At 50.3% G+C, this 70,411-nt stretch overlaps 1 protein-coding gene, 1 long non-coding RNA gene and 1 pseudogene across 3 annotated transcripts; 1 reads left to right on the top strand and 2 right to left on the bottom strand.

Moving 5' to 3' along the window:
- Nucleotides 1-11,340: 11,340 nt before the first annotated feature.
- Nucleotides 11,341-33,305, bottom strand: LOC118628354 (inner centromere protein). Of its 2 annotated transcripts, XM_036259245.1 has the most exons (19): nt 33,187-33,305; nt 30,089-30,239; nt 29,624-29,737; nt 27,921-28,738; nt 25,270-25,321; nt 24,356-24,410; nt 23,899-24,016; nt 22,817-22,868; nt 22,271-22,388; nt 22,065-22,199; nt 21,546-21,557; nt 17,114-17,223; nt 16,923-17,043; nt 16,440-16,562; nt 15,388-15,572; nt 14,397-14,475; nt 14,120-14,212; nt 12,520-12,670; nt 11,341-11,835 (listed from the first exon to the last, which is right to left on the bottom strand). In XM_036259245.1, exons 2-19 carry the CDS (start codon nt 30,226-30,228, stop codon nt 11,621-11,623), a joined length of 2,691 nt encoding a protein of 896 aa, XP_036115138.1. In that variant the 5' UTR covers nt 30,229-30,239; nt 33,187-33,305; the 3' UTR covers nt 11,341-11,620. The 2 variants fall into 2 exon arrangements, with proteins under 2 accessions (XP_036115138.1, XP_036115140.1); XM_036259247.1 differs by lacking the exon at nt 21,546-21,557 and having other exon boundaries at nt 11,621-11,835.
- A 2,945-nt stretch (nt 33,306-36,250) lies between these two features.
- Nucleotides 36,251-38,068, bottom strand: LOC118628523 (annotated as a pseudogene).
- A 9,042-nt stretch (nt 38,069-47,110) lies between these two features.
- On the top strand, nt 47,111-53,343 carry LOC118629094. Its single transcript, XR_004959350.1, has 5 exons — nt 47,111-47,384; nt 47,494-47,560; nt 47,947-48,087; nt 48,182-48,286; nt 53,265-53,343. It is a non-coding gene; the product is annotated as an uncharacterized LOC118629094 (long non-coding RNA).
- Nucleotides 53,344-70,411: the final 17,068 nt, after the last annotated feature.

Genomic DNA, 70,411 nt, shown 5'->3' with positions numbered 1-70,411 from the left:
CTATGGAATGAGGGTGCAGGCATGTGTGTGAGGCCTGCAGATGTGCTCAGTGGTGACTTCACTGACCACACTGATTCTACGTTTAGGCTTTGAGGGCCCTCCAGACCCTTTCTGCTGTGGCCGCACCGACTCAGATCCGCACCCTAATCCACCAGAGCTCCTCTTTCTCCACACCCTGGCCAACACTGGCCATTGTCCTCCCTTGTTTATTCTTTCTCATTATCGTGCCGTGTGGACAGGAGCCATGGTGGTGGGTGTGAAACCCACGTGATAGGGCCTGACATCTGAGACCCAGCAGAGGGCCCTGGGCCAACACGGAGCTGAGTCCCCTCCCGACCCGTTCTGTCCCTGCGTCCCGGTGACACAGAAACGCTCCTGGAGTTGGTCCCTCCTGTTACTCCGGTCACACAGCTTCCCCAGGCATCATGCTCCCTGTGGGTTTGGGGTCACCTGGGTTCCCCTGCTCCCTACAAGCTTGTGGCTCCCGGGGCCTTGTCTTCCCTCATGCTGCTCCCTCGGGTCCCTCCTCCTAACATTTCTCATGACCCTTCTCTCCGGCCTGAGTGGCTCTCAGGGGTGCTCCTCTGTGACAGACGGCTCCTCACGCTTTCCCAGACCGCGGGCCTCCCCGGGTTCCCGGGGGACATGTGCTCTCGGTGGGGACAGGCCGAGGAGGGCCCTGTGGGCGCGTCTACAGCTGGGACCCCGATGCCTCAGAGGGTGCGATCCTCCAAACTGACAGGGGACACTGTCAATCAGGACTGTGTAGCATTTGATTTGACCTGAGATCTTGCTTGATGGGTTTTGGACAGAACATTAGCCTCGGACGTTAGCACTTGCAGGGCAGGTCTTCCTTTGGCACTGTTGTCTCTCGGGAACCGAACTAGTGACTTTTCCACACTGGTCACCAGACCATTAACTTTTCTCCCGTAACTTCCCAAAGGAGTCCTGGCCCAGCGGGCATCATTTTACACTGAAGGTCCCCATGTCCCAAGGCAGTAGCTCCTTAATTCCTATTCAGCCAGTTTCTCCAGGAGTGTTTGCGGATCCTCTTCTCTGAGCCAGGCCCCAGGGTGAGAAAACGGGCAAACCAGACACTGTCAGCCGTCACAGCTAGATTCCAGGGCCCATCCATCGACTGATTATACTTTTGTAAAACTCCAGCCTCGGCTTGTGCTACGGAGGACACGTGCACGGTGCCCCAAAGCCTCGCTCTGATCGAGTGACTGGGGTTGGCACCCTGCTGGGTGGTCTGAGCCCTCATCGAGGGAGGAGTGGCAGCCAGACCTTGTGACCTGCTACGTCCTCTGTGGGCAGGACCTGGTAGGCTCACTGGGTACAAATAGCCCCGGGCTCCCCTGGCTGCTGAGTTCAGCCCTAACTGCTAAGGTGGAACTCAAAACAAGAGACACCATGAGACTGTCCCTGTCTGTCCTGCTGGTCACTCTGGCCCTTTGCTGCTATGAGGGTAAGTGTCCTCTCTAATCAGACGGCATCAGCCCGGGTAAGTGAACTTCCCCGATCGAGGTGAGGTATTGGGGGAAGGGAGTGAACAGATCAGAATCCACTCCTGTCCCTCACTTGTGCAGCAGCCCCAGGGCCCAGGCTCCTGTGATCTCGGGCAGGTCAGGGCTCGGGGGAGTTTGCATGAAGGCCCAGGGTTGCTGTCTAGTTCTGGGTCAGGGAGCCAGGGGGAAAGGTGACTGTGCTCACATCACTTGTATTTCTTTATCTTCTGCTCCAGAAAATGCAAATGTCTGTTCTGCCGTTCTTGCTCACATGAGATCCTTCGTCATCGACCCTAAATTTCTCTACAAGGACCTGATCAGAGTTTCACACGCGAGCACATTGTGCAGGCCAAGATGGCCGCGAAGACATGTGTTGACAACATCTCCTATGAGAGAAGACCGAGAGTTCTCCTAGCGATGGTAATTCCTGTCTCCTTTCTTCACAGAGCCTCTGCTCAGCTCTGAGCCAGGAGGAAGGCAGGGTGCTGCTCTGTGGGCACAGTGGGGAGGCCCCTGTGCTCTGCTCACGTCTGACAGAGTGGCCTGTGGCCAAGTGTGGATCAGAAGGTGACACCTGCTGAGCTGGACAAGGGTCCCACAGAGTGCCTGGGCCTCTCCGCATGGGGCACCAGGCTCCCCCTCTGTCCTGAGGGGTGACAACCAGCACCTGCAGGGTGATGTTGAAGCGCCAGAGACTGTGACCCCTTCCTGGGAGCTTCCAGAGGCCAGTCCCCTCACCCAGTGGCACATCCCTGGCGATCAGGGGAGTGTGGGGAGTTGACGGAGAGACAGCAGGAGGGAGGGATGTCCAGGCCCCTGACAGATGGAGGGCTGGCTGGGGGCTCAGGCAGCTTTCTCAGAGGAAGGCCACTCCCTGTCCTTTTGCCCTGTGTCCCCACTCTCCACCCGTCACAGCCCGTGGGCACAGCCCCTCCTTGTCCTGACCTCTGAGCCTCCCACGGAGCTGAGACTTCCTCTGTCTCTATGAAGAGCTCAGATGTTTCTAGTGTCTCTCAGACTTCTGCCCCTGGAGTGAAGTGTGTTTATGAAATATCCACACGAGTCGGGATCCCAGAGCGAAAAAGGCCTTTGCCTTCAGGTTCCTCCCACACCTGGAGGAGGGGACGGTCCTGCAGGCCGGTCTGCCCAGGTCCCCTCCACAGGGACCGGTCTCCCTACCCTGCATCCACTCCGGAGGGAAAACATCCAGTCCTTGCACTTGGGTCTCCGGGGATGAACACCCAGGCTGCTCTGCACACTCTGACCCCTCCTGGCTCCATCTGTTCCTCAGTCCCACTGGGGTCACTCAGGGTGGACCTACCAGCTGTGGCCGAGGCTCTCCCCTGACTTGTTGGTCAGTGGCCTGGCCCAGAACATGGATTCCCGCCCCCTGGCTGTGCGCCTGGGCCCCCGTCTGCCTTTGCTGGTTGCAAATTCTTTTCCATCTCGGTTTGAACAACACTGTGAATGGTCGTCTCCAGGGGCAGCATGACGGACGACCCTTTCTTTCTTTCTCTGTTTCAGGAGAAAGTGTTCCAGGCTTGCAATTAATAGGTTTTGAAAATCTTACATCCAACGCCTCCGTCGTTCAAAGATGACCTGATCTCCCCTGGAAATGTAGAGGTTTCAACGTCTTGCTTTAATAAAATCCTTCCCCGCACGGCTCTCCCGTCTTGTTTCTGTTCCGCCGTCTCTGGCCGGAGTTGGGTTGTTGTCTTCACGACATGTCTGTGGTGCATCCACAGGGCCCTTCCCAGAGCCGAGAGCAGGACCCCCACAGGGAATGTTCCTAAGGGGTCGCCTTGCACGGAGCGCCAGCCCCATGGCCGGGAGAGAGAAGGAGGTGAAGGCCCTGGACTGTCCTGAGGGGACCGTAGCCTGACAGGAGGTCACAGGTCCCAACCCGCAGCAGCAGCAGTGCCGCTCATCCTCAGCAGCACACAGACAGCCTGCCCGTCCTCGCTCTCCCCAGGCTCGGGGCCCGATTTTCCTGTGCGATGTGGTTTCTGTCCACTTCCCATCTGCAGGGACTCCCCCGGGGTCACCCTGGCTTCACTGTCCGTGTCCTGCACCCTCACATTGCTCACCACCCCTGGGGCAGCTCCTCCCTCCAATTCCCGCCACACCCCAGAAGCAAGCAGCCAGCTGCCACCTGAACACTAATTTCAAACAGTCCACACAGCCCCGGCCAGTGTGGTCAGTGTTTGGACTGTTGGCCCACACACAGAGGGGTCACCGGTTTGATTCCTGGACAAGGGAACATACATGGGAGCCGTTTAAACCCTGGCCTTGGCCCGGGCACATGTGGGAGACAACTCATTGAGGTCTCTCTCTCATGTCGATTCTCTCTCTCCCTCCCTTCCACTGTATCTAAAATCATTGGGGAAATATCCTGGGGGAGGATTAAGAAACAAACAACCAAACTAAGCAAACCATCCAACCTTGCTGCAGCAACAACAGATCAGACGAGCACAGAGTCCGCCCCCGCCCCCTCCTCTTCCATGAGCCCCACGCAGGCCCAGGGCCCCACCGTCCAGTGAGGCAGCTGCCGCAGCAACCTGGACACGGTTGATTCTGACTTCAGTCCACCAAGGGCTCCCTGTCCGTGGGTGTGGACACAGCCAGGGACCAATAAGAAGCCGTGTTCGTGTTTCAGGACTTCCTCTGTAAGAAGTGTTGACGTGTGAGTGACGTGTCTCTGTTTCTGTTTTCCAGGAAATAATAAATAACAGTCCGTTTTGTGGCGGTGATTAACTTTCCACAAGACCTTTGGCTCAGACTCCGGGGAATAGTCGGATCCTGACTGTCCAATGGCGGAAACCACCACTTAGCTTTCTTTTTCTGTCTTTTGACCTTCAAATGCAAGACAATTGTTGAAACCTCACATACATCTTATTTCATTAAAGTATCTGCAAACCTCTAGTTCGTCCTGGTTGTTGACTGAAAGGGAGACTTTGGAGAGACGCACCACACAGGCAGAGCGCGCGCACGCGCAAGTCACAGGCACGCGCGCTCATTAAGAACACGGGGCTGCAGGCTGCAGAATCGGAAAAGCGCTCTGTTCCTTACCATCTGCAGCCCAACCTTGATCCTGTCTGCAGAAATGTTCTCCTTTCCTCATCACCCTCATACCCCCGGGACCATCAGGACAGTGTTCGTGCACTCAGGTTCGCTGACCCACCTATGTCCTCCTGCCAATGCTGGGACCTGCTCACCTGGGCCTCTCTGACCTGAGGGCAGGGCGGGGAACTGAGCCAGTGAGAGGTGTGACTCAGGGAACACAGGCCTGAGTCCTGTCTTGACAAGGTTGTGCCACTCCTTAGTTCCCGCTCAGTTTCAAAGCCCTGACAGCCCTGACTGGTGTTGCTCAGTAGTTGGATCTCACCCCACACACTGAAGGGTCGCAGGTTCGCTTCCTGGTCAAGGGCACTACCTGGGTTGCAGGTTAGATCTCTGGCCCCAGTCAGTCAGGGTGCATGTGGGAGGCAACAATGGATGTGTTTCTTTCACATGGATTTTTCTTTCTCTCTCCCCTTCCCTCTCCCCCTCCCTTCCTTGCACTCGCTCTAAAAATCAATGGAAAAAATATCCTCTGTTGAAGATTAACAACAACAGCAAAAACAAACAAAAAAGTTTGACATATGGGTAATTACAATCCACAAAGAAAATAAGTGAAACTAGTGGGATAATGAATATTTGAATTGATAATCCATGAGAAACTTCCAAAATTATGGAAGACATCCAGCACCAGGTGAAGACGCCCTATAAACTCCCACTTCTGCCTATGATCATATAGCTTGTATGAGACCAACACTTCCTCCAAGAACAAGTAGAAAATCTAGATGAAATACAAAAGCCAGATGTGTGGCAGTATTGGTGTGCAACCAAGGCAGTGTGGGTTTGCGGGGTCCGCAGTCTAGAAAAAGGGCCGCTATGGAGATGTGAGCATACCACTCTGCACCACGCTTCCCCTTCGGGCACCTGGCAGGTCCCCGGAAGACGTGGTGCAGATGTTGAGAAGCCAAAGGACCGGAGGTGAGGAAAGACACTTTGAAGGGAAAGGTAACGGTGGTAATCTCCACTGAATGGATTTAAAGAATCAAACATGTGTGATGAGTTTACAAGTGTAGGGAGACCTGCCCTGACACATTAGTGAACTCATGTTGGCTTCTGCTTGAAGATTCGTTGATTCTGCACCCCTTTAGCATTTGCTCTTGACCGTGTCTTAGAACAGACCTGCTTCCTCTGCAGCAGGGTGTAGCCAAGTTCTTTCACTTCCATACACTGCTAGTGACCAACCCTCCTTAAAAAGTTGGGTTGGAGCATCATCCTGCTCCATCTCTGCGGACGTCCAAGGGAACCTCAGAAATGAACTCCAAGCTGCTCAGACAAGACAATAACCTAGTATCTGGGTAGTTTGCAAACTTTTGGAATACAGGCCAGAATGGGCTTCCCTTCTCATGCCTGCCCTTCTTTCTTTCCTAGGCTTTGTGGGGGAACACGTGCATCATGGCAGCCCAGAGTAGAGGCTACCATGGCTCTAGCCCAAGCAGAGTTGACCCGGCATTCCCTGTCACTCAGCAGACTACGCTGCCCACAGCCCAGATGGACCTAGAAAGCAGCTGTGCTCAGTCCACCTGAGGGAGATAGAAAGCCTCGTGGGGCAGTAACTAGCTGGGGCCGACAAGAAGAGTGTCACGTAGGCAGTGGGGTGGGCTACATTAGGGGTGGCACTGGCATTTATGGATGGTCCGATGGAAGCAACAGAGCCTAGATGAACCTGTTTCATTCATCTTCACTCTGACCAGGTAGGTGGTGATCATTACCAGCTCTATTCCTGGAACGTGGTAGGAAAGGTTATTGGCCATCCCACTAATGGAGTGGGAGAGGGTGGGGGAAATGCAGAAGGAACAGTGACTTCCAAAGAGCAAAAAGTTCTAAATTTTCATTGATTTTTTTCTTTTATACTTCATACTTTTTTGAACTGTGTAAGAAATCTATGCCAAACATAAAGACACTAAAATTGTGTCCTGTTTTCTTCTAGGAGTTTTATATTTAGCTTTTATATTTAGTCCTATGATGTATCATGAATTAAATCTAATATATTGGTGGGGTTGGAGATTTTTTAATATATCTAGTTGTCCCAAGATATTTTGTTGAAAGTTACCCTTCCCTAACGGGATTGCCTTTAACCTTTGTGAAAAGCCAAGTGAATATATATATATATATATATATATTTCTGGACTCTACAGTACCTAGGATCTATTTGTCCATCTTTACATCAATACCATATTATCCTGACTACTGTAGCTTTGTAATCAGTTTTGAAGTTATGAATTTGTCCCTCCAAATTTGTTCTTATATTTCAAAATTGTTTGGGCTATTATAGGTCCTTTGCAGCTAAATATAAGTTTTGAAACCAGAATTTTCATATTTACCACACACACACAAAAAAAGCCTATTTAGACTTTTGTTGAGATTGCACTGCATTAATCTATAAATCAATTTGGAGGAGACTGACATCTTAAGAATATTGTTTCCAAGCCATGAACACTGTATATCCCATTTAGGTCTTCATTAATTTCTCTCAGCAATATTTTATAGGTTTTACTGCACAGGTCTTTCACATCTTTTACTAAATTTATTCCTAAGATTTTGATAATTTTGGACATGATAGTAAGTTGCATTATTTCTTAATTTCAATTTCTGATTGTGCAAGGTAAACATATAGAAATACAATTAATGTTTGTATATTAAACTTATAATATTAATCTTATATCCTGCAATCATGCTAAACTCATTTTAAGGTTTTCTACAAATCATCTCTGAATATAGTTTTACACTTGATCTTAGCCAAAAGGCCAAGAAGCGATTTTGAATATAGTTTTAATCCTTCCTTTCTGATGCCTTGTTTTGTTTTGTTGTTTTTTTGCCCTATTGCACTGGCTGGAACCTCCTGTAAAATGTTCAGAAGCAATGACAGTGGACATACTTGCATTAAACCTGTTGGGAGAAAGGCATCCATATTCACCATGTTTGCTGGAGATTTTTTTTAAATGTGCTTTATCAAACCAAGGAAATTCCCTTTAAATTCTAATTTGCTTAGACCTTTTATCATAAATTAGTATTGAATTGTCAAAAGAACCTTCAGCATCTATTAATCATGTGGTTTTTCTCCTGTATTAATATGGTAACTTGTACTAGTTGACTTTCAAATGTTCAATCTACATTATTGGGATAAAACCCATTTGGTTAAGATGTATCATCCCTTTTTATATAGGATCATTTGTTGAATTTGATTGGCTAAAAATTTGCTAAAACTTTTTCTGTTGATGTTCATGAGGAATAATTGTCTAGTTTTCTTTTTTTTGTACATACCCCTAAGCAAGAATCGAACCCCGGACTCCCTGGTCCACAGGCCAACACTCCAACCGCTGAGCCAAACCAGCCAGGGCTAGTTTTGTTTTCTTAACAATATCTTTGTCTGGTTTAGAGATTACAGCAATGTTGACCTCATAGATAGAGTGGAAGAGTATTCTTTCCTTTTCAGTTTCCTGGGAGAGGTAGTGTAGAATTGGTATTATTTCTTCCTTGAATAGGTAGTAACATTTACCACTAAAGAGATTTAGGCCTATAGTATTCTTTGTGAGATTTTAAACTACAAATTCAATTTCTTGCATAAACAGGGCTATTTATGTTTTCTATTTCTTCTTGAACGAACTAAGATATTTTGTATCTTCCACGGAAATTTGTTACCTCTCACATTCTTGGCATTGGCCATTTCTTTCTTTTTATCCTGTTCAGTCTAAACAGAGGTGTATGAATGGTTTTTGAACTTCTCAAAGAAACAGCTTTTGGTTTAAAATTTTTCTATTACTTTTTTCTTTCCAATGTCATTGATTCTGTTCTACTTTTGTTATTTCCCTTCTGCTTGTACTTTTACTTGCTCTTCTTTTTCTTAAGTGGAAGCTGGGGTCATTCCTTTGAGACTTTTGTTTCTAACATAGCATCTAGTGCTATAACTTTCCCTCTAAGTACTGTCTTCACTGCATCACAGGATACAAGGTCAACACACAAAAATCAACTGTATGTCCATATACCAGCAATGAAAAAGTAAAAACCAAAATCAGAAAAACAACACCATTTACAATAGCTCCAAAAAAATAAATACTTAGCTCTAAATCCAGGCAAACTTGTACAGGACCAGTATGCTGAAACTACAGTGCTGATGAAAGAAACAAAAAATGGAAATAAATGGAGAGACATGTCATGTTCATGATATAGAAAATTAACCATCATTAATATGTGAATTCTCCCCAAACTTATCTACAGATTTAATGCAATTCCAGTGAAAATCCCAGCAGAGCTTTTGTGTAGATAAGCTGATTCTAAAATTTATATAGAAGGCAAAACTGATAGGAAAGCTAAAATAATTTTGAAAGAATAATCTTGACCATGTGGTATTGGTAAAAGGAGAGACTCACAGAGCAATGGAAGAAAATACAAAGTCCAGAAATAAACCCATACTAAAATGGCTCACTGATTCTGGACATAAAGTTACAAAAGAAATTCAGTGGAAAAAGAACAGTCTTTTTGCCCAGCCGGTGTGGCTGTGGTTGAGCATCAACCCACGCATCAAGAGGTCGCCAGTTCGATTCCCGATCAGAGCACATGCCCAGTTTTGGGCCCAATCCCCAGTGGGAAGTATGCGTGAGGCGGACAATCCATGTTCTCTCTCATCGATGTTTCTATCTCTCCCTCTCCTTTCCTCTCTCTGAAAAAAAATATATATGAAGAAAAAATATATATGGATTTAAAAAAAAAAGAATAGTCTTTTCAACAAATGGTCCTGGAACAACCAGACATCTATCCATATGCCCCCAAAAACAAACAAAAAACATAAACTTCAAACTTAAAAAAATGAACTCAAAATAGATCATAACTCTAAACTTAATGTTAAACCATGCAACATTTAGAAGAAAATATAAAAGAAAATCTTAAAGAACTGAGGCTAGACAAAGGTTTCTTAGACATCACACCAAAAAGCACAATCCATACAAGAAAAAAAATTGATAAACTGGACTTCACCCAAAGAAAAACTGTTGCTCTGTGAAAAACACTGTTAAGTGAATGAAGAGACAATCTGCAGACTAGGAGAAAATATTGCAAAGCATGTAACTGACAAAAGATTTGTATCCAGAATACATAAAAAGTCTAAGCTCAACAGCAAAAATTCTTCCCAATTTAAAAATGACCAATAGCCCCGTCTGGTTTGGCTCAGCGGTTGGAGCATCAGAGTCACAAGTTTGAGTCCAGTCAAAGGCATGTACCTCGGTTGTGGTTCGGTCCCCGGCCCTAGTTAGGATTGTGAGGGAGGCAACCAATCAATGTCTCTCTCTCTCTCCCTCCCACTGTCTGAAAAATAAATGGAAAAATATCCTCAGGTGAGGATTTAAAAAATAATAATAAAAATGAACAAAAGAAAAAAGTAGCAAAATAATTTTTCTAAAAGGCAAAAAAAGAAAATGAACAAAAGATTTGAACAGACACTTCTCAAAGAAGATACACAAATGGCAAATAAGCACATGAAAAGATGTTCACCATCATTCCAGTAGGAAAATATAAAGTAAAACCACGGGGAGACTTCACTACACCTCTATTAAAATGGCTAAAATAAGCCCTGGTCAGTTTGGCTCAGCAGTTAGAGCACTGGCCTGCAGACCAAGGAGTCCCGGGTTCAATTCTGGCCAAGGGCACGTACCTTGGTTGTGGTTAGTCCCCAGCCCCACTGGGGCCATGCGGGTGGCAGCCAATTGATGCATCTCTCTCACATTGATGTTTCTCTCTCTCCCTCTCTGCCTCTCTCTCTTTCCCTCCTACTCTCTGTATGAAGATAAGTGTAAAAATGTCCTCAGGTGAGGATTAAAAAAGAATAATAAAAATAAAATGGCTAAAATAAGAAATACTGACAATACCAAGTGCTGGTGAAGACAAAGAGCAACTAGAACCACCTTTTTGCTGAGTAATGTGTTCCAAACACACTAAAGAAATGCACTTACCGGAAGTAATATTTGACATTGTGACTTTAGGCAGAAACACTCACCAGTTGACTGAACACGTTTCTAATCAGAGAACACATGGAACAAATTTGAATTGTGCATATTTGAAGGAAGTATAAAATGTTTTTGTTGGCAAGGGTGGAATCCTCTAGAAATAGTTCACTATTTCCTCCTTTTTAAAGACACTCTTGAATTTAGCCTTTGTTTAGTTCTAAAGGAGTCAGCAAACTTTTCCTGTAAAGGGTCACAGTAAATATTTTCAGCTTTGTAGGCCATAAGCCTCGGCTGCAACTGCTTAACTCTGCCCTCAGCAGAGCAGCAGAGACTACGGACATTCGTTTCTACTGGGTGGGTTCCAATAACACTTCTCTGAAAACTGGCTGTGGCAGGTTTGGCCCCCTAACGGATGCAGGGGCTGGGGCAGCAGAGGAGCCGCAATCACCCATGGGAACTCAGCTGGCCGCTTTCCAGACCAGGGCCACTCCCATTAGCACTAAGCATTTCATTAGCAGCTTCCTGGTTTTGTTGAAGAAACATCTCAACTGCTTGCAAGCAATGGCCCTAAGGCAGTTTCTAATTCTGCTTAAGCAGCCCAACCCTGTATCATTAGCTCTGGGGGTGGGACCCAGGTGACCTTAAAGCACAAGGACAAGGAACAGTGCCTTGCTCCTCCAGGCCAGCTGGTGGCCTAAGGCCAGGGTCCAGGATCCGCTGAGGTCCCAGGTCTTCACAAAACCACAGCAGGCTTGAAGGAACAGACTTTATTAATCTAGCTCTCAAACACTAGAGGCTAAAATTATAGCAACGTATTTACAGAGTGCTACCTGCGGGCCAGGCAAGGCTGGGCCAGGTACTTCCCCAAACATCCCCCAAGCGCAGCCTCCAAGCAGGACGGGGCCACTTGCCATCTTCAGCACACAGAGAACGTTTATGTTTATGTCCATGTGACCAAACCCTCAGTGACCGAATACAAGGCAGGAGGGCACCAGAGCAACAGAGAGATGGACAGACACACAGATGGGCTGACATAGCCAGGAGGGCCGGTGGGCAGCCTCAGTACTTCTTCAGGCTGCTGGTCAGGCTGCTGGGGACCCTGGTGCCCTGCAGGGGCGGCGAGTTCCAGACGGCGGAGCTGGTGCGCTTGTGGTAGCGAGGCTTGCTCTTCTTGAAGATGTCCTCCAAGTCCAGCTGGAGAATGGTTCCAAAGAGCTCGAGCAGGTTCGGGGGGTGGTAGTACTGGTGGATGATGGCCTGGCTGAGCTGGGTGCCTGCAGGGGACCACAGGGCCGGGTCACTGTCTTGGGGCTCCCCAAGCCCCTGCCCCACCCAGAGCCCTTGTCAGCATCTCCACACCAGCACACCTCCACCTCCTGCCACGTCAGCTCCTCTGGGCCCCTCCTCCCGCCCACCACCGACACTGTAATGCTCTCTGCACGGTCCTATCGCCACCGTCTGGCAGCCTAGTTGAATACAGGTTCTCAGGAGCTCACGGGGAACAGACTCTCGTTATCTCCACACCCACCTGGGAGCCAGAACCCCCAGCCCAAGCTCTCAGTGCACTGCTAAACCCATTGCCACTCTTCACTCTATTCCCACCTAGGCTGCTTATTTAGGTCCAAGTCTCATCTGGCCTGCTGGGCAGGACTCCAAGGAGAACCTAGAGCCCTAGCCGAACACCCAGCACCATGGTGCCCACAGCCAGCTGCAATTTCATACATTTGTTGAGAACAAAGTCAAACATCTGGTCCAGAGATGAGCCCACTGGCCAGAGTGCCCACCCTTCCCTGAGCACATCCCAAGGCCGGAGCAGGCTCATTAGGCCAATACATCAAGTTTCCAGTGCATGAGCACCACAGCCTGCCAACACCTACATCGGCCAAGCCTCTCCTCCAGGGCCCCCAAAAGTCACAAGTGAGAACCCAGGTCTCCAGGGAGCTCTGGGCCCGGCTTACCTCTGGCCCAGGCAGGGATGGGCTTCCGGGGATGGGCCTCATCATCAGTGGAGTCATCACTATTCAGATCCATCCCATAGTTATCCGGGTTGATCTTGGGGGGAGCCCTGTGCCCTTGTGGAGTCATTTGATACGAGGTACAAGCCGGAGACTAGAAAAGATAAGCAAGGCCGTCAGCTCCCTCCTCCCCGACTCCCGCGGCTCCCACCACAAGGAGCACGGGCTCGGGCCACTCCCTCATCTCACAGGGAAAACCAGAAGGCTCAGGGGGGCTGGAAAAGTCCAGCCCACATCCAGCTCTATGTTCCTTCTTCACATTCAAGTGAGTTACAAGCATGCTTCCAGGTCAGCGTGTCTGCTGTGAACAGCTCGTGGGGACTCCGCTGGGGACCCCGATTTGAAACTTAAACATCGTATAGATGAACGTTAACCTAACTTCCGCCTTCCAACACCTTAGCCTGCGCTGCACGGCAAACCCTTCCTCACAGCACACTGTTTGGAAAGCATTAAGCTGGACGTCACCTTGATGCTTGTCAACAGGAGCTGGGTAAAGAAATTCTGGTATACCACAGTCAAAATACGAGATCTGCAAGTGCTAAAATAGACAGATGTGTACAATATACTAAAAAAAGAAAAAGAAAAAAGAATCAAGCTGTCAAAAAACAGTATGTATCATGGAGTAAATGTTTGTGTCCCCCCAAAATTCCTATGTAAAATCCTATCCCTCAGCATAATGCTATTAGGGGGTGGGGCCTTTGGGAGGTGCCTGGATTATGAAAGTGGGGCCCTCATGAACGGGATTAGTGTCCCTCCGTCTCCCTTCCACCGAGCGAGGGCACCTGAGAACACCCTGTCTGGGAACCAGGAAGAGGGCTCCCAGCAGACAGTGAATCTGCTGGCACCTTGGCCTCGGAGCTCCCAGTCTCGAGGAATGCTTGTTTCAGCCGCCTGGCCTATGGGGCGTGCGAGAGCAGCCTGAGCAGAGCAGGAGAATGCATATGGTCTGGGTCCACTCGGAACTCTGTGCATGAATGTTTGTAAGTGTAAAAACAGAGAGAGCTAGACCAGACTCGGTTTTCATCTGAGGTTCCTTACTTTTACTTTAACTCTTTTATAAAGTTTAATTTCTTTTTTCCTTTTTTTTAAATCCTCACCCAAGAATATTTCTCCATTGATTTTTAGCTAGAGTAGGAGGGTGGGAGGGAGCGCGCGAGAGAAACATGGACGTGAGAGAGACACATTGACTGGCTGCCTTCTGCACAACCCTAACCGGTGCCAGATATTGAACCCACAACTGAGGTACGTGCCCTTGACCAAGAATCAAACCTGCGACTCTTCGGTCCGAGGGCCGACGCTCTAACTGCCGAACCAAACTGGACAGGGATAGTATCTTCCTTTTTTGTTTGTTTTTAAATAACAAATTCTATTTTGAGAATTAGATAGAACACATGCATCAAAAGTAGTAAAAACTACTGGGCCAACTGCATTCTTCCTCTTTCTTATGGTCCTTAAATATGATCGGTGCTCCAGCTACCGGAGGAGAGTAATCAGACCTGGTTATTCCGATCATTCCCTCTCCGCTCGGGTGCCCACGCCTCACCTGCACGTCCATGGTCCTGTTCAGGCCTTTGCTGGCCGCGGCAGCCTCCTTGGCGTTCTTCTCCCGCTCCTCCTGGAGGCGCTGCTGCTCCTCCTGGAACCAGCAGCCAGCCGGGAGTTAGGGACCACGTGAACGTGCTCCCCCCCACCCCCAGGCCAACCCCCGTGGAGCCAGGCAAGCAAGGCAGCTTCCACCCCAGGAGCCACTAGATCAGGGCTCCCCAGCCCAAAGCCCAGCACAGACCCCAAGCGAACCCCACACCCGGCCCCCCCTGTACCTTTTTCTTCTTCTCCTCCAGTTCCCTCTGCAGCTTCTCCTTCTGGAGCCGCAGGGCCTTCTCTCTCTCCTGCAGCTCCCTGAGGACCAAGCAAGAGCCTGTCAAGGCAGGAAGCTGAGCCCAGGCTCTGTTTCCATCCATGTCAGGGAAGCCAGGCCCATCGGCACTGGCCTTAGAAGACGAAACAGCAGAATGGGCACAGCAGCCAAGAGCCCACAGCTGCGCCTGTGCCTGAAGGGCTGGGACATGCACAGCCAGGGTGCAGGGAGCACTCAGCTTGAGAGTTCACCAAATTTGGACCCCATGCTATACAATGGAGATCATAACAGCTTTCCTCCAGGATCACGAGACTAGATGAGACCTGAGCTGCCTCTGATCGTCCGGGCCTCGGGGTGGACACAGCTCCGGCCTGGGGCTGGGCTGCTCTCCTCTGGGCTCTGGAGCCGCCTCCACTCACTAGCTGAAGACCTGAACGTCATGAACCTCTCTGCACCTGCCTCCCCCTCGGGAGATGGAGCTGCTGGTTCCTATGCCACAGGGGTTCTTCTGCCAGGTTCCCAAGAGAGGCCGTCGGAAATGTTGGGGCGGAAGAGGGGGGGACCTGAGTTCTCATCACCACAGTGGACGCTCATTTAGTGGGGAGGGCCTGCAATGCACCACAAGGAACTCCTGCTCAAATGCTCATGGGGGACCTGTTGAGAACCCCCGTCCCCCACCATGTAGCCGAGGACAAAATGAACCAAAGGGGCCAGCACCCTGACTGGAGGCAGAATTAAGAGTCCTAAGTGACCCCACCCATTACCTCCTCCATCTCCCACCACACCCAGCGGTCAGCCTGCTGCAGGCAGAAGCCTGGTCCACTTCTGCAAACCCCGACAGAAGGCGGGAGCTGCCTCCAGAGGACGGCTCTGCCTTGTCCACACGAACACCTTTGAGGATGCCGTGGCTGCCAGGGGCAATCCCACCAGCCCGGCCCTCAGGGCTCCCTCACCTCTCCGCCTGGAGCCGCTCCTGCTCCCTCCGCCGCTCCTGCTCCCGCTGCTCCGCCAGCTGCCGCTCCTGCTCCCGCTGCTCCGCCAGCCTCTTGGCCTCGGCCGCCTTCCGCAGCCGCTCCTGCTCCTCCTCCTCCTTCTTCTTCTTTTGCAGCAGCTCTTGGTGTCGCCGTTCTTCCTCCTCCTGTGAACGCAGAGCGAGGTCAGGGTCTCAGGCCAGGCCTGGGCTGGAGAGGGGCAAGAAAGGTCTTGGGGGGGGGGGGTGGCAAGAGACTTCTCCCTCCCAGAAGCCCAGGGGCCAATCACATCAGAGATCATCAGGGGCTGAGCCAGGGTCACCCCAGCCCAGGTGCCACAGAATCACCACCAGCAGCCTGAAAAGGCATCTTGTGACAACTTCTGTTGCTTCCACAGAAGATTTAGTGATTAAGAGTACAGACTGGAGTCAGACGCACTCGCGGTGGGACACTGGCCTATCATTTAAGCCCTTCTGGCCTGTTTCCCCATCAATCAAATGCGAACAACATGAAGTTGCTGAGTTTATACACATAACATACCTAGAACAGTGCCTGGCACATGGTACTTACTCAATACGTTTTGGCCATTAGTATTATAACCCCAGAGACACATTTGTGTTCCCTAGGGTTATAAAATCAACAGCTCCAAGAGGTAGGTCCCTACTCTACAGGTAAAACATAACCACAGCCCTAATCAAGTAGATGCCACTGCCTCCTGAAGGAACCAAAGCAGAGAGGTCAAGTAACCTGTCCAGGGCCACACAGCTAATAAAGAGCAGAGCCGAGATTGGAAGTCTGGCTGAGAGTCCATGCGCTTAGTCCTCAAAGTGACACCTCTACAGAAAGCCCAAAGCAGATTACTGTCACCATCCCCATCTGCAGGGCATTTGCTGAACCTCCTTAGGGCTTGAAGCCACATGATCCACCAACATTAACCCAACAAAGTGGAGTGTGCCCGGCAGTCCTCGGGACTGAGGCAGTGCCTGTCCAGCAACCCCTCCTTGCCACCCAAGCCCGTCCACCTGCATTCGCACCTGTTGCAACCACCTGAGCCTCCGTGCTTCCTCCTCCTGCTTCCTGCGTACTTCCACCTCCTCCATCTTCCTCGCTGCTGCCTTTTTCTTGGCCTTCTCCTCAGCCAATCGCTCCTCCTTGGCCTGCAGAGCCTACCGTTAGAGCAACCCTCCTACAGAGTGATCCCAGCACTGACAGGCACCCATGCCCCTGCAAACCCAGCTTGTTCCCCACAGCCCAGGGGAGGGGGCACCTGGACGCCAGTCCTGCCCGAGAGCAGCAGCCCACCCACTCGCAAAGGGCTGTGGCTTAGGCCTCCCACCCTCAGCTGGGCTCAGAACCAACTCCAGAGCCCCTGGAAGATCAGAAGTGTCCAGCGCGTCAAACCCATAACTTCTTGAGGGGTCCAGTTCTAACCCTCGGGCCACCAAGCTGGACCTGCCTAGGCTCCAGCAGGGGACAGCCCACGAAAACCTGGCCGTCCACCAGCCCACGGCTCACACCTTCTCAGTCTTCTCATCCAGCTGAGCAAACTTCTGCTCAATCTGCTTCTTCTTCTCCTCCTTCATCTGCTCCACCCGCTCCCGGGCCTGCAGCACCTTGCGGAGGCGCTCCTCACGCTTCCTGCGAACACACGGCAGTCAGGGGGCGCCCGTGGCCCGACGCGACCGGGGCCAGGAGCTAGGCCACTTACAGCTTCACCTCCTCCAGCCGCCGCCGCTTGTCCTCCTCAACCTTCTGTCTACGCAGCTGCTCAGCCTCCTCCTTCCGCCGCAGGTTCTCCAGGCGCTGCCGCTCCTTCTCCTAGGTGGGAGGCGGGCGTGAGGACAGTGGGTGTGAGGGCAACATGATGGCCCAGGGCAACCCCCAGGCCCACAGCCTCCAGCCAGGTGGGCAGCAGCATCAGAAGGCTTCTGAGGGCAGAGCTGCCCCCAAACCCTCCATTCTCACCCATACTGAGGCCTGGGCCTTCTGTCTTTCTTCTCAGGGGCTAAGGCTTGCTAAAGGCCTATGTCAAGGGCACTTGACTAGCCCTGCCAAACCGTGGGGAGCACAAAAACTAGGTTCAAAATTGCATGTATGCTCTGATGACAACTATGTACAAATACATTTGAAAGGAGAATGAAGAACAAGATTGGGAATTTATTACTACGCTTTACAACGTTTTTACTGTGTGTGTGTGTGTGTGTGTGTGTGTGTGTGTGTGTGTGTTAACAAGCAATCATAAAGCTTAGGGCCACTGGAAAAACAGAAAATCTCAGCAGGTAGATCTAAAGAACAAAATGAAAATTTTGGAACTAGTAACACAATAACTGAAATAAATTCATGGATGGGTCCAACAGCATATGGAAAAAACAGATGTCAGTGAAAAATGAAGATAAGTTAATATGTATCCAGTCTAAACACAGAGAAAAGACATTGAAGAAAAATGAATAGAGCCCGAGACAACTATGAGATAACACCAAAAGGTCCATCATTTGTACCATTGTCATCTCACACTGGGGAGAGTAGAATGCAGGAAAAAAATGTGGAAAAAACATGGCTTAGAAATGCTCCAGATTTGGTAAAAGATAAAAATTTACAGATTCATGAAGGTCATCGAAACCCAAAAAGGATAAATGCAAAGAAACCCACGTCTAGCCACATTATAATATCACTGCTGAACACTTAATACAAAGAGGGAAATTCTCTACTGCTGGTGGGAATGCAGACTGATGCAGCCACTGTGGAAAACAATATGGTGTTCCCTCAAAAAATCAAAAACGGAACTGCCAAGACCCAGTGATCCCACTTGTAGGAGTATATCCGAAGAAGTCTGATACACCAATCAGAAAGAATATATGCACCCCTATGTTCATAGCAGTGCTATTTACAATAGTTAAGATCTGGAAACATCCCAAGTGTCCATCAGTATATAAATGGATAAAGAAGCTCTGGTACATATATAATGGAGTACTATGCAGCTGTAAGAAAGAAAGATCTCTTACCCTTTGAGACATGGAGGGACCTAGTATTATGCTAAGTGAAATAAGCCAGCCAGAGAAAGACAAGCACAACATGATCTCACTTATTTGTGGAACATAATGAACAAAATAAGCTGTCGACCAAAAGAGATCCAAAATCATGGAAGCAGGGAACAGACTGACAAACCTCAGAGGGACGGGGGTGCAGGGGAGAGATAAACCAAAGAACCTATACGCACAACCAATCAACACGGACACTAGATTGGGGAGGGCGGGAGGGGGGTGGGAGCAGGAAGGAGGGAGTCAATGGAGGAAAAAGGGGGACATCTGTAATACTTTCAACAATAAAATATAAATAAATATTTTTTAAAATGGAGGGAAATTCTCACAAGCAGCCACAACAAAAGGACACATTACCTAGGGGGTCAGGGGTTGGGGTGGGGTGGGACAGTGGTTTGAATGGCTACAGACTTCTCATCGGAAACTATGGATGCCAGAGGAAGTAGCATCTGTAAAGTGCTGAAAGAACTGTTAAACCAGAACTCGATCAGTTTTCAGTGAAAGTATCCTTCAGAAACGAAGCGAGACCTTCTCAAATTAAGAACAACTAGAGAATGTGTTGCCAGCAGACTTCTCAAATAATTGTTAAAGAGGTGCTCCAGACAAAAAAGAAGTGATACCAGGACATGTGAAACATTAATGAAAGGAGAATGATAAATATCTGGGTAAATATCAATAGACTATTTTTTTTCCTCTTGACTTCTTTACAATGTTTGGCAGCTGAAAGCAAAAATGATTTTACTGTCTGACAGGGTAGTCATTACGAAGCTGTAACATGTAAGACAAGAAGGCACACAGTGGGGAGAGTAGTAAGATTGCACCATTACAACTCAACCGGCATCGATCTAAAGTGACTGAAAGTTAAGTATGTAATGCCTAGAGCAACCAGTAATAAAACGGCAAAACGAAAGTCAAAATCACAATAGACAAACTGAAATGGAATACTAAAATAAAGTTCAAATGAACTTCTACAAAATATAGACTTTACTGTAGTTTTCAATATAAACTTTACTATATAATTTTTTAACATGTAAGTTTTATTTTATTTTTATTTTTTAAATCCTCACCTGAGGATATTTTTCCATTTATCTTCAGACAGAGTGGGAGGGAGGAAGGGGGAGAAAAAGGAAGAGGGGGAGAGAGGGAGAGAAACATCGATGGTGAGAGAGACACATCAATTGGTTGCCTCCTGCACAACCCGGACCCGGGCCAGGGACGAACTGCAACTGAGGTACATGCCCTTGACTGGAATCAAACTTGTGACTCTTTGGTCCGCAGGCCAAGGCTGCAACCGCTGAGCCAAACCAGCCAGGGCAACAGTTTTATTTTTTTAAGATGGACAAAGAAACAGAAGGAAAGAGAGATGACCACGAGCCACAGAGGCTGCGCTGGGTACAGGAGGGACCTGGAGGACGCTAGCCTCTGGGAGGCCCCCACAGGGAGGGAGTAGGTGGCCTTTGGCTGGTTCTCGCTCTCCAATGGCCTGGACCCAGAGAAGACCAGGAAGCCGGACCTCCATCCACCATACCCACCTGCTCTTCTGAGGAAAACACCTTGGAAGCAACCAGGTGGCCCAGAGGGTGCCCATCACCATTTCTTCCTGCCCTGAGAGCCCAACAGACTCCTGATTTCAACAGGGCTCAGCAAACCAGGTTTTTGTTCCAAAACCTGAGTGCTAACATTTCCCAGCACAGGTCAGAGAACTTACCCTGTTGCACTGTAAATTTTATAGAAGACAAGAGCTGCTCAGGTCACAGAATCAGTGCTTCCTCTCTGGCCCAACCCTTGAAGGTGGGCTGGACTGTCCCTGTTCCCCAAGGCCACCGTCAAGGCCAAAGCAGGTGGGAGGAACCCAAAAGCTTGTGCAGCCCCTTCTGCCTCCAGGGGATTCAACCGAGCAGTCTCCCTTCATGCCTAGCCCTGTGCTGGATGCTTCACACACATTACTCTCTGGTTCATCCAATGTCTGTGAGGGGCCAAGGAAACTTCCACCCAAAGGTTAGGAAACTAGTCCAAGGCCCAAGGGCCCGCGTGACCTACCCAGGCCCCTGGTCACCTAACTGTGAGGACTGTCCCACCCTCACCAGATGCCCTAGGCTCCCTAGAGCAGGAAAAGGCAGTTTCCTGGACCCCTCAGCCGTCCCCATGATCCCCGCAAGGCTCTGCTCAGTCTGGACGGGGCACAGAAGTCCCCTGCAGGATGAGCAGTCTGCTTCACTGCTGTGGGCCCAGGTGCCTACCAGGGGCTGACAGAGAAATAGGCACGAGAGACCTCCCAGCCCACCTGCTGGCATACTGGAAGGTACGATGTTGCCAAGGCCACCCAGAGGGGACCAGCCTCCTTGCAGGAGAGGCAAGTTCAGGGCCCACCTGTCCAAATGCTGGCAAGCCCCGTGGCAGTGCCGCCGAGACCCTCAGGCCCTCAGTGGGGGCAGAAGCCCTCCCAGTAGGAGGCCCTTCAAAGCACCAGTGGAAACTTAAGGAACGAAGTGGCTGCAGCCTGGCAACGCCTGAGTCCCCAGAGAGCCAGGCTGCGGGGCCAGCAGATCCCAGCTCTCTGTGGCTCCTTGCTCACGGCTGGTGGCCCAGCTCAGCTCTGAGGTGTCTGAGAAGAGAACAGCTTCCGCGGCCTCCCTCCAGAGGCCACTGCTGACAGTTCCACCTCAGTCACCTACCTGGCCTTCAGCCCATTGCTCTGCCATCCCCTCAAGGTGGTAGCTCAGGTGTGTGACCCAACAAGCCTCAGCTCAGACAGACCCTGAGAGGATGCCCAGGGCTGTGGAGGAGGGAGGAAGGGGCTGTGGGGAACTGCAAGCTATGGCCCTGGTGACAGCTGCACGTCACACACCCTTTGCTTCCTTCTGCCTCAGGGAAGCTCAAGACTCCTCCTCCTGGCAGGACTCAACGGCAGAAGCAGGGAGGAAGCCTGGTCCAGCACACTGGCGCCTGCAGCTGCCACCAGCCTCTGGGTCACCTCCCACCTCCCTTACAGCTCCCGCTCAGGATGTTAGTGCCTCTACAGGTGCTGGCAGTTTTGCAAGGATAGTTACAGCAGCTAAGTGCTAGGCGGGGGTTACGAGGACAGGAAAAGGTTTTACTTACAACGAAGCTGCACTGTGGAGAGGAGACAAGGAGAAAGCCGAGAGTTAATGCAAGGCCAGGGGCCCTCCCAGAGGAGCTGGCCAGGCTCCTAGCTATTCCAGGGAGTCTGCTTGGGCCTGCACCCTCTCATCTCACCCAGCCCTCATCCCCAAAAGTCAAGGTATCACAAGCGTGTCCTTCGCCTTAACCTCAAGGCACTGGGGGTGTGGGACGGGTGGGTAGGATGGGGGCCTGCTAGGCCAGTTCTGCAACTTCCCAGTCCAAGGCCCAAGACCCAGGAGTCACAATGAGTTGGCCAAGCCTCTAGGACCCAGTACAGAACCCAAGAGGTCAGGACAGTCCGCAAATGTCAAGGCAGCCCATGGCCAGAGAGGCCTGAGCTAGCCTCTGACCAGTGCGAGGTCATACCTGCCTTGGCCCGGACCCACACTGCTCCCAGCAGCCTAGGGGACATCCAGGAGCCTCCAGCCATGCAGCCTAACTCTAGCGAAGCGAAACCCGGGGCACAGGCTCCCTCACCTTAGGGTCCATGCGCAGGGGAGTGTTACGCTTAATGAAGGATTTCATGACACTGCTCCGGGAGGCCGAGGTCGGGGTCATGAGCATTTGGTTTCTCTGCACGGTGTGCAGGAAGGTGCGGAGAGGCCGTACCACCTGCAGACAGGGACCAGGGTCAGGACGCAGGGGCGGGGCAGAGGCCCTGGGGAGGGCAGGAGCCCACTCACCTTGTTGGCTGGACAGGGCGGGGAAGGGGTCTTGCTCCTGGGGGGCTGCAGCTCCTCGTCCTCCAGCTGCTGCTCCTCATCCAGCTCACTCACAGCCTGCTTGTAGCTGCGCTTCCTCCTGCAGGAGTGTGGGTGGTGGCAGCATCACTGGGCTGACCCCGCAGACCCCTCCAGAGCCCTAGCCACGCTCCATAAAAGTTCACCTCTACGAAGAAAACTGGGACCAGCCCGTAGGACTCTGTGCTACAGAGGTAGGGTCTCCCTGACTGACCCTCCACTGCCTAGGCAGAGGGAAGTGACCAATCCAAGGTCACATGACAAGACACCAAAGGATGGGGTCTAGGATCTGGTCACTCACTCCCAGCCCAGGGTCATCCCGTGGCATCAAGCTGCCTCCTTCATTAGTTCAGGGCACCAGGCCCCACTCCTGCTGAGAGGAAACGGAGGCTCTGGCCACACACCTATCCTCCCCAAGAGAGGACTCGAGGTGCAAGCCCTTCTGGGCCCCTTGAAATAATGGCCTACACACCCTTCCCAACTACAAACCTGACACTCTGGGGTGGCTCCTTGGGGCCATCTGCTTGATCGATCTTGGCCGCTGTAAAGAAAGCAACTTTAGTGAGGGTGCGGGGACAGCATGGAGGGTCGGGGAGGTGCCCACTGCAGCAGCATGGCAGGGGCAAGGCTCTCTTCCTGGCAGACTCCAGGGTGGCCAGGGGCAAGAGCATCACCCTTAGCACCAACTGACCTCAACAGATCTGTGGCCATCCAGGGCCCAGCACAGGATCCTCGGCCCCCAGGCTGCTTACCCCCAAGCCTGCCTCTGTGACAAGAACTGCAGCACAATCCCGAGGTGGCGCTGGCCGCCTCTAACAGAGAGCCGGGGCACCTTTCAGGAACGGAAGCCTGTGGGAGGTTCAAGCCCTAACAGACCCGTGGACAAGCTTAGGAAGTCCACTCCTCCTGGCCTTGCTGGAGCCGACGCGACGGGAGCGGAGGGCAGGGGCCATCCGTGCGTTTTGTTTCACTGCCAGGACAGAGTGCTGATCTCTCCCCTGCCCTTTACTCTGAAGGGTCCTTGGAGACCCCCCCAGGAGCTATAAAGCTGGCATGGCCACTGTCCCTGACCAGGGGTCACTGGGGAAGTCATGTTCAAGGCCTCATGACTACAGTGCTCTTCCCACCAGGGAGACGTGAGCTGGATCGCAGGGCACCTCTGACACCTGGGAAGCCAGAGCCCAGAGCCTACAGCTCTCCCATTCTCTGCAGACAGGGACCACGCAGGTGAGAAGGGAGCCAGCGCCGAGGACAGAACAAGACCCCGGCACACAGCTCCTCCTGGTGTGGAGCTCCAGGCCTGGCCACAATTCAGACCCTTCTCCCACCTCTTCCTGTTTCCTGCACCAACCAGCCACCGCCCCTCACATGACACCTGGCAGCAGCTCCAGCCAAAAGGTGAGAGATGAAACCTGCAGACTCACAGATCTACGCACCCCTGGGTCTCATGCACCTTCAGCCTATCAGCCCAGAAAATGAGGCTTCCCTCCCCCGAGAGAGAAAGTGAAATCGAGGCCACCAAGGTCCACATGGCCCTGGGTATCTGCATAGGGCAGGTCAGGAAGACTCACCTTGCTGCCCCGAAGAGGGTGTTTCCTGGCCACCAGCCGCAGGCTGCAAGCCCGGCGTGCTAATGGCAATCTTGGTGGCACTGAGGGGCCACAAGGTACTCCCTTCATTCTTGGGGACCTAGGGGGAGAAACAGGACTTTAAGGGTCTGCCCATGAGGATGGCAACCAGGGGAGCAACAGGCAGCGGCAGTGTGCCCCAGGCAAACTCCCCGAATCTGTCCCCAAGGCTCCCTGTTCTCCGACCTCACAGGGAGCCGAAGCAGCCCAGCCTGGGCTTATTTCCCCACTAGTCCCTCTCCTGTTCTCCTCGGCCCCTCCTTGTTTCACTGTCCCCAGCTTTAATACCTGTCCTCTAGAATTAAACAAAACACTTTAGGGGTCTGCACCTGGGACTCACAGCACAGAGCATGAGCCCCAGGGCCCTCAAGCCCCCCACGTCCTGTCCTGCCTGGCTTACCTCCGGCTCAGCCTCCTCCACAGGCTTGGCCTCCTTGCTAGAGTCCTTCTCGGGGCTGAAAGCAGAGCAGGAGATACTGTGAGACCCACCCAGCCCAACTCCTCTCCACAGGAGCTCCTCCCCCAGTCCCTGGGTAGAGACCCAGAAGGGTCCACATCAGGTGCCCTGGCCTGGGCCACAAACCCACAGCGCCAGGCAGGATGGGAGGACAACAGCCCGAGCCAGTGGCTCCCTGGCTACATGAGGGATGTCAGCTTCTAAATGTGGCTTCATCTCACCCCCACCAGGGCCTTGATTCAGGAGGTGAGCCCTTTCCCAGCTCCGCCTCCACCCCATGGGCCTGGATGAGCCACGTCTCTTTTGTGGCCTGCTCTCCAGTCACCGTGGGGCCAGCGGAGCCGGCAGCTCCACAGGCCCCATCTCCCCACCCCAAGCACCGACCCTCTGCTCCAAAGCAAGGTTGTGGGCCTGGTTTTAGTGATGGCAGGATGTCGCCTCCAGGACAGGGAACACTGGCCTAAAGCAGTGCTGGAGTGTAATCCTGGAGCAGGGAGCAGCCCCAGCCCCCCACCACCCCCACTTGAATGTGGTTCCTCTTGGCTGCACTAGCTCAGCCACAGGCTTTTATCTGACAGTCTATGGAGCCCACACCCAGAAAAAGGTTCGGAGGGGTCAAGGTCGGGCCAGGGCTGACAAATGATATTGACAAGCAATGTAAGAAGACTTGACACTGTGCCACTCACTTCCTGGTTAGACTGGGGCAGGGGCAGGGCTATGGCAGTGGACAGTCCCCAGGAGGAGGGAAGGGTTGGCCATAGGAAATGCTTCCAATCCTGGGACGCACCTGGGCAACCTGGCCCCACTGTGTCCTGCCCAGTTCTGGGAAGGTCCCCAAGGCCTACAACTGAACTCACCTGACTTTCTGGGGCACCTCAACATTCAGGAGTCTCTCCAGGTAACTGTGACCTGTGGGGAAAACAAAGGAACAAAAGATGATCTCAGAAACAGGCCAGGTGCTACTCCAAGAGGTCCAGGGAACCGGGCTGGTGGGGGCTTGGCAACTCCTAGTTTGAAGCCAGACCCTCTCCACCTCAGAGACTCCTCCCTTCACTGGACAGACCTTCTCCATATTCATAGGACAGAAATGTCATTCCACTTAAGAACATTCTTGGTGAAGGAGTAGAAACTAGTCATTTTATTAAACCTAAACTGATTTATCAAAGATTCTGTGTGGTAAAACAGGAAGCACGCAGAATGCCCAAGTCTCTGTGAAGAGCACGCATGTGAGTTCCCAGCTAAACTAGCTGCTCTTCTCATGAAACACTGTTTTTTTGTTTTTGGTTTTTTTTTTGTTTTATTTCTTTTCTTTTTTTTATCCTCACCCGAGGACATTTTTTTTTTTTTCCCCCAGATAGAGTGGGAGAGAGAGAGAAACATCGACGTGAAAGGGACACATCGAGTGGCTGCCACCCTTACGACCCAACCAGGGCTGGGGACAAACTGCAACCAAGGTACGTGCCCTTAGTGGGAACCAAACCCGGGTCCCTCTGGACCACAGGCCGACACTCTAACCGCTGAGCCAAAAACAGAATTTCGGAAAACAGGTGTCTACCTCCATAAGCTTCATAGCTTTCTAATACCTAGAGATTTTTCTGATGAGACCAGAACTGTCTTCATCTTGACCCTCTTCCTTCCACCAAATGCAAATGGTTTAAGCACTGGGGATCCGGATTCAGGTCTAAAAGCAGGAATGGGCTCTAGAGTCTCTCCTGCCCTATCCCTGGAGCTCCAGGCTCGCCAGCCCCCTGGGGCCTCTTGCCAGGATCAGATTCAGGCGTGAGAAAATCTCGAAGGCAGATCACCATCTAAGCCCTTCTGATGATCCAAACACAGACCACATACCTGCATGTGCCCCAGATTTAGTATCTCCGAGCCCCATGGCCTAGATCAAGCCCTTCCCCAGGTGGGGACAAAAACCTGTTAAGGTGAGGTGTCCTCACGTGCCTGACTGAGCTCCTCCCTGGGGCTTTCCACCAGGCCTCCTCAGCAAGTGGCTGCTGGCCAGCTCACAGACTCAGTGACTTCGTTAAGCCTCAGTTTCCTCCTCTGTGAAATGGGGAAATCCTAAAGGCTAACAGAGCTGCTGTGGGGAACCAAATGAGATACCCTGGAGTGTTATAAATCTTAAAGTGCCAGGTAGATGTTGACTACAATTTTAATACACATTAATTTAAAACCTGGCCTGTCCTCTCCATCAATCCAACTCCTTCTCTGTCCTCTGGCTAGACCCTTGTAACAGCCTCCTGCCTGGTCTCCCTGCCTCGTTCCCTCCATCCGTCTTGGTCATTTTTTTCTTTATTGATTTTAGAGAGAGAGGAAAGGGGAGGGAGGGAGAGAAACATCAATGAGAGAGAACATCGACTGGCCGCCTCCTGCATGCCCCCAACTGGGAATTTGGCCCACAACCTGGGCATGTGCCCTGACCAGGAATCAAACTGACGACCTCTTAGTGTGTGGGTCAATGCTCAACCACTGAGCCACACCAGCTGGGCCCTCTTGGTCATTTTTTATACAGTGCCAGGAACCTCCCAACAACCATCAAGGGCTACATCCTCCACATTAGTGGAATCAAGCCCAAGCCCCTGTGTGGCACATGAGCTCCAGCTACGCCATCACGTCTTCATGCTTCAGGGTCTTCATACAAGCTGTTCCCTCTGCCAGGGATACCTCTCCCCACATTTGTTCTACCTGGCAGGACCCCACCTCCTCCATGCAGCCAGCCCTGGCTCTTAGAGCTGCCTGTCCTCTGTGGCTCCCACCGGGACAATGGTCCTCTGAGCTGGGATCCAATGATGATAAAAACTGCTAGATACAGAGCCCTCTGTACAGGGCAAATGATGTTCTAAGCACCCTAATTGGTCAACTAAAGAAACCCTAATCTTCCAGCATATGCTATTATCACCCCAGCTGACAGGTGAGGAACTGAGGCAGATGAAGAAGTTCCTGTAACTTGCCCAAGGTCGCAGGTGAGGTAACTGGATGAACGGGCACTCAAGCCCAGTTATCTGTCCCTCCCAGAATGAGTCAGCTACGATGACTGTCTACATCTCTTCACCTCAGTATCTTCAGACTAAACAGTTTCACTGACAGGAGCTGCCTACAAACTCGGTGAACCTGAGAGAGCCACCGCAGGAGGAGAGCAGAACACACTGGCCCTGGGTAAAGGGCCCAGGTTCAAGTCTCAGAATGGCACTGACCACAGGGACACGTGCTCTGCCTCCCTGGACCTCAGTTTCGTGTAAAACGAGAGGGTTGGCCAAGATCTGCACTGTCCAATATAGTAAGCACTAGCTAAGTGCGACTATTTTACATCTAGATTAAGTAAAACGTAATAAAACTTTAGTTCCTCAATCACGGCAGCGACATTTTGTGGTCAGCAGATATGGAACATTGACATCACCACAGAAAGCTCTATGGACAGCTTCTTGCTAGATTATGAGATGGTTCCCCACAGTCCCTCCAGCCAAGCTGGGCACCCCACCCACTGCTGAGCCCCCAGACTCACAGATGATGCGGGCAGAGGCAGCCGGCTCTTTGATGGCCTTCTTGGCAATTCTTCTGCTCGATCTGCGGACAGGGCTCTCTGGTTTGGCCATCGGGGAGTACTTCTGGGCCAGAGAATTCTGGGGACCCGGGGAGGAGGGGGTGATCAGGCTGCGCCGCACTGACTGCCGGTCCACACGAGAGCCCTTGGGTGTGGAGAAGTTATCCGGCAGGATGGGAGCCAGCACCCGCTCCTGCCAGGGGGAGGCTGGAGAGCCAGGTGAGTCCTGTGGGCCTGGGGAGGTCCGTGCAATCCTGAGCTTGGAGGCAGACCGGCCTGCTTGGACCCCTTGGCCGTTGGGGTCCTGGGGTGTAGCCATCAGGGAGCTCACGACGACAGACTCCAGTCTCCCGGCTTCTGATTTCTTGGGTGTTAATTCCTCATCCGATATCAAGATGATCTGGGAGGCCGGAGCTATGGCTGGAGCCAGGGTTGGGGACTGAGCCAGGGACTGAGCCTGAGCAGAACTGAGCTGGCTGAGGTACCGCTCAGCAGAGTGGCGCTCGCTGACGCCTATCTCCACCTTGGGCACCAGCTGGCACGGGGCCACACTATTCTTGGGCTTCCTGGTCAGCACTGTGGGAGACTCCGAGGTGGAAGACTCCGAGGTGGACGAAGCAGCAGCCACAGTGGCTGCTGCAGCTGCAGCTGCTGCACGGGTCACCCGCCGCAGAACAGGGCCGTTCTCCCCTGCCACCGTGGCCAGCTGCTCCACCTTGTCCTTGCTGCGCAGGCGCCGGGAGCTCAGCTGGCTGCTCCGAGTCTTTTTGCGGGACAACCTGCCAAAGGCAGCAGAGCAGGGGCTGAGAGGGCCCAGCAGGGCAGGAAGGCGCCCTGGAATTCAAGGAGGGCACCAGTCTCCCCAGAATCTGCCAGCTCAGGTGGAGTAGAAAGCAAAGGGCTTGGAGGCAGACCAGGGTTCTAGTCCAGGCTCTGACACCCTTGCCATGGGTCCCTGGGCCGCTCCTCTCTGAGCCCAACCTGGAAACTGGGGATTATGCCAGCCCTCACCAACTGCTGGGAAGATGAAATTCATAGAAACCTCTCGCTGACTGAGCTCACACCGTGCCAAGCACCCCGCTACAGGCTTTGCTCGTGTTACTTAGTCCACAAACCAGTCCTCAGAGGCAGGGACCACTCTCACTTTAGATTTGAGGAAACTGAGGCTCAGAGGGGTGGATAATTAACAAAAGGATATACAACTACTAAGGGGCAGAGCTGGGGTGTGTGCCCAGGACCTCCTGACCCCAAGACCCAACCTCCCTTGCCAGTAGTCTGCAGCCCACAGTGATCACAATAAGCAGAGCACAGGAGCTGAGCAACAGACCCCTGGTCCACAACTCTGGTGGCTCTCACCCAAGCAGAGAGTTGGATTCTTTCTTCTCCCACCTCTGGAAACCCTTCCCATCCTCCAATGCCCAGATCAAACACCCCTGCTCCAAAACGCAGACACACATTCTGGACTCCACGACTGTGGGTCACGTTTTGTTGCCCTGTGATATTTCACCCCTCAGCATGGCCCACATGGCACCCACCACCACTCCTGCAGGCCTGTGCTCCCAATTAACACCTGAGAATCAAACTCTCCTGGTGGGCGCCAAGCCTCAGACTTCACCTGCGTCGCTGACCCTCCCCTGGCTAGTGGCAGCCCCGGCCCCTCCTACCTTTTCCGGATGGGGTCTCTGTTTTCATCCTGCACATAAGAAATCCGTTTCTTCTTCCGTCGGTTCTTCTGAGACGGTGTTTTTGGCATCAGCTCAGGCTCTTTGCTGAATTCTCTGTTTAGTATAAGGAGGGTAATATTTGTGGCTGCCTGGGAACCACTGGCCCACTCCCCTTCCCAGCTCAGCTCCTGCCCATTTCCTGGCAGTGACAAGTCAAGTTGGGGTGACCAGCACCAAGTGAGCTCTCCAAGGCCATGTGCAAGTCCCCTGCCAGGCACATGGGGCTTCCTCCCAGGGATGCAGCTGGAAAGCAAGGTTGCCAGGTAAGCTTGTACAGCCCCACCCTCGGAGGCCCAACACCTCTCCTGCCTCTACCATTATACTAGTGAGGAGTATAATGCTATGTTATACTATGTCCCCAAAGCTGTGGCAGCCCCAGGCCTCCTGACAGCATGCTGTCCTCACCTGGTGAACATGCGCTTGGCCTCCTCTTCGATCTCCTCGAGCCACACCAAGTCCTTATTGTCCACATTGCAGACAAACTCCATGAGCTTCTGGTCACACAGCTCCAGCAGGTGAATGGGCCCTGGGGCTGCCGTCCCCATGGTGGCTCTGTCTGGTGAAAAATGACAAGAGGCACAGGGCTCAGGGCTGGGGACTAGAACCTTCTCCAGGGGAAGAGGCTGCCAAGCCAGAGCACCCATCCCCCAACCACAGGACACCAAGTGCCTGAATCACAGCCCCTCCCTGCTCACAGCTATCCTGAGATGCAGAATTCCAAATGCCAACCCACTAGCCTCATTTTGCAAAAAGGGCCAGTCCTCACACTCTTCAAGTGCCCTCCCTCCACCCACCCATAGCACGCTGTCCCATAAGTCCACACTTCCAAGCCAATTCTGGTATCAACAGTCATCCTTACAAATGGCCTCTTCTGGGGCTTAAAATGACAAGGCACGGCCAACTGCCTTCCTAGATCAGGGAGACTGTGGCCACCACACGACCCTTCTGCCTGCCCAAACACCGCCCTGCTCTTACTGTCCCGTGGGCTCTCCTCTTCCTCCCTGTGGGTGAGCAAGGGCTTAGACACAGCCACTCGGAGCTACACATGAGCTGACACCAGGCCTCAGGCCAAAGAACATCTAATCCAACTGCCTCTTCAAGAGGCCAGTGAACAGAAGGGGTTCTGCGTTCCAAAGGAGTTGGTAAGAAAGTGGGGAGCAGAGACTGCTTTTCTCCAAGAGGCCCCCACAACTTTCTCTCCCTTGAGCTGAAATGCCCTAGAAATGGATAAGGAAGCATGAGGGGAGCAGGTAAGCAATGTCTTATTTTTAAGAAAACTTGTGTAGAAATATTGGGCAGGGGAAAATACAAAACCAGTTTTCTCTCAATCTCTTAAAAACTAGCAGCTCAGGTATCTCCTTAAGACTCAGTTATACTATCATCACAAGTCCTAGGCAAGGAAGAAGTGTTCTATATAGGCATAGCAGAGGCTCAGTAAATATTCTGACGGGTGAATGAAAGAATGAGTGAATGGGTGAAGGTCATAAGCTTAACCACAAGCTTATGACCTTCTATACCTATAGACCCATCTATACCTATAAAACCAAGAACCACGAAAAACTCAGCCTCCCACCTAAGGCAGAAGCTCCTAGAAGAGGAAGCTAGGCTAAGTCACCCCTAAACACCTGACAGAGCTTAATACACACCAGGTCATGCTGCAGTCTCACAGGACTTCCTGGGATCTGATTTCCAGGGCACATAGCCTGTGTTCCTCGAACAAGCTCTGCTCTCTGTCTGGAACCTTCTGTCTCCTATTGTACAGCTTTCTCCTCATCATTTAAATCTCAGCAACTCAGGAAGGACCTGACCACCAGCCATAATCCCATCCATCTATTTCAATTCTCTGCATGGCACTTGGGTGACTGTGTATCTGTCTGCTTACTGCCTGTCTCTGCCTACTAAACGTAGCTCCCTGAGAGCATGCCCTTTCCGTCTTGCTTACAGCTGAAAGTCCAGAGACCAGCACAGTGCCTGGCATAAAAGACATACTGATGAATGAATGAATCCACCTATCAACTCTACACCTTGAAATAAACATCCTACAGGTACCCCCTTCCCTCCCCGGGACACAAAATAAGCTCTTTCTACACAGGTTAAGGCACGTCATACTCATCCAAAGCTGCGACTCCTAAAATCCAAAAGCAACACTCATCAGGGCAGGGCCAACTGGGCAAGATCGCAGAGGCTCTGCACAGAGACGGCTCTGCAGCCAGCCAGGCACGGGCAGGGCCTCCCCACTGCCATCCCTCTGGCTCCCTCCAGCCCCTCTGTCCCAGAGTTCAGCCTGGCAAACTGCAAGACCCCAGTTCCAGGCCAGGAAAGAGAAATTTGTTTATGGAAGCCAAAACCAAAACACAGGTTCACAGAAAGCAACAACTTATCATCCCTGTGTGTGTGTGTGTGTGTGTGAGCATTTGTTCAAAATGGCAAAGTGGGTGGCAGCTTCTTTCACAAAGTAAAAAAAGTGTTTGGGCTTCCTCCATGGGGAAGTTTGTTTTTAGCAGACCTCGGCTTTAAAAAGGGTCACCAAAAGTTAGAACAAAGGTGACCCTGAGAAAGGAGGAATCAGTGTACCAAGAATGAGGCTCCTGGGGAGAGCAGCAAAAATGTCTTCAGCCAGTGTCAAAACCTGTGCACAAACCCAGAGACCCAGCCTCCCACCGAGGGAGAAGGGAGCTCATCTTTCCCTCCTAATACTTCCCTCACACCATACAGCAGACTAGAGGCCCCACTGCCCCTTCCGCAATGCCTGTTCTTTCCAGAGTGCAGTAAGTTGGGGAGCTGCTCCCATTTACTGAGTCCTACTCCACGCCCAGGTCAAGTATCATCTCATTTAATTCTCACCTCAACCTCGAGGATACCCAAGTGCGGATGAGGCCACGGAGACAAAGAGAAAGGAGCTCAGTCACCCTGGGGCCTGGATTTAAACTGTGCTCTTAACCACAAGCTATGCCGCCTCCTCGATTTCAGCCTCTGAAAGGCAGGCGGTCAAGTTCTGGCCCTGGGCACCCAGAGGCCACGGTGTCTGGAGGGAACTGAACCGCTGACAGCGAACGAGTCTGGGGAGTGACGGGGGGGGGGGGGGGGGGGGGGGGCACTGGCATCCGGGAATGGTTCGTTTAAAATGTTGCTCAGCTGGAGGTGGGGGTGTTGAGCGAAGGTTAACTGTAAAGAAATGCCATCTGGCATAAAGCCATCACACAACCCGGTCAGCGTGCGCTTCCTCCGCGTCCAAGTCAACAACGGCCTCCTAGGCACACGACAGGGTGCTGGGCCCCGGGAGGGGACGGGGTTATTCTCGGAACCTGGTGACCTAGGTGGAAGGTGGGGGGTCATCTCAGGCCCCAGGACCAAGGACGGTCTCCTCGCCACGTGAAAGAGGTGACCCGTCCATCCCCAGGCCGGAAGGGGGCAGGGGATCACGCCCCCGGTCCGGAGTTGGCCGGAGGAGCAACAAATCGCTAACCACCCCACCGTCCCGCCGGCCGCCCGCGCGCACTCACTCGGTTGCACCGCGTCTCCCAAGTGCTTGCTGCTCAGACGCAAGTCCGGCGGCCTCCCTAGAAGAGTGCCCCCGCCCGCCGAGACCCTCAGCTCCCGAACTCGGAGGCTCACGGCTCCGCGGAAGCAATGGGGCCTTGCAGCGCGGGCGAAACCTACGATTTTCAAAACTGAAGACTCGACCAATCCCCGGCAAACTTGTCTGGGCGGCTGCAAAACTCTAAGCCAATCACGTAAAAGAAAGCGCCAGTCAGGCCACCTATTGGCTACTTGGATTGGCAGTCTGCGGGACTAAGAGGCGGGGAAAGGAAGCGTTGACGCTTTAACTGGCTCAGCTTCCGGGAGCCGCGGCCAGCGGCCCGAAGAGGAAGTCGCCCTGCGGTTGGGGATGCGCGCACAGGACTCCGCCCGCCGGGACTACAAGCCCCAGCGTGCACTGCGAAGGCCCTTGCGGGGTTTAGGAGGCGCATCTGGAGTCTCCGGTGGGCAGAATCCAGTGGACCTCCGAGGTCTCGCTCGTTCGGAGAGTCTTCTACTTCGCCGTTTCTTCATCCAGCTTTGTCTTCCATTCAGGAAGTGTGATTGACGACCGTGTTTGACAGGGAAAGCTCTACAAAATCTCTAGTAGTTTGCTAGGGCAGCTGCAGCAAAGTCCCACTAACAGTGGCTTAAGTGACAGAAACGTATTGTCCTACAATTCGGAGGACGGGAGTCTGAGATCAAGGTGCGGGCAGGGTTGCTTCCTTCTGAGAGCTGCGAGGGAGAATCTGTTCCACCCCTCGCTCCTGGCCTCGGTGGTTCGCTGGCGAGACTGGCATACCCCACCTCTTCACGATGCATGGGGCTCTCCGGGTGCGCTTGCCTCGTTGGGCCACGGGACTGTGTCCGAGGCGTCCTCCCGCAGCCAAAGTTCCCGGCAGCGGTGGTATCCTTCTTTCCCTGCCACAGGTATTAGCAGTTCCCAGCACCCAGGAAGTTTGCAGAAACAGGTGAGGTCCGTGCAACCTAATGTAGCTGCAGTGCGATGTAGCGGGATAGGCCCGGACTTGGGACAAATGGACCCCAGTGTGTGACTTTGAACGTCAGCATCCCCATCTGCAAAGTAAAGGAAGCGAAACAGGTGGCTTCTTAAGGTCCCTCCAGCTCTAAAGATGCGTTCTTGCAGCACCTGGGAAATCCCGCTACAATCTCCGAGTTGAGAATTGAGCCCCATGCTGCATCCACTAGGAGGCAGTAACTCACTGCGTTTGGATCCACTGCCCTTTGAACAGAAGCCTCACCTTACTAGATGTCAGTTAATGTAAAAAAAAGAAAAGAAAAGAAAAAAAGGCGGGAATAGGGGGAAATGAGGAATCTCTTCTCAGGTTTTCCCCAAATACCAAGCTACTCTAGACTAATAACTTATAAGTCATGTCTATTTAGGGCAATAAAAAAATGAGTGTTTTGTTGTTTTCCGCATCAGCTTGAATCTCCCCAGACTTGACCCCTTAACCATGAGAAACCATCATTTTTTTCCTGTCATGTTGAACTTGGAGATTATGGACTTAAGTCACAAAATTTCAGGCCTAGAAGGGTCATTTGCAGTTAAGGAAACAGACCAGAGTGGTGAGTGGCTAACTCAAGGTCACATAACAAGTGAGTGGGAGCACCATAACCAGAAACCATCAAAATCAGTTTCTCAGCTCTATAGTGAGAGGTCATTTCTGAAATTCCTTGAGGCTCAACAGTCTGATATTCTGGCCAGTGATCTCTGCTCTCCGATGGTGGTTCTAACCAAGCATTAAATTTGCTTGGTAGGTTGAGGTGTTTTTGGTTGGTTGGTTGGTTGGTTGGTTGGTTGGTTGGTTGGTTTGGGGATTTGGTTTTGTTTTTGCACTTTAGGGTTTTATTTTAAAATGCAACCTAGGGAATGTCATGGGCTGCTCCAGATTCAGCCAGTCACCCTTATCTTCAGCATCAACTGTACTATTCAAGGAACATTGATGTTCAGAATGGTGACCCTGAAGCATGTGGAATTCTGATTTGTCTGCAAAGTCATAAAAAAGAAGAAGATTACATCTTTTTGAGTTTTTTGTTTTGTTTTGTTTTGTTTTTGTTTTGTTTTGTTTTGTTTTTTAATCCTCACCTGAGGATATTTTTCCATTTATCTAGAAAAACAGCAACTGAGGTATGTGCCCTTGACTGGAATCAAACCTGCGACTGGGCTTTAGCTCTAACTGCTGAGCCAAACCGGCCAGGGCTAGTTGAGTTCTTTTTCAAATGTCAACATTTTAGAATGCTTTATTTCCCCCCCTTTTATTGAATTTATTGGGGTGACGCTAGTTAACAGAATTATAGTTTTCAGGTGCACAATTCCACAACACATCATCTGTACGCTGTATTGTGTGTTCACTACCCTAAGTGACTTTTTTTTTTCAGTCTTCAAATATTTTTTATTGGAAGGCCATGCATTGCCTTCAGTCATTGTATTTCAAATCACTGTACATTTCCTTTTGTGAAAACACTTTCTACATTTTCTAGTACCTAAAAAATACCCTAAAAATTGTTTCAGGGATGTAGAGAAATATCCAACTTAAATAGTGAAAAAGTGCACCATAATTACTGTTGTACTGCAGTCACTTCTGCATTCTCCATGTTTCTTATTTTTATTCATTTATTTATTTTGGTACGTGCCCCGAAGCCGGGACTCTCTGGTCCTCAGGCTGACGCTCCAACCGCTGAGCCAAACCAGTCAGGGTTATTTATTTTTTAAAATCCTCCCCCAAGGCTATTTTTCCATTTATCTTCAGATAGATTAGGAGAAAAAGAGAGAAACACTGATGTGAGAGACACTTCGATTGGTTGTCTCCTGCATAACCCTGACCAGGGCCAGGGACTGAACCACAACCGAGGTACATGCCCTTGACTGGAATCGAACCCATGACTCTTTGGTCCACAGGCCGATGCTTTAACCACTGAGCCAAACCAGCCAGGGCTCCCATGTTTCTTAAATAATTATCTTGTCTGATAACACATGGTATAAAGAACGATTATGAAAAACACACATTTACATATAGTTCTAAAGTTTTATTGAGAATATCCTGTCGGCATTGGATAACCAATCACAGGCGCAGCTGCAGTAGCAGGTTATGCCTATGCCTGTTGGTTCATACCATTGTGCATATTTGGAACATTACTTCCAGATTGCTAAATGCTATCGTAAACATTCTGGCAAGCCCCTGTTGGATCAGCAGTCCCGAAACTGGTCTGTATACCAGCAGACACAAAATTACTTCCAAAGTTCCCATTGGTGTAATTTGTAGCACTGGAAACACTATTCTGGGTCTTTGCCCCCCAAATCTCTCATAAGCAGACCAGAGTAACCACTGTCATAATTTTCCCTGTCTCTAAAGGTATTAAACCCACCTCTTTTACCTGCAGGGTATCTGTCCCAAAGGTCATTGTTCACGCCTCCTCTACCCCTGGAACAATCTGAACTTCTGTCTTCAGTCAACTGAAGCAACTTGGGATTAACTGCTTGATTAGCTTCACGAAGCTAATAAGGCCACTCACCTGCTTTATATTATTTAGGTGTAAAGACAGTGTATGCTGTTCCTGTTTTGGTACCGCGGGCAGTTAATTCCATGAATATAATCCTCTGAGAAGTTAGGGTAGCCATAATTGATGACACATTTTACATCTTCCACATCTAGCCCTCTGGAGGCCACATCTGTAGCAATCAGAATAGGAGCTTTTCCAGGTTTGAATTCATTTAGAACCCAGTCACATTCCTGTTGACTCTTGTCACCATGGATACCCACGGCAGGCCACCTGTCTCTTCTCATTTTTCTAGTAAATTCATCACATCTTCTTTTGGTTTCAACAAAGACAGTGGTTTTATTCTCCTCACTCATGATCTCTTCCATCAGATGAATACGTTTCTCATCCTTTTCTACATCATGACAAACATCATGATCTGAAGAATGTTGAGGTTTGCACTTAGTTCTAGTGCACCCCTGTTTATATGACTATAATCTTCCAGGAAAGCTTCAGCAAGCTCGCATACTTCTTTTGGCACTCCACATTAGGGTTTGCCTGTCAGGTCTTATCTGATCCACAACCATCCTAATTTGGAGTTTGAAGCCCATGTCAAGCATTCTATCTGCTTCATGGAGAACAAGGTAATTCTCAGATGTTTCCCCACACTCTAAAAAATCAACCAGTCTTCCAGGTGTTGCAATACAGATCTCCATACCTCTCCAAATCACATGTTTGTGGTGCCTTGGGGGTGCCATCATAGATGCAAGTAGACTTTAATCAACATGCCCTATAGTATTCAGCAGCTACTTGCTGCCAGTTCCCACGTTGGTGCCAGCACCAAGCAAATAGACCCATCACCTCTCTCTAGGAATGGCTGATGATTGATGTAGACAGTGGCAGGCAGCAAATAAGACAATGTATCCCAGATTCAGTCTGTGCTACTCCAACCATATCCAATCCTGTGGGGCAACTGGCCATCCCTGAGCTTGAATAGCAGTGGGTTCAGTAAAGTTCTGTCTTACAATCATATCTATGATGTTTGCAGGGAGGTTTGCTTCATAAAAATTCAGAACTGGCTTTGGGCAGTTGTGACCTCTAACTGTCATTTCCTTGCTGCTTCTGTATGTCTCCACCTCTTGCACTGTGCACCTAGCCAAAGCAGGGTGTTCTTGATAAAAATTCTTCTCAAATTTGGGCAGCTCATCAAGATTCCACTTCTTTTTAACTAGTTTCTCCCCAGGGTTTCCAAACTTCTTTCCTGATAGAGGCTCTACCCTAGTTTCCTCCAAATCGAGGTACACCCATCCCTCGATCCCAGCTGCAGTCTCCGTCACTCCAATAGCCCGGCATGGCATCAATGTTTGCAGTTGGCAGGGAACAAAGTGGAGAGAATCGGGTGTGATGAGTTACTAGAGGTGGCTTTAGTGACAGCAAAGCCTTGCTTGGGCAGCAGCAGCAGAGGGGTGGCGATGACAGGAGCCTGAGCTACTCGCCTAGAGGCCAGTGGAAATGAATGAGGTCCAAGTGATTTTTTTTTTCAATAGACTATTTTTTTAGAGTATCTTTAGGTACACAGCAAAATTAAATGGAAGGTACAGAGATCTCCCATATATTCTCTGTCCTAACACATGCATAGCCTTCCCTGTTATCAACATTCCCCACCAGAATGGTATATTGGTTACAACTGATGAACTTACATTGAAACCTCATTATCACCCAGAGTCTATAGCTTATGTTAGGGTTCACTCTTGGCATTGCACATTCTATGGGTTTAGATAAATTTATAATGATATGTGTCTGCCATTATAGCCTCATACAGAGTCTAGTTTCACTGTCCTAAGAATCCTCTGCGCTGTTCCTATTCATCCTCCCCACACACACACACACACACACCTGGCAAGCACTGATCTTTTTACTGTCTCCACAGTTTTACCTTTCCAGAATGCCATATAGTAGTAAATGCATTTAAGTTCCCTTCATATCTTTTCATGGCTTGATAGCTCATTTCTTTTTAGTGTTGGATAGTAGTCCCCAGTCAGGATGGATCACAGTTTATTCTATCCATTCACCTACTGGAGGACGTCTTGGTTGCTTCCAAGTAGGTTGACTTTTTGTATGTGCACAGATAGATTTTTCAAAACCTTCCTCATCAGAATTAGATTCAATTAAATCTCATTCTGGGGGAGGAAGAAACTTTTCTCTACCCTCAAGGTTCTTCCAGCTGCTCTGATAACCAAAAAGACAAGAGACAGATCCGCCAGAGAAAATCACCAAATCAATTACATACATATATATGGGAACCCCACATACATGAGAGAGTCAGACTCTCCAAACATGAGAGGTTCAAAGACAAAAAGGGAAAATGAGGTATTTAACATCCTGACCTAAGGGTGGGATAGAGTGCCCTGGGGCTTCAGAGAGGAGAAAGGTCATTGCAGGACAATAAGAAGAGCATGTGCTCAGTAATTAGAAGTTTGCCCTGCCCTACAGATTGGTAATTTAAAAAGTTATTTCTGGTAATAACTCTTATTGCAGGCAAGACCCCTAATTTAAGTTCTTTAAGAGAGAGCTAAAAGTTTCTCATGAACCTGCAAAGTCTTGGTTGCCTTCAGCTCAAAGTATTTCACATGCCAAAGTGGCACATCTTGGGGTGACTCGTTCTGAACCCCTACATCATTAAATTCATTATCTCCAAATAAATCTCTGATTAAAAAATGGTGGTTCTCTGGACTTTGGGATTTCACAAAACAGTAAAATTAACAACAACAAAAAAAATGTTTTGGCATCTGCATTGGGTTAATTTCACTGAGTGGTTTGTTTTCTTTTTGTTTTTTGGCATGTGTTTATTTTAAACCTATCACTTATATGATCCTATTATAAAAGAAAAGACATTTTACTCAGAAAGTAGAGAGTGTACAATTTCAGAATAGATCACAGTGAGATAAAGAAATTCCTTAATGAGAAACTCTGCATTGTTTCTTATTTCTCTCACTTTGTACAAATCAGTCAAATCTTTGTCACCCACTGAATCCAGCCTACAGATCAGCCAGGGAACCACTGCTTTAAGGAACTCGCCAAAGTTACACAAGTTTCTCCACAAAGGAGCCTTCTGCCTGTGAATGGCTCCTTTCAAGAGATCCTGGAGGCTGAAGATGTCTGAGCTGGGTAAGAAAACAGCGAGGGAGGGAGGGAAAGTATGTCTTTTAAAGCAAACTTCCAAAGAACTTTCTGGGAGAAGATTTGAACTTCTATCCTATGTGATAAAACGCTCTCAAGGCCTAAAATGCAGTAAAAGTAGAAATGGGATGGCGGGGGCGGAGGGGTGTCCTTCTGTGAATGCAAACATGCTGGACCAGGAACGGACTAGGTTAAGTCCTAGGCCCGCAGTGGAGGCTCGCTGTGTGGGCCCCGCACAGCGTTCACATTCAGCAAATGCAGAGAGGGCGGGGGCGGCGAGGGAGGGGGTAACCATCCCGAAGGGAAACTGAGAAACCAGAATTCCTGCTTTTATTTACTCAGTGGCTTTTTGACAAACTGCCTACTCCCAGTCTCCAGCTTTACAGGACACCATACAAGTTTAGCAACATCCACTCAGATGATCAGATAATGCTGGTACTTCTTTTCAAACAATATCCCGGTTTTGACAGACCGTATGTTTCTCACTTCACTTTGTCTGTCTTCCATATATTGTCTGAGAAAATACACACTTCAAAAAACCACCTTCGCCCTGGCCGATTTGGCTCAGCGGTTAGAGCGTCGGCCTGCGGTCCGGAGAGACCCGGGTTCGGTTCCCGCTAAGGGCATGTACCTCGGTTGCAGTTTGTCCCCGGCCCTGGTTGGTCGTGCGGGTGGCAGCCACTCGATGTGTCCCTTTCACATCGATGTTTCTCTCTCTCTCTCCCTCCTGCTCTATCTGAACAAAGAATGAAAAAGTGTCCTCGGGTGAGGATAAAAAAAAAAAAAAAAAAAAAAAAAAAAACCACCTTCACCCCTTCGTGGGATTTACTGGATATAGACAAGTCAGGGAATAATTCCTGATTTTTTTGGTCATAGACTGGACCCATGCTCTGTTTGGCTGATGATGATGCACGTTGGTGTCATTTACAACACTCTTCTAATAGGTAAACATCACTCTCTTCCTGGATAGCAGTGGCCTTCAGGGCTCTCCTCCAGCACTGTGTGTGCCAGATCACCTACAGGAAACCACAGTTGTTTGAATATAGAGGGGTCCTTGCCACACCCTCTCTCCTGAACTCGAAATTATGCCCCAAAATCTCATTGCCTCAGCAAAGCTGAAAGAAAACATTCTAGGTGGGCTGAAAAGTGGGGAGAAGCTGAAAGAAGACAAGCTGTTTAGGATTATAAAGTCTCTGCTATTAGACTGGAGCTTTGGTGACGTAGTACAGTTTTCCCCAAAGACAAGCACAGCCTTGTTCACTAGGGTAGGCTGTGAAGCTCGCAGGGATGTTCTAGAAGCCTCCAGGAGAACGTGTGGACCGTTCAGCTATCCCCTCAGTTTAGGCTGAAGAGCTGAGATGTTTGACCACTAGATTTGTACATAATTCAAATGTTTTTAACATAAAATAGAAAGTAAAAGAAAATACTAATATAATATATCCTCAGTAGAGAAACTTTGGGGAGAACAGAAGTAGGAAGTGATCACCGTAACCTCAGCACCTGGTCCCACCACTGCTCCATTTCTTTATCTGACTCACTCTTCCTGAAAATTGTTTTAGAAACAGCTGTCATCATGGTGTCCGAACACGTTTGTGTGTGTGCATTTTACCATGTCACCACTTCATGAGTCGCTTCCACTGGCTGTGTACTTCCTCCTTGAGGGTGGCACATCGTAGTTAAATATGCCCCTATTGGGTTGGAGGACAGTAAGGTTTTTGTTTTTGTGGCTGTTACCCACTGGAAGTCTATGAAAGTAGGTGTTTGTCATGACAGTGCCTACATTATCTACTGTCATGCTTCAAATCTTTATTAATCGAATAGATACAAATAGTAGCTCGTGTTTAATATACATTTCTTTGATTCCTGGTGAAGTTGAACAATTCTCCATATTCTTTTGTTTGGACCTTCTATTTTGGTGATGTCCTGGTTAAGTCCTTTTGTGTGTGTGTTACATTTATCTTCAGACAGAGTGAGAAGGAGTGAGAGAGAAAAACATCAATGTGAGAGAGATACATCGATTGTTTGCCACTTGCACGATCCCAACTGGGGCTGGGGATGAACCACAACCGAGGTGCGTATTCTTGGTCAGATTCGAACCCAGGACTCATTGGTCCGCAGGCCAGCACTCTAACTGATGAGCCAAACCAGCCAGGGCCTGGTTAAGTCTTTTAGGTAGAACCAATTGGAAGGCTGTTTCCCATCAATGACTATTCAGAGATCAGCAGTCAATGTTGAAATGGGAACTATTCCACAGAGGATGTGACTGAAGAGTGCTAAAATACTTCATTTTCATGATCAAACATACTATTTGAAATATAATTATAAATAGATGAATTGCTATTTTAAAATGAAAGACCAGAGCTCCTCCCCCTGTTCCCAGTGTAGTTGTAAGTTGCTTGAGCACTTATATTTGACACTCACCTCATCTACCTGTGAACTGAACTGGTTAGTTTTTTGCCTGATTTCTTCTGGGATCAGTGAGATGAGAAAGCAGTTACATACAAGGTTATTCGTTGAGGGCCCCTTAAAAAATGATTCACACATTCAAAGATTCCAAAGTACAATCTTAGGACCTTTTCTACTCCTATTGAAGTGTCCCACCTCTAGTTGGAGGGCTAGGTCAAATAAATCACTTCTTTAAAATTATATCACTTTAGAATCTCTAATGATAACTTAAGCCTGATTTGTGTAAGCCTTGTCTCATTGGCAATAGAGTCTCAGCACCTCCAAAGAGCAGAAACCCTCCCTTATACTTCTGAAACTCTTAGAACATTTTATTTGCTCCTTGGCACAAGGGTAGGAACACATACATTTTTGTAAACTTGACGAATTCCCAGTTGTCAATTAGCATTTGAGGACTAACTCATTGGTCATCATTCAGCACCCCTTCAGTTGATGTTTCTGTGTGTATTGAGAGCTCAGGCTTACGGAAGTAGCTGACCCCAGAATTCAGGAGAAGTCGGTTGAATGGTGAATTTTTCTCTTTAAGCCAAGGTTGAGTTTAGAGTCCAAATAGGAGCCAGATGGAGTACACAGACCCATAAACATTGCCAGTGTCCTTGTCCAGTAATGCTAGTGAGTGAAGCACATTCAACGGAAGTAATATATGTAAACAGAGAGGCAGGAGGTCAGAGACAGTGGGGAAACAGCAGCACTCTACTGCGTGAGTTTTAGGCAAATCCCCTAATCACCCAACACTCAGAGCAGGGCTTTGGTTGTCACTTAATTGGGAAAACACTGTGTGTTTTCAAAGATGTGAAGCCACTGGAAAGACTGTAAATAGTTACAATCACTGTACAGAGCACTAGCAATACCCAGCATAGCTAGTGATGTAATACACACCCCGCCATTCTGCTCTCGGTCTGACCTCAGCAGAACGTCTCTAACCCTGGCTGCGTGTTAGAATCACCTGAGAAGTTGTTTGTCTTAATCCTGGTGTCTCAGCTCCACCCTCAGAGTTTAAGATTTCATCATTCTGGACAGGCCCAGAAGACATGTTGTTTTTTCAAAGCTCCCAAGGCTATTCTCACGTGTACCCTGCTAGAGAGAAATACACACAGATGAACAGACGTCCACCTTGTACCAAACATTGAATAAAACCAAGGAGAACTGGGCATCTAAATGTAAACCAAATCTTTAAAATTCTTTAAAAAAGATACAAGCCCTGGCTGGTTTGGCTCAGCGGTTAGAGCGTCAGCCCGTGGACCAGACAGTCCTGGGTTCGGTTCCCGCTAAGGGCACGTACCTTGGTTGCTGTTTGTCCCCAGCCCCAGCTGGGGTTGTGTGGGTGGCAGCCACTCGATGTGTCTCTCTCACATCGATGTTTCTCTCTCTCTTCCTCCCTCTCTCCCTCCTACTTTATCTGAAGATAAATGCAAAAAAATGTCCTCGGGTGAGGATAAAAAAGATACAAGAATACTTAGGACCTTTGAAAATGGAAGGATTTTATAAGATTCAAAATGCATAAAATTAAAGATTGATATAGTTGGCTTTAAAATGTAAAACTCCTGTATTTCAAAAGACATCATAAACAAAGCAAAAGATAAGCCACAGACAGAAAAGAAGGATGCATTTTGCACACTCTATAACCAAACAAAGGTAGTGTTTAGAATATAAAAACAGTTCACATGTGTTCATAAGAAAGAGATGAACTGATTACCATTACCAGTGGGCCCAGTGTAGTCATGGGGGTCCTTAAGTTTGGAGAGGAGACAGAAGAGAAGGTTGAGTGATAGCGTTATTGGAGAATTGAGTGGATTGCCTTTCTTCATCACTAGTGGGAGTGGAGTTCTTGCAATATCTTGAGAAAAAGAATTTTCTAAGACTTGCATGGGTGAATGAGTGATTTTTATTTGTGTAGAGTTATATCCCTCAGTTTCCAAAGTCCCATTGCCCTTAGTCCAGTCCTGGAAGAGGGGTAGCTGGGGATTCAGCAGAGCTAGAAGCAGAGCCAGTGTCTAGAGTTTCTGTTCCATGGTGAAGGTGAATCTGGCACAGCATCAGGCATCAGGCTAGTCACAGTCCATTAGTCCATTGTGTGGAGTCCACATGACTGTGGGCCACATGGTGAATGCAGGGGAACCTTCCCTCTGCAATAAGAGAGCCAGGAACCAGGGCAAGCAAGAGAGAGAGAGCCAAGACAGGGAACTCCCTTTGCTCAGGAGTTAAATATTAAATCTACCCCCAGTTTGCAGCACTACACTTATTAATGGCCAATTGCCTGTTTTCAAGTGTGATTGACAAAAAGCACTTTCCTACATCACCTAGACCTTACTGGGCATGCGTCTAAACTGCCTTTGTCCAGTCCCTTCCCTTATTGACCTTTGGGGAACAGACTTGGAGAATGCTACCTGCAGCTTCCTGCAAAGCTATACAAATGGCATGCCTATGTTATCCAGTCTCCCCTTTGCTCCTTTTCTGTTAAGTAATAAGCAGGTTATTGTAACGGTATCAACCGGCCATTGCTGACCCTAAAGATGGAGAAGAGGCCATGGGCCAAGGAACATGGGCAGCCTTCAAAAGCTGGAAAAAGCAAGGAAATGGGTTCTTCCTGGAGCCTGCAGAAAGGAACACGGCCCTGGTGACACCCAGATTTAGCCCAATGGCACTTCTGACCTACAAAACTGTAAGATAACCAATGTCTCCTGTTTCAAGCTACCAAGTATGTGGTATATGTTATAGCAGCAACAGAAAACAGACACAAAAACCATTTCAGCTCCTCAGAGCAGTGAGATGGTAAAGGTACTTGCTGCCTTTCTCCTGAGTCGGCCTCTTCACTAGTTTGCTAACTTACCTCTATGACTGCACCTCGTCAGGGCCGTCTGTAAGACAGCCCGTGAAGCTTCTTCCCAGAGGGTTATAAAAATGCAACCATTTGAAAATCAGAGATCTGCACTGTGTTGATCCTGAGTTAAACTGGAGAAGACACTTGCTGACTCGCACACCTGTCCAGTGGAGCCCAGTCTTGGTGGTGGTGGAGGGGCACCCTTCTTGCTCCACATTCCCAAGCTGTGAGTTCTTCATAGGTGGCCTTTGTTGTTGTTGTTTTAAATCGCTAGAGAAACAGCCCAAGAGAAAGCAGGAAAAACAGCAGGCCCCAGGACAGCAATGACCTCAGAGCTGGTTAGTCAGTAAAAAGTGGCTCTGGACAGAGAAGACGGTGTTCTGTCCTTCCGGGCACAAAGGAGGAGAGGATCCCCAAGTATGTAGGTGGGACCCAGCGGCTGTGTTAGGGAGAGCAGACTCGTATTTGTCTTTTTCTAAGGCCACTCCTCTGGTTTTCTTTCCTGTTTTGACTGTGGGTTTTTCCACTTTCTCTTTCCTGCCCAAGCTTCTCTGGGGAGCTTTGTGCTCCTTTGCAAAGAGGTTCTTCTCACCTGTTGGAGAGGAGATTCTATAAATGCTCCGTGAGGTGCACAGGACCCCCACCCGGAAGAAGGCACCAGGGTACCACCCCTGCTCCCACCTGTGCCTGTTTGTGGGAGGAGGGCAGGGACGATTGACCTTCCCTCACTGGGTCAGTGGCAGGCACCGGCGGCCAGGCGGACAGCACGCAAGACAGAGACAATGGCATGTCTATCACCATTTTTCTCTGCTGCCTTTATGGACTTTTTCTTCCATTTTCTTTCCAAATGCAGAAAGGAGCAAAAATTCATGTGAAATAAAAAGCGAAGATAAAGAAAGGGCAAGAGCAGAGGCGGGTAGGAAGGTGGTACTCCCACGATAAAAACATGAGGCTTACTTCACAATCAGATAACCAAGTCGATACGGTTAGAGAGAAGTTTCTTCCACGTCATGTAAGGAAGATCCATTCAGTAAGCAAATTAGGGGTGCGAGTGCCCTCTATGCAGTTAAGACTAGGGGTAGATTTTCTCAAACATGGGCATTGGAGATTGAAAGTGGCCACTGAAGAAAATGGACTTGAACTTGAAAAGAGAGAGGCTTCCACCTGCCCCAGAAGTTATCATCTGAGAAGGGGGGTGGGGTGTATGATTGGGGCCACACACACACACGCACACACACACACACACACACACGCTTTGGCTTAGGATGAATCTGTCTGGGCCGTGGCTTATTTTAGGAATGTTCCAAGTGGATCATGATGGGGTCAAAAGCAGGATGGGCGCTCAACCCGGGAAGGGGCGGCCTTTGTGTGGTGGTACCAGACGAGTCCTGGGGTGGATTTTTAAAAATCATTTTGTTGTCAAATAAAACACAAGTACACACATAATAATACAATAAATTTAAAAATAAAATACAGCACAGGTAGAGAAAATCATGCAAAACAAATATATGGCTGTAATACATTATTATAAGGGGAATACCTTTGTAACCATTTACCCAGGTCTAAGAGCAGATTCTTTCTTCCCCAAAGTCCCTCCTGTGTCCTCGCTCCCAACTTAAGCCCTTCCCTCCCCCAACAATAGTGGCCCCTGACTTCTGCAGGAATCACACACTTGAGCTTGTTATAGTTGTATCACCCAGGTGTGCACACTAGACACTGTGGTTTATTTAGTCTTGTTTGTTTTGTAACTGAGTGTGTCTCTTAGGCCTCCTTAATTTCTGGATTTCCCTACAGTGTCTCTCTGGCAGATCTGAAGTGCTGGGAAGGCCCCTGGCTACCATTTGAGAGGACCTCGGGTATCATGGAAAAGACCCCTGTGCAGGGGCCGGAGTGTCCTCCCAGCTCTGGCAGTAACTGGAAAATGACGTGGCTCAGCCAGGGACATCTGGTGCATTGATCACAGGGCCATGGGCCATGGCGTCCATTGGAGCAGCCATCCATTCCTGTTTCCAGGACCTACGGTTCTTTGGATCTGTTGCCTCATGTATATAAAAGACACACTGTTCAAATCACAGGGTCACTGTAAGAATTCAATGAGGAAAGCTCTGTTTCTGCCCCGGATCTGGAATAAGTCTTTTCTGCTGCCATTATTATTGTTTCCTCTTACTGTTGCTACTAAGAATCACTTTGGGCAGATCGGTTCACCTCTGCAAACTTCAGGTGGGTCTTCCAAAGAGTCAGTCCTTCTCTGTTGCGTAGTTAAAAACACATGCCTTCAAAAATACATCTCAGTAAGTTGACACATGGGTCTGCTTTTCTTCCTGCACAGCTTCTCCTCGTCCCTGTTGGCTGTGGCGTTTGAACGTGCTTCAGACAAGCGAGTCAGTCGAGATGAAGTCAGTAATTTGCTCGAGCCAGACGTGTGTCAGCCTTCTTCTGGGGAGGGAAGTCGGGGGCAGGTGCTCATGTCATAGTTCTCCAAGAACTGGGTGAACTAACCTTAAAACATGGCCTGCCTTCCCCAGGGGTCTGTTTTGAGATTCAAACAAGATGATTATGTTCTTTAAATCTCTTTGAAAGTGAAAGCACTGGCCAAGGGCTAGGGCTGTTTTTCTGGATTTCATACTCACAGCCCTGTCCTCCTGCCCGGCTGGCAGCTGCGCCAGGACTAGAACCCAGGCCCGATGCCCCCGCCCTGGCAGACAGCGCGCCTGGCAGGGTGCTCATCTAGGTCCCGTGTCTTGCCAATCCTCCCATTAAAAGCAATTTAAACCATTTCTAGCAGGAGGAAACCCTGCCACCACCTACATCCAGCATGGAGGGAAGAGCGTCAGTCAGACTAAAGGTAGTTGGTGGGAGCAGGTGGAGACTCGGAACTGAATGGGGCAAGACCAGGAGGCAGAGAGACTGCGAAGTCATCCTGGTAAGAGATGGTGAGAGTCTGGATTCGGAAATAGCAGAGGGACCAGTTTGAGAAATTTTACTTACCTTTGGTTAAATGTCACTTTCTGTTTTAGAAGCAGTCAGACTCACACAGGTAGAGAGGATGGTGTAATAACCCTCCACACACCCAGCACCCACACTCATCAGTTACTGACATTTCACACTGGAGGTTATGGAAGGTAAGACTGAGAGGACTTTGTGATTGATTAGATGGTGGGGGAGGAGGGATGGTGATGAGGGGAGGAGGGCAAAAGAGAAAGAAGGATCCAGAAGGACTCTGGGCCTCTGGCCTGGGTAGGGTAGAGAGTGTGGGCAGTCAGGCCAGTTGGGAGGAAGAGGATGAGCTGGGTGAGCAGAGCTCTCCAGAGCGTGGGGCTGTGCTGGGATCACACTGATAACTACTGATGAATAAGCAAAGGACATGGGGGAGTGGGGTCCACCAAGGGCACCCCGAGCCTCCCGCAGGACGGGCCCAGCCAGAGGGAGCTGGTGGAGCATCTGGTTTGTGTCCCCTGTAGACCTTACGTGTTAGTTTTGCCCCTTGAGGATTTCTGAAAATGAAATCCTTTTTCCCATAAAAAGAGAGCTCTAGCATTGAACAGAGGATGCAAGAGTGTCCCAGAAAGCAATCGGGTGATGTCACAAGGCTCAGCTCCACCTTGTGGGCAGCTGCCCTGGTTCTGCTCTGGGGGGTCTCTGGTGGGGGTGCAGAATCCAGCTCTGCCTCCTAGCCGCCCATGTTTTTGCTCTACTGGGAACCCACCGGGCGTGCGCAGTGCGGGAGACAGGGCAGGTCACACCCACCCACAGGTGGGGGAGGGAGCAGGCTCCCCCTGCCATCCCAGATAAGGAACTGCCTGTCTCGTTGTGCAGCAGAATGATGATTGTTCTCCTTGGATGTGTGGACATTCCTGCTTCTCCTCCACTAGGTGGAACCAGAGATGTCACCCTGTTTGTCTGACCCTCCTGATTCTAAAGTGACCTCCTCATCGCAGTTGACGCAATTACGGGCAACACCAAGGGTGCTCTTTGAGTCTTTTTTTAATAAGCCTTTCAGTGTAAATAACTCTGAAATATAGGCCTGAGTCACTTGATGTGTGTTTATACCCAGGAGGCCCTTTGTCATTCTGGCTACACTGCTGCGCTCTTTCTTGGCCTTCCAGCCAAAATGCAAAACAAACAAATAACTCATTAAACTGCTACCAGCCTTCTAACCCAGCTCGGTCTTGGTCTCGGGAGCCTCTCTTCACCCAGTAGTTTCTCTCATTAATTTGAACACAGAGTGTATGCCGCTGAGAAACCCGTTGCACTAGGTCTGTACCCAGCGTCATGATGTCACTGAGCACTTTCAATGCTGTGTTCTCTTGCCACTTGGGTTCGGGACTCGCTTCTTTTCCTCCCCTACAGAGGCAGGTGTGCAGTTACCCAAGTTTGGTTCATTCACAGGGGGTTTGTTGGACTTGGGGTCTGGGCAGCCTCCTGCCCAACATATAGAGATGGGAGCCTAAGGCAGCAGAATTTCCCAGCACAACACAGGGCATCTCGAACTGGCTTTACCAGCTACAGCACCATGGAGCTCTTGAGAGGTTGCAGAGGGCACTCAGGCTGTGGGGCCTCCCAAGTGAACCTGTGCTGAGAGTCTCATTTTGGTTACTAAGACTTGTAATAATTAAGAAATTCCATCTTGTCTGAGCACAGTCTCCTCTCAACCCTGCCCAGAAGGCCGTGGCTTGGGTCTTGGGGGTAGCGGAGGGTGTGGGGAAGGATACCTGCTCCCTGCCCTCTGGCTCTGGTGCTTTTTCTTTCGGTGGTAAAAAGGGAGCTCCCTGTTTCTCGCTGACTGCCCATGGTGACCTGTCCCATCTCTGATCTTTGGTAACAGTTCCTCATCCATGCTTGTGGCTGCTTCTCTGTCCAACACTGGCCATTCCGCTCTTTAAAGGACCAACATCCAAATGCTGCCTCTCCAAGGGGACACAGTCCTCGGTTCTTCCAAGGACCGTGAGGGGCCTGTCCCTGCACAGTCCCCTGAGGCCCAGCCTCTGTCCCCCAACGCCTCCTCAACTGGGCTCGGTGCTTCTCAAGGTCCCTGAGGTGATGGGCCAGGTTGTTTTCCTGCACTGCCAACGTGTCACAGATCAGTGCCTCTGTAAAATATGTTGGAAATTACTACAGAGAGATGGCAGAATATGCCACTCCAAAGCATGCCCCTTTGGCATAAGGATTAGTTCAAGCTTAAGACACTTAAAAAACAGCAGTATGGGAATGGTGCTCTGACCCTCACCTTCTTCCTAAAAGCAAGAGATAACCCCTGATGGACGATGTCCTCCGACATCAGCGTTAGGGAACGAGGACCAGGCCTGGAGTGAATTTGCCTCAGGCTGGCCTGTAGTGTGTGGGTTCTTGACTTTGTGCTGAAAGATTTCACAACATGAGTTCAGGTGATTTTGACAGTAAAACAAAGAAGGCCTCAGGAGAGCAGAAGCAATGTGACAGAGCCTAGGCGGGGCCGCTTTGGCTCACTGGAGAATCAGAGAAAAGGGGCCTTGAAGACAGGTTCAGGGGTTAGCCCGGGAGGAGCTGCTGCTGCCCATTGCTCCCCCAATTACTAGTCTTGTGGGGACCCTTAGAGTTTAGGAGATGCACGCCTGTGGGGGACGAAGAGAGGTGCAGGTGTGTTCCTGGGAGTGAAGCTATGCTGGGTCCACCATCCTAAGGACTTTTAAGGGTGGAGATTTTAGAGGAGGTCCCAAGGAAAGAGCTCAATAGAATATTCATCAGCTTTTCCAGGTGTATCCTTTGGGATCTCTATGGATTGGTCGGGCACCAGAGCAGGGGGTCATTTGTCATCATAGCCGGTCCTGGTGTCACCCCCCTGGTTTTGTTGCTTTTCCGAGCCTGGAGCTGAAATACAACTGAGGTGTAGATGTTATCTCTAAGGAGGAAAGGGCAGGATGTCTAAACAGAATGACCAGCAATGTAAAAGTTCATGGGGTCTAAACTGAATGGCCAGCCCTGGCCGGTTTGGCTCAGCGGTTAGAGCATCAGCCCACAGATTAATGAGTCTTGGGTTCAATTCCGGTCAAGGGCAAGGACCTTGGTTGCAGTTCGTCCCCGGCCCTGGTCGGGTCATGCAGGAGGCAACCAGTGGATATGGCTCTATCACATCGATGTTCCTCTCTGTCTCTCTCTCACTCTTCCTCCCTCCCACTCTATCTGATGATAGATGGAAAAAGTATCTTTAAGAACGAGGTGGAACAAGGCGGTGCAGGGTCTCCAGAAGTGCAGGTTTATTGGGAATCAGCCTGCTGGACTACCTCTAAGGAGAGAGTAGCAACCGGCTTGTACAGACTAGGGATTTTTAAACTCAGGGCTTGGGAGGGGGGGGGATCGTTCAGCTGAGGAGACGTGGTCGTCTTTGATTGGTTGGGCCCTGGGTCTTCCCAGTTCTTGATTGGTCAGGGGCTGGGGTCTCCTGAAACTTGTTTTTCTTGTTGAGCAACCATTTGCAGTTTTGGGTGGGTTAGGGTGGTTCCATCATTTCTTCCTCCTGGCTGGAGTGCTGGGTTTTGGTTTCTCGGAATGAGAGGTTTAGGGCAGTAATATGGAAGTTAAGAGCTAACAGTAATCTCAGGTGAGGAATTACTAATTAATTAATTAATTAAAAAAAAAAAAAAAACCCGAATGGCCAGTGATGTGCCAGGGGAGGAAAGGCCACCCTGGGGGCGAGGTCCGGCACCCATGTTGCCGTTGCTGGGCACCCAGGGTTTCTGCCCGTGACCTTCTGTGTCTGGCTCTAAATTGCTCAGCCAGTTTGTTCAGCTGTCTGTCTCAGTTTCCCCATTCCACTTGCCACAGAATTTTTCTAGGTTCTTACCACCCTGTCTCACCAAGAGGAAAGTAACGTTCTTACCACGGGGATAGGAAGTTGAAGCCGAGAGCTCTATACAAACAGACCTTGTTGAAATAATTCTTATCTTCCTTTGGCCTCCCATACGTTCTAGTTATTTTTCTATACTCACCTCTCTTGGTTCAGCCTACTGTAAAAGCACTCAGGTTTAGCCAGGTCTTGGGGTCTTCATTCATTTCCTTAGGAGGGTTCCTGTGTAAAACGTATATTAAATGAATGTGCATGTTTTTCTCCTGTTAATCTGTCTTCAGTCAACTTCATTCTCAGGCCCAGTGTAAAACCCTAGGAAGGTAGAGGTAAAATTTGCCTCCCTTATACTAGAAAAATAAAAATTTTAAAAAGATTTACAAAATACAAGTCCTGTTTTCATTATTAGACTCAAGAGTCGGAAAATTATTCTCTCAAATTGCTATAAAACTTTCTGAAAATTTCTCTCCTGTCTGTGTTTCCTCTTGGACTGGTAACACACAGTCCAGGGGCCAGTCCTGGTCTCTGGCATCCAGGTTGTATGGCACTGGCCTAGCCCACCTTGAGATCATTTGATTTTCTCTCTCTCTCTCTCTTCTGATTTTAGAGAGAGGAAGGGAGAGGGAGAGAGAGATAGAAACATCAATGAGAGAACATTGATTGGCCACCTCCTGCATGTCCCCCACTGGGGATCAAGCCCACAACCTGGGCATGTGCCCTGACTGGGAATCGAACTGGCGACCTCTTGGTACATGGGTCTATGCTCAACCACTGAGCCACACCAGCCAGGCTTGATGTATTTTAATAAAACCCATTCTTTACTGTAGTATTTTAAGTAATAGAATAAGTAATTTGTCATTAAATTTCTCCTCCACTCCCTGGGCCCAGCTCTCCTTTCTTCTTCCTCTTCTATTTCTAGGTTCCCTTTTTTTTTCTCCAGAATCTCAATAGCCAACTAACTGGATGGTTTGACCTTTTATTTTAAATACTCACCCCAGGATATGTTTATTGATTTTAGAGAGAGAGGAAAGGGAGGGAGAGAGAGAGAAAGAGAGGAAGAAAGAAACATCCATGTGAGAGAGAAACAGATCAGTTGCCTACCATATGTACCCCAACCAGGATCAAACCTGACGCCTAGGCATGTGCCTAAACCAGAAATCAAACCTGCGAACTTTGGGTGTATGGGAGGACGCCCCAACCAACTGAGCCACCAGGCCAGGGCTTGGCCTTTTTTTATGAGTTAATTTATCTCAGTGTGTTGCAACTTATCTGAAAAACAGGGAGCCAAGAACTCATGTTGAGTAGGAGAAGTGCCTTGGATCCTATCTTGGGGCAGAGGTGGCTGTAACAACAGCAGGAGGAAAGATAAGAGAATTATTCTTCAGTTAAACAACAGTCAGGTATGTTCCCAGCTTCCATTCTAGGGAGGGTCCTGGCCTGGTAGCCTCTAGTTTGCTCCCTCTGGCAAGCAGGGGTGCCAATGACTCCAGAAACCACTGCTTGTCATCTCCACATTCCTTCCTGTGAGGGCTCTGTCCGCAGGCTGATCTCCCTCCGTAGGTGTCCGATAATGCACGCAGGTCCTCATTCTTTCCTCCAAGGCCCACTGAATGGCCTGTGGTAGGCCGAACTACTACAAAGATCAGAGTTGCCTAAAATTTATTGAGGAAACAGATTGAGGGGATGTTATCACACTGATTATTAAGTCATATGAAATGGGGCCATGTAGTTGTCTGTAGGGGGGTGGGGGGGGTGGGATGTCTGAACCATGCTCACTGGGTCAGGGGAGAGGACTGCAGAAATGGGGTACAGGATGTGCAAGGGGATGGGAGTGGAAGGCTCAGACTTGCTCGGGTTCAGGTGGCTGGAGCTGTGAGTGCCTTAGCGGGAGAGACCTGTGATGTTGCTGGAGGAGGCGAGGGCCTGGCTTGGGCAGTTTGGCCCCAGCTCCTATCATCTCATGAGACTCCTGCAGTAGCCTTCCCCACCTCTGGTCTCCCGGCCTCCTCTCCTGTTCCCTGAAAAATCCTCTCAGCAGCCAAAGCAACCCTGTTAAAACCTAACTCAGAACTGTCACACCGCTTCACCCCCACCCCCACTGGTATTCAATTACAGGTAGAATAAAATCCACACTCCCCACCATGACTCAAGGCCGGGTCGACGCCCTGTTCTGGCCTGTCTGGTGCCACCTCCCCGGCTGGCTCTGAAGGGCATGGAGCCTGACAAAGGGTGTGGTTCCCTACCCTCTGGAATGGGAGGCGGACAAGGTTGCAGTGGCAGAGGGCTCAGGTCCCTTGGGGACAACAGGAAGGCCACTCTCTCCCTGAAGCAAGTGCCCACAGACTCACTGGCTTGTGAAGATGAGATTTCTATTTCCTACGTGCTGAATTTACGACTGGGCATCATCTGTGAGACTCATGATGTGCGAACCCTACCACCAGCCAGCTGGCGTGCTCCGCGGGAGCATTTGTGCGCCTGCGCGGGAGCTCAGAGGCAGGGCTCAGCCAACCACAGCCCACGGCCAAGTCCCGCCCCCAACCTGTCTTTGTACAGCCCAGGTGTTAGGAGCTAGGTTTACATTTCTAAAATGGTTTTTCCATTTTTTTTAAAAGCATTGCAAAATTTATTTAAAAATAAAGAAGAACATGCAACAGGGATGTGGCCACAAAGCCTAACATTTTACCATCTGCTCATTTATAGAAAAAGTTTGCCAAGCGCTGATCCATAGGAACGCTTACCCAGGATTGTGCGTGACACGGGATGCACACGCTGCACACGGGATGGTAAGCTATGAAGAAAAGGAGAACGTTAAATTTACGTTAAGTGAAAACTGTGATGACCTTGAGGGCTGAGGGAGGCGATGGTGATCAGGAGGAGGCCCACGGGGGTCCCTGAGGTGTTGAGTGATGCTGACTTCCTGACCTCGGTGATGGTTATATGGATTTTTCTCAGAATAACTAATCTTAACCTGTGTACCCATGTTTTAGACATATCATCTGTGTGTAAGACTATACAGCTTAGCTACTGCTACAATAATGCTGCGTAACATACCACCCCAACATTCGGTGGCTTAAAGCCACAGTCCCTTCTTCTCACGGTTCTGGGGTCAGCAGGGCCAGAGGCTCTGATCGTCTGCAGTGGTTCTTACTCTGGTCTGCAGGTTGGCTGGGGCTGCTCTGCTCCAGGGGTGTTCCTTTCCCCCCAGACTCGGAGGCAGCCGCTACCTAGGGGGAGCTCCTCCCATGGCCATACCAGAGGCTCAAGTAGGGCACACTGTCCCTTCCACCTCACTGGTCAAAGAAAGCCATATGGCCAAACCAAAAACCCAGGAGTGGGGGAGTATGCTCTATCCACAGTGAGGCAGGAGGGTGAAGACAGTGGAGCCAATAGTGCAAGTCTGTTTCTCCCAATAAAAGCATCAGTTAGTTAGGAAGGACACGGAGGTGACTTTGGGGTGTGGGAGTTCAGAACGAGTCACCCCAAGATGTGCCTCTGTGGTATGTGGATTGTTTTGAACTAAAGGCCACTTTAGCTGTGAACTCAAAAGAAACTTCTGCCCGTCCTTTAACAGAAGAGCTTGAATTAGGGGCCTTGCCCATAATAAGAGATGACCTCTTTTGACCTATCTATTTACTAAATATCTGCTCTTCTTACCATTCTGCAATGGCCCTTTGAAGCCCCCAACCACCTTACTCAATCTGTTGCTCAGAATGTCCTATATACCCATGTTCCCTTTCTGTCTCTGAACCTCTTGTGCATATGGGGGGGTCTGTCTCTGATGTATGTGAGGTTTCCATACATATATATGTATTAAATTTGGTTGTTTTCTCTTGCAGACCTGTCTCATGTCTATTTAATTATTAGACCAGCTGAAAAAACCTTGAGAGTAGAGGAAAGTTTGTTTCTCCACCAGAATGGCATCCAACTAGGAGTCAGACATTCTGATCTGGAGCTTGGAAAGGTCTCAAATGTAGACCAGGGCTTGGCTCTTCTGCATTTAGGTAGCAACTAATATGCACAAGTGAGTTGTCTGGGGACAGTGTCTCCAGATGGATCAAGAACATCACTAGCGCCCTGGCCGGTTTGGCTCAGCGGTTGGAGCGTCGGCCTGCGGTACAGAGAGACCCGGGTTCGGTTCCCGCTAAGGGCATGTACCTCGGTTGCAGTTTGTCCCCGGCCCTGGTTGGTCGTGCGGGTGGCAGCCACTCGATGTGTCCCTTCACGTCGATGTTTCTCTCTCTCTCTCCCTCTCTCACCCTCCCACTCTATCTGAACAAAAAATGGAAAAATGTCCTCAGGTGAGGATAAAAAATAAATAAATAAAAAAAAAAGAACATCACTAGCATGAGTTGGGCTCAAAGAGATCATCAAGTACAGGGGATTTAGATGGAGACCAGCGAGGGGAAGAAGGAGAGGACAAGACAGGAGAGAGGCCAGTGCTCCCAGCCGTGTGGAGTGCCGTACCATGTGCTCCCAGCCGTGTGGAGTGCCGTACCATGTGCTCCCAGCCGTGTGGAGTGCCGTACCATGTGCTCCCAGCCGTGTGGAGTGCCGTACCATGTGCTCCCAGCCGTGTGGAGTGCCGTACCATGTGCTGGGCTTTGCTCTTGGGGGCTCACCTTAAAGAAAGGAATTTCAGTGGCTCTGTAGGGCCCACATTCCATCTGCAGTGGGTGGAGCCAATAGGAGACAAAGCGAGGCTGTTCTTTCAAGCAGTGTGGCTGCCAAGCAGTGGTTCTGGACCATTTTCCCTGCACTGTTCTCCGCTAGATGAGTACCTCACACTATCAGCAGCATGGGGTGCCTTTCAACTGATATCACCTTCCTCTGGTCTCATTTTAAGAAACATTGTTATAAAAAAATTTTTTTAAAGGCCAGAGAGATGTGGCTAAGAAAGGATTCTATACCCAAAGAGGATATTGTATTGCCTATAAATAGAAGAGTTTCGCCCTGGCCAGTTTGGCTCAGCAGTTAGAGCGCCATCCTGCGGTCCGGAGAGACCCGGGTTCGGTTCCCGCTAAGGGCACGTACCTCGGTTGCAGTTTGTCCCCGGCCCTGGTTGGTCATGTGGGTGGCAGCCACTAGATGCGTCCCTTTCACATCGATGTTTCTCTCTCTCTCTCTCTCTCTTCCTCTCTCTCTCTCTCTTCCTCTCTCTCTCTCCCACTCTATCTGTACAAAAAATGGAAAAATGTCCTCTGGTGAGGATAAATACATAAATAAATAAATAAATAAATAAATAAATAAATAAATAGAAGAGTTTGGGTTTCTGCCCTACCCAAAGGTGAATTCATGGTCAATGCTCTTGAGGAACTTGTCTATAGGGGAAGGACTGCAAACACCTCACAAGAATCCAAGGCAGGACACCAGGAGGGCTGAGCCTACTTGGCAGCTGTTTGAGGTGATGACTTTGAGAAAGGAGTGGCTAATTCTGACCAGAAGCAGTGGGAAAGGGCAGGTGTACAAAGGAGGAAGCATTCAGGGTGTGGACTTAGCTGGAGAGCCAAGAGCAAAGGCATCGAGTTGGGGCCAGGCAGCACGTGGAGTGTTTTACTCAAAGTGTAGGGAGAGGAGGCGGTGAGGCTGGAAAGGAAATGGGTTCTGTAACGGGGGACACGGAACGCCAGGGGTATTCCTGCTTACTCTGCAGGCAATGGGAGCCACTGTGGCTGTCTGAGGAGGGGAGTGCATGATCAAACTCATTTTAAAAGCTATGTGGTAGCAAAGTGCAAAATGAACTAGCTGTCAGGAACCAAAGGAGGAATTACCAGGGGGCTGTTGTGTTGGAAATGGAATCTCTGCAAACTTGAAACGGGGTAAAACCTGAAGGCAGGAATTTGACTAGGGAATCCTCTGAATGAGGGTGTCTTTGTCCTGTCCAGCAAGGGGACAGTGCTGTGCTGTCCTTTCCATGGAGGGTAAGGGGTTGGGCGAATTTCACATCCCCTCTCCGTCCCAGTCCCCTTGTGTGCAAAGGTAGAAAATGAGAATAAGTCTAGCCAGGGCCCAGAGCCAGGCTGTGACTAGGTGGATGGAAGCTGTGTCCCAGGTCATGACGGAACAGCAACCTACCTGTCTTCCTCATGTGACTCACTTACGCCAAGAGTTGCCCCTCTCAAAAGGCTCACTAGCCCTGGCCGGTTTTGCTCAGTGGTTAGAGCGTTGGCCCGCGGACCAGAGAGTCCCAGGTTTGGTTCCCGCTAAGGGCACGTACCTCAGTCGTGGTGTGTCCCCAGCCCTGGTTGGGGTCCTGTGGGTGGCAACCACTCAATGTGTCTCTCTCATATCGATGTTTCTCTCTCTCTCTCTTCCTCCCTCTCTCCCTCCAGCTCTATCTGAAGATAAATGCAAAAATGTCTTTGGGTGAGGATTAAAAAAACAAACAAGAGGCTCACTAGCCAGGGCCCAAGTCTGGGAAATCTCTAAAATTAATGAAGACTTCCCCACCAGCTGGAGGGATAGGCCTAAGTTCTCCAAAAAACCAGTGCTTATTTGGAATGCTCTGTCTGGGAGACCCCTTTTTAACCCTCCAGATCACCCAGTATCACTGGCCTTTTGTGGTCCATGTACATTACACCTCTCAGCTTGACATTTTATTTTACCAAAAAATATTAAAACTATCAAACAACACATCTTGATTGGGAGGCTCAGATGACATGGTCTCCACAGCTACGGGACAAGTCATTTAACACCTTAAGTCCTCAATTCCCTGTCTGTGAAATAATTTGGATGCATGGTAGCTGAGCCCCCCCCTCTGCTGTAACAGTCCCGACCTGTGGGCCTAGAGACCAGACGCAGGACTGGAGTCCTGACTCCATCACTTGCTAGCTGGGTACCCAGGCAGGCTACTGTACCTCTCTGTGCCTCCATTTCCTCGCCGGAACAGTGGTGGTGATAACAGAGCTTAACTCACAGGTTGCTGGACAGAGTAAATGAGTTCATACAGGTGATGTGCTCAGGGGAACATATGGTGTATAGAAAGAGTGCTCAGAAAAGATTAGTTATTTTAGTTTTTTGGAGTTTTTTTATCCTCACCTGAGGACATTTTTGCACTTATCTTCAGATAGAGTGGGAGGGAGAGAGGAAGAAAGAGAGGGAGAGAAATATCGATGTAAGAGAGACACATCGACGGTTGCCACCCACACGACCCCAACTGGGGCCGGGGACAAACTGCAACCGAGGTACGTGCCCTTAGCGGGGACGGAACCCAGGACTCTCTGGTCTATGGGCTGATGCTCTAACCGCTGAGCCAAACCAGCCAGGGCAAGATTAGTTATTTTATAGCCTAATGATGGAAATGACTCATGTGTCTATCATGGATGGATGAATAAAGAAAATGTGGTCTCTACATACAATGGAATATTATTCATCCTTCAAAAAGAAGGAAATCCTGACACAGGCTATACCATGGAGGAACCTCAAAAACCTTCTGCTAAGTGAAATGAGCTCATCACAAAAGGACAAATACTGTAGGATTCCGTCTCTCTGAGGTTCCTAGAGCGGTCAGAGCCCGAGACAGAAACGGTGGTGGTGTCTGGGGCTAGAGGAGGGGAGTGGGGACTTACTGCTTAATGAGGACAGTTTCCATTTCAGAAGATGGGGAAAGTTCTGGAGGTGGGTGGTGGTGATGGTAGCACAACAAAGTGAAGGTACTTAATGCCACTGAACTGTACACTGAAGAATAGTGAAAATTACAAATTTTATGCTGTGTATATTTGACCACAACTTAAAAAAAAAAGAAAAAGAAAGAAAAAGGATTCGCTGTGTTATCTCTAGTCTCAGCTGTCAGGAGGGTCTCCCTAGAGAGGAGAGCCCAAAAGGAAGCCACGATTCCGGTCGCCCCGTAGCTCCGGCAGGCGGAGCTCGCGGTTGCTCTCCTGCGCACCTTCTCGGTTACAGTCAGTTAGCTTTCCCCTCCAATGCAATCCTATCTGGGGTGCATGCCAAGAACATGATGGAACAGCCTGGAAGGGAAAGCGGGAGGCAAAGGAAGAAGAGGTCTATGTAGAAGGGCCCCCCAATTCTACTGGAACTCTGGCTACAGCTCCCGGTCCTCGCCATCCACCTGATGGGAACTACGGAAGTGGGTTCTCGTGGGATCCCCTCAGCTTAGCACCAGGTGAATGGCAGATCCGGGAGACGCGATGCTAAGGCTCGGGTGACTGTTGAGTTTGAAGGCTCTTGGGTCCCATGTGTACCCTCAGCAAAGCTATTTTCCTGTGGGACCCACGGGAGGTGAGGACCAGCCAGCCTGCATCTTGGGCAGACGATTCTCACTTATAACCCATCCCAGTAAAATGCCCAGGACTAGGGAAGGAAGGAATCCCTTTTCACACTTTTAAAAATAAATCTCTACTGAATGCATTCTCTAGGCGGGACTCACAGGTGGAGCTGCTCAGCCTTGGCTGCAAGTCGGGACCACCCCCGGGCACTCACCCGAAGCTGATGCCACACCAGCTCCCAAAGGTTCTGGTTTCATCTGTCTGGGTGCACCCTCGGTTTGGGACTTTAAAAGCTCTCCGGGTAACTGAAATGTGCAACCAAGGTTGAGCACCATGGCTCTGAAGTTCAACTAGGAGGACTGTGGCCTCGTGAGCGAAGGAGGAGCTGCAGCAGAGGCCTGTCAGCAGAGCCAGGGACAGTCATGTGCCAGGTGGTGTCTGGCTGTCTCCCAGGGGCAGGGCCATTGACCTGATGCTGCTCTGGTCTTTGCACACACAGTGACGTGAAGGCCCTGCCTTGTGCTTTGAAATCATGATTTTGCAAAACATACTCTACTTCCCCCAAACGGTCACTTTTCTGCCAGTCACGGTGTCCGGGCTTTCCCCTTTGGCTCGACTGAATGGCTCAGAGGGGTGTGGTCACAGAAACCCCGTCACATCCTCTGGGTGTCCGCTGACTTCAGCTCTCCTGTAGTCATAACAAAGCTGTCAGGTGGTTCCTTCCCTCGGTGAAGTCGTGAAGTCAGCTGTCCCTTCGGTGTTGACATCCACGTGTGGCAAGCTTCTGACTCACTTCCTCCAGTTTACGGAGTTACTGCTTCCCGAATCAACAAACCCTGCAGGCACCTCTGCTCTCGAGTCCAGGGAACAGGGTGGAAACTTCCAGATTTCATGGCAAGGGCCCAGAATTCTAGTTTCTCCTCTCCCACTGTTGGGCGGTGGGGAAAGGGGGATGTTGTAGGGGCGGGTAGGTGACATTTGGGGCTTTCAGATCTTTGAAGGAAAGGGCGTAATTCAGACCTTGAGGAGGGGACCAGAGTTTTGCACACTTGTGTGGATTTGCTGTGCTGCTGGGTGACTCTGACCCTAGCTTTTGTTCAGTCATTCAAAGCAAGTCATCACCAGACACTGTTCTAGACTCCTGAAAAATGGCCAGGGCAAGACAGGTGTGGGCCCTGCCCCTTTTTATTCATGAAGACTTTATTTGTTTAGAGCAGTTTTGGGTTTACAACGAACTTGAGAGGTGCAGAGATCTCCCAAGCACCCCAGCCCCCACACAGGCACAGCCTACCCCACAGTCCACTCATGAGGATGGTACAGTTTTACCAACAATGAAGCTACACAGACTCGGCATAATCACCCAAAGTGCACAGTTCACCTTGGGGTTCCGTCCTGGTGTTGCACGTGCTACATACGGGTCTGGACTAATGTGTAATGACATGTGTCCACCACTGTGGTTTCGTGCAGAGTCATTTCCCGCCCTAAAAATCCTCCGTACTCGGCCTACTCATCTCTCCCTCCCCACCCCTGGCACCCACTGATCTTTGTACTGTCTCCAAAGTGTTGCCTTTTCCAGAATGTCAATATAGTTAGAAGCATACCATATGCCATAGAGTACCGTAGAGCCTTTGCAGTTTGTCTTCTTTCATTTATAATATTTATTTAAGGTTCCTCCAAGTCTCTTCCTTTTGGTCCTCACCCGAGGATATTTTTTTTATTTATCTTCAGACAGGGTGGGAGGAAGAGAGAGGGAGAGAATGGGAGAGAGAGAATAACATCCACATGAGAGAGACACATCAACTGGCTGCCTCCCACACGACCCCAACCAGGACCAGAGACGCACTGCAACTGAGGTATGTGCCCTGGATCAGAATCGAACCCAGGACTCATTGGTTCATGGGCCAATGCACTACCACTGAGCCAAACCGGCCAGGGCAGCTCACTTCTTTTTAGCACGGAATAATATTTCATTGTCTTTATGTTCCACAGTTATGTATCCATTCACCTACTAAAGAACATTTTGGTTGTTTCCAAATGTTGGCAATTATGAATGAAGCTCCCATAAACATCCGTGTGCAGGTTTTTGTGTGGACAAGTTCTCAGTTACTTCCCATGGAGTGCAGTGGCTGGACTGCACGGTCAGAGTACTTTAGTTTCACAGGACGCCCGCAGCTGCACCATGTGGCATTCTCTCCGGCAGTGAACGCGAGTTCCTGCTGCTCCGCATCCTCGCTGCTGTCAGTGCTCTGGATTTCAGCCGTCCTGATAGGTGGCATCTCACCGCTGTTTCATGTGCACGTCCCTGATTACATAGGCTGCAGAGCATCTTATCATGTGCTCATTTGCCACCTGTGTATCTTTTCTGGTCTGTTAAAGTCTTTGGTCCATTTTTTAATACAATTTTTTTCCTTCTTACTGAGTTGTAAGATTATTTGCGTATTGTGGTCACAGCTTTTTATCAGATGTGACTATCACAGATATTTCCTACCAGTTTGTGGCTTGTCTTCTTACTCTTTAGATACTGTTTCTCACAGAGTAGAAGTTTTTTATTTTAGCTGGACCCTGCCACCTCGTGGAGCTTACAAATGCTTGGGAAACAGCATTCACTGACTTTGGACTATTCTAATGACACATAAGAGCTAAGACTTGGGGGTGCTTACTGCACGCCAGTTTCTGTGCTAAACCCTTGGCTTGCACTCCTTTTTTAAATATTTTTTTCTTTATTGATTTTAGAGAGAGAGGAAGGGAGAGGGAGAGAGAGATAGAAACATCAACGAGAGAGAACATCAATTAGCCACCTCCTACACGTCCCCCACTGGGGATCAGGCCCACGACCTGGGCGTGTGCCCTGACCGGGAATCAAACCGGCGACCTCTTGGTGCATGGGCCAACGCTCAACCAGTGAGCCACACTGGCTGGACTGCCCTTCTTTCTTAAATAGCTATTTCCTTTTATTACAGTTCCTATTCTCCTTTCCCCTATAAACAACCATGTGTTTCATGTATGTCCTCACCTGTGTTCTGGGAATTTCAGGTTGTTGTTTCCTATGCATGTACTCTAATTTATACTCATGTCAGATATGTTCAGGTAATCAGGATGCTGTCTTTTTCTTCCAGCACTGTGTTGGGAAGAACCGCCGTGTGGCTTTGTGTATCCAACCCCTTCTCATCTGCGATGATCCAGGATGTGGCTACCCTGTTTTACCCTCCCATTCCCCCACTGAGGGGTCCGATTATATTGAGTTTCCTGTCTCCACAAGCAACACTGTGCTAGACGACCAACCTCATACATGTGTCCTTAGGTCCCTTCGTGAGAGACTGCAGGATGGTTGATAGATGATAGATAGATAGATAGATAGATAGATAGATAGATAGATGATAGATAGATAGATAGATAGATAGATAGATAGATAGATAGATAGATAGAAAGAATCTGTGGAATGGCTATACCATCCATCCATAACCCACTTGGCATTGATCAGCTTTAAAATTTTTGCCAGCGATACCTCGCTAGCTTAATTTGCAATTACCTTATAACCAGTAAACATCTCTCCACATATTTGTTTAGTCCTTTAGGTTTCTTACTCTAAAAATGACCTGTTCATACTTTTTGCCCATTTCTCCACTGGGCTTTTCTCTCTGTCTTGTTGGAGTACAGGAGTCCCTGCATATTTTAGACATTAGTTTCTTTTTGGCTTCAGAGACGGCAATATCATTTCCCAATCTGCTACCTGTTCATTATGTTGTGTCTGCTGTTTTATTTATTTATTTATTTTTATCCTCACCCGAGGACATTTTTCCACGTTTTGTTCAGATAGAGTGGGAGGGAGAGAAAGGAAGAGAGAGAGCAACATCGACGTGAAAGGGACACATCGAGTGGCTGCCACCCGCACGACCCAACCAGGGCCGGGGACAAACTGCAACTGAGGTAGGTGCCTTTAGTGGGAACCGAATCCGGGTCCCTCTGGACCGCAGGCCGACGCTCTAACCGCTGAGCCAAACCGGCCAGGGCTGTGTCTGCTGTTTTAAAGAAACCCTTTATTTGGAGGGATCACATTCATGTTAAGACTTAAGATTGTGCTTTTGAAGGTTTGTTTGTTTTTTCTAAGAAGTCTGTCTTCACCTCTAGTTCGTAAAGACTTCACCTTACAGATGTTTTCTCTGTTACTGCAGAGGTCAGGTTTCACGGTCAGGTTTCACGGTCAGGGCTGCCGTCCATCCACGACAGCTTTGTAAACGGTGCTTCTCGGGGACCCAGCCCGGCCTTTCCCGCCTCACTCACTGGCTCTCCGTGTCAGCTCTGAGCTAGAGGAGGAAGAAAGGCAACAAAGTTACAGTGCGCGAGAAACAAACAAAATCTGATTGTTTCTTCAGATCTCCAACTGCTGGACAGTATTACAGATCTCCACGGCAGGGGGGCAATTCAGCCAGGGGCCCTGCCCATAATCCACCGGGAGCAGGTGAATGAATTACTTAGTGAACGGATGAGGCTCCTGGTTCAGTCTCTTCTACTTAGTTCAATCTGAAATGCTAGCGAACCCCAGGAAGAGCCACACCCAAACTCCCAGCCTCAGTAGGCAGCCCCTTCCCATTTCTCTGACCCCACCACTATGTGGGCCACACACACAGCTGCCTCTAAAGTAACTTCTCCCTCATCTTCGGGCCTCCTTTTACTGCCTGTGCTTATGATCCCTAAGAAATCATAATGACAATCATGGCGTGAACATTTCCTATGTGCCAGGCGTTATTATCAGCTCTTACCGTGTGTGCACTTATTTAATATTCACAACCCTATGAGGTACGTATAATCATTATACCCATTTTACAGATCATAAAATCAAAGCCAAGGTTCTCCCTGCTAGTAGCAGAGCAGATATATGAACCCAGGCCAGTAGAGCATGGAGCCTGCACATCAACCGCCACATCATGCTGTCCCTTAGGTACATTACACTCCTGTCCAGCTCAGGTACAACTATCAGAAACGAAACAACACAGGTAACTGAACCAGGCTCTGACTTGTATTCCGTGTTGTATCAGGCGCTGCTGTTTGACTTTCCAGCCTCCAGAGTCGCCGAGATGAAGACTTGCAGTCATCTCGGTGGCCTGGTTACCTGCCACCCCTGACGACCCTGCGCCCCTCACTCTGCGGAGAAAGCCCACCTCATCTATAAGGCCTGCGGTGTGTGGAAACTGTGGTCACTGGCCATCCAGTGAACTGTAGACCCGTTTCCCATGCCCACCGGACAACAGGGCGCTGTCACTGTGCTTGGCAGATGCTCTTAGTCCCCACGTCACACCCAAATCCTGGGGACTGCGCCCCGAAGCCCGTGCTGGCTCTGGGGCCTCTGCTCTGCTCTCCCAGACCCTTGCTTTCTGCAGGGTCATCGCGTTCTCACCCCGCCTTGGTTACCTTCATTATCTGCGTGTTCACTCCCCTCCTCCCTCCTGCCCGCTTTTATCTCTCCTTTCTGCCTTTTGCTTTCTCAGGTTCAGTGACATCGTATCCGCCTGTCCTTTCTTCGTCCTTCTTCTCTAACCCATCTTCCTAAAGCCACCCTGGAGCCGGCTGTGTGCCGTGTCCTCGCCCTTCCCTCCCTGCCCCCAACCCTGGCTCCTGAGCCCTCCGTCCCCTGAGGGCTGCCTCCTGCTTTGCCTTCTTCCTACCTTCGTCCCCCTGGCTATGCGGCAGTGGCTCTGACGTGTCCTCCGGTCGGACTGGCAGGAAAGCACCACAGTCCTGGCTGCTCTTGCTGAAGCTCTACCACCTCCAGGGAAGGTGGCTGCGTGCCCTTCGTTCCCTGGGCGCGCCCTGCTTCCTCGGCTCTTCCAGGGAGCCCTCCCGCCCCGCGTCGTGGGGCCCCCTCCTCAGCTTGTTCCTTCGGGGTGTCCGCCCTGGACAAATGCTAGAGTCCCTGCTCCCCCTTGCCCTGACAGCCTTCCCAGTGAGCAGGCACCGCGGGGACACTGATATGCCGTTCAAGACGCACGGGGGTTTGTCGTGGGTTTGATTGAATGGACAGAGGCTTGACTTCCCTCAGCAGCGAGCGCCAGCCCCTCCTGACCCACTCATAACTGGACGCCTTTTCTGCCAACACCTTCAGACCTTTGCTCATTTTGTCCTCTTCCCCCTCAGATCTCTGGCTGCACCCCCACACACACACACACAGAGCTGAGGAGCCGTGCCTGTCCCCGCACCAGTTCTGAGGGTCTCCAGCACCCGCCGGAGTGCAGCTCCCCGAAGCCGAGCCGCCCGCCCTCTCAGCCTCGCTGCCGCCTCAACGAGGGGGGCCTCGCGCCTCCAGTGCCACCTGGCTCGCTCGCACATTTCTCAGCGGTTGGAGCATCGGCCTGCGGACCGGAGAGTCCCGGGTTCAGTTCCTGCTAGGGGCACATACCAAGGAAAAAGGACTGCATTTTCAGTATTTGGAGCCCACGTGGCCAGATGGGACATGGTTTGGGAACTTTAACAAGTAACTGAATCAGTAAGTGTGGAATCTCAGACCCTGCCCAGACACTGGCCGAGGCGGTAAACCCCGGGCCAGAAGTATCTTGTATGTTGGCACCAGGAACCTGGGAGGAATTGGGTATTTCAGGCCTTGGCAGGGTGTTGATGTTGACCACGCAGGTCGGGGCTCTCGGTTCCACGAGCCTTTGGCAGCCTTGCTTTCCTGCTGAAGTCAGAGAGCTGACCGGTCCCGTGGAGACATGGGGCTGGGGACTCGAAACTCGGGAACACCAGCTCTGCCTCCCGCGCCTCTTGTCCCTACTTTGAGACATCAGATCACCACCAATGGCGCGGCTGCTGACCACGCCTGCATTCACGTCCCGTGACTGCTGCAACACACTGCCACCACCTTCGCGGCTGGAAACCACACAATTTGTCATCTTGTAGCCCTGGAGGTCAGAGGTCTGCAATGCGCCCTACAGGGGTGAGCAAGTTGTCAGGGGGCCACGTTCCTTCCGCACACGCCAGGGCTGCCCACGCTGCCTGACTTGATCCTCCCGTCTTCCGATTCCCGGGCTCCTGTCTTTCCCCCCAGATAACCCCTCCGACTCAAGATCCTTAACTGAATCCCATCTGCAAGGTTCCCCTTGCCATGTAAGGTCACATATTCGCAGGTCCTGGGATGAGGAAGGACCTGAACGTTTTGGGGGGGGCACTGTTTACCTTACTAATGCCCCACAGAAGGACACACGTGGTGAGCTCATTTTAATTATGAACTATTTCAAGCTTACAGGAGAGCACAGATGGGCACAGTGGCCTCCCGCATGAGATTTGCACTGAACCCCTGAGATACAAGTCCGCAGGAAGGAATGGAGCCTCGAAGCCTGGGTAGGAATTAGCCGAGAAGCATGTGTGCGTGGGGTGGGGGAAGGGGCGCAAGGACGGTCCAGTCAGAGGGAGCAGCACATGCAAGAGGTGGTCTGGGGGTGTGATGTGGCTAAACCATTCGAGGGCGGTGCGGATTCGGGGCGCGGATCCCGTGGGCCTTGCGTGGAGCATGGGCTTCACCGTGCAGGTGACTGGCCTGCAGCCCGGAGTCGGGCAGAGGTCAGTGAGCCTGCGAGGGAATGTGGCCCTGTCCCTTCTTGGCTGGTGTGGTTCACCTTGGAGGTTCTCCGCACCTTGGCTCCTGTGTCATCTGTGAAACCGACAGAATACTTCTTGGATGCATTGAGAAAACTACACGAGATAAGAGGGTAAAAATCGCCTGGGACACTAAAACCCCTGGCCACAGTCCTACTGCTGCCTGCTGTTGTCACTGAAGCTTTTGCCCCAGGGGAGGTGCCAGGCAGGGTGCGGGGAGGAGAGAGGACGCAGCTGCAGGGCCTGCGGCAGAGCCCCCCCGGCTGGCTCTCCGGAGGTTCCAGGAAAGCCAGAGGCCAGGTGCATGGTGGCAGCTTCCCAGCAGCTCAGCCCCCCATGGCGTTGAAAGAACCTGAAGGGCTTTTCCAGACGCAGCTCCCAGCCTCCCGGGTCCGGCCCTGCAGCACCTGGTGCAGCCGGGGCCCACCTCGCCACCCCAGCGGGGCAGCAGGGCCTCGGACCTGGTCCTTTTCCTCCTTCTGCTCTGCTAGGGTGAGGTCTTCGGATTCACCTGTCTGCCCCACCCCCACTGCACCTCGTGATCTTGAGCGGCCCTCAGCCCCGCAGGGTCTCCAGGTTCCATTTCCAAGGACCTGTCAAGTGGCGAGTTCTCGGAATGGTGCTGCCGACCTGTGTTTCTGAGAAGAGGGTTCCTGGGACAGCCAGTTCCCCGTGAGCACAGTGTCCCCTGACTTCCGGGGAAGGATGTCAGTCATTTGCAGGCAACCTACCAGTGGTCCCTCAGCCACTCACCTGGTCCAACAGACAAACACGTTCTTTAACAAACGAGGACACTGCCCTGGCTGGTGTGACTCAGCGGTAGAGCGTCAGCCTGCAGACCAGAGTTGTGGGTTTGATTCCGGTCAAGGGCACGTACCTCGGTTGCAGCTCGTCCCCGGCCCTGGTTGGGGTCATGTGGGAGGCAACACGACTGTGTGTCCCTCTCACATCAATATTTCTCTCTCTCTCATCCAAGTCTATCTGGAGATAAAAAATGGAAAAAAAGTATCCTCGAGTGAGGATTTTTTTTTTCCTCACCCGAGGACATTTTTCCATTTTTTGTTCAGATAGAGTGGGAGGGAGAGAGAGGAAGAGAGAGAGAGAGAGAAACATCGATGTGAAGGGACACATCGAGTGGCTGCCACCCGCATGACCAACCAGGGCCGGGGACTAACTGCAACCGAGGTACGTGCCCTTAGCGGGAACCGAACCCGGGTCTCTCTGTACCGCAGGCCGACGCTCCAACCACTGAGCCAAACCGGCCAGGGCTCGAGTGAGGAATTTTTTTAAAAAAGAGGAAAAGAAGTCAATTGATGGGCTGTATAAATAAGAAGAAAACGAAAACTGTCCCAAGCATGCTGAAAGCCGTTTTCATCCCAACCAACTCTCCAAGTCAGAGAAACACGAAGAGGCTCTTCAAGGCCTTGGCCTGGAGGTCACTTTCCCTGGGGAAGCCGGTGGCCCCCATATTTCATCAAGTGCTCTTCCTGTCAACCTCCATCAGCCTTCTCAAGGAAACGGCTCTGAGTCCAATTGTATGGTTTGAGGGAGAGAAAACTCTCAGGCCCCCTGGGCAGTAGCAAAGAGATGACACGGGAGGCGTGACAGCCGGCGTCTGGGGAGCATCACTCCGGCTGGGATCCCCTCGCGCTCCATGGCCCACAGTCTGTCTGCAGCCGCTGGCCAGGCAGAGTCGCTGTCCCATTCCCCCCAACACACCATCACCGGACAGAAAAGGCTGGTGCCCGTGGGTAGGAAGGAGTTTCAGAGAGCGAGGGGCTGACTGAGCAGGAGGGGCCCTTGGCGGCCCCGAACACCATCTTTCTTTGCACGATTCTCTTTCCCCAGGTCGGTCTGGAGGCCCAGCCCCGCTGGTCTCGGCTCTTGTCCAAGATGATCAGGGATGGGCATCTCCCTTCTTAGCTCTGTTAGAGAACAGATACGGCACTGCCTCTGAGTGGCCCAGGAATGTCTTGTTTTGCCTTTTGTCTGTCCTGTTCGTTCCTGGCTGGCCAGGGCTGGGTCCTAGGACACCTGCTGGAGAGAGAGAGGGTGCTTCTTTGCTTTCTTTTTTTCTTTATTGATTTTAGAGAGAGGGGAAGGGAGAGGAAGAAGAGATAGAAACATCGATGAGAGAGAACATCGATTGGCCGCCTCCTGCATGCCCCACACTGGGGATCGGACCCACAACCTGGGCATGTGCCCTGACTGGGAATCGAACTGGCGACCTCTTGGGGCATGGGTTGACGCTCAACCGCTGAGCCACGCCAGCTGGGCACCTTCTTTGCTTTCTAAGTGTAAAGTCCGTGGCCAGGCCTCAGAGTCTTTCTAAGGCCCCCCAGACCCTCAGGGGACACACCGTAGCAGTGGCCTGTTCTGTTGTCCCCCGGGGGAGAGGGGAGGCTGTGGGCTACGGCTCGGGGGGGATAAGCGTGTTCTGGGTTGTAAGGCAAAGCTGGCTGTGGGGATGAGCCGTGGCCAGCTGGTCTGGGTGCCCCGGCTGGTGCGGAAGTCAAGTTTTCACTTCCTCTGGAAATCCCACACACTCGACCTCTGCGCCTTCTGCAGTATGTCCCAATTTTCCTGGGGGTTTTGGGTCACGGGTTTTCCAAGCAGTG

The sequence above is a fragment of the Molossus molossus genome, unplaced genomic scaffold, assembly GCF_014108415.1.
Source record: "Molossus molossus isolate mMolMol1 unplaced genomic scaffold, mMolMol1.p scaffold_m16_p_13, whole genome shotgun sequence".
Lineage (NCBI taxonomy): Eukaryota > Metazoa > Chordata > Mammalia > Chiroptera > Molossidae > Molossus > Molossus molossus.
Note: the sequence above shows the minus strand (reverse complement) of the source record. Positions and strands in the feature narration are given on the sequence as shown.

Bases quoted from the DNA above. Each gene is read 5' to 3' on its own strand.
- LOC118628354 (XM_036259245.1), bottom strand. From the start codon at position 30,228: ATGGGGACGGCAGCCCCAGGGCCCATTCACCTGCTGGAGCTGTGTGAC. The intron at 28,739-29,623 runs GTAGGAGGGGCC...TGCCTTTGGCAG, and splicing joins AGAGACCCCATCCGGAAAAG to GTTGTCCCGCAAAAAGACTC. The intron at 16,563-16,922 runs GTGTGAGCCGTG...TAGGCTCTGCAG, and splicing joins TGGATGAGAAGACTGAGAAG to GCCAAGGAGGAGCGATTGGC.